We start from the raw sequence: 65,048 nt of genomic DNA, 5'->3' as shown, positions 1-65,048 counted from the left end.
CCCAAAGCATTCTGCAAAAAGGCAAGATGGGTGGATGCTCCCTAATCTGTCCACTTTTCTGGGCCATTCTTGTCATGCCATTTTTCTTAAGACTTATTTATAGGAATTTACCCCGGTGAGGGTGGAAGATTCAGAAGATGTGTGCCATATTCTTAGGCCCCTTCTGCCCTGCACTTTTTCCTTGATCTCCCTCCATTTTTAAACCTTGTGAAATAAACTCTGTATAGTGCAAGGAAAGGGGATTAGTTAGATTATACAACCTAATTATTGAAGGTACTGTATCTGTTACATTTTATTTGTTTATTAGGTCGATTGCCTAAGCCACTGACTGCTGAGAAGTCTCAGCTGGTTACAGTAGCTCAGGGAGTTCCTGAAAGTGAATCACATACATGTGGTCAATGTGTATTTCAAATATTAGTTACGAACCAGAGGTTTTGTAAATAGATAGCAGGGAAATGTTGTGGTTGTGAACTAAGAAAAAAAAATCAGCTCTGAGTATTGCTGGAATCCAATATGACGATGACTTTGATGCTGCCTGAGGATTACAGAAGTTAAGGACCAAAACATCTGGAGCACATAGTGGAGAAGGCCATCTAGAAAATAGGATGAGATGGATATCAACATGCGGTAAGAGATATTTGGATAGAATTATAAATGGGCACGCATTACAGATAAGTGACTGAAATATGACAAAGTGCCACGTAGATAGTTATAGTAAGAGAGGAAAAAGTGCAGTCTACATGCAGATCTTACCAGTGTGATCTTCCCCAAACTGAAACCTTCCAGATATGCTGTACTGCAGCTTCTGTCATCTACACCCATCAACATGATCATTGATTTGCAGATTATATCACCTGTACTTAGGGTTACCAGATAGCTGCACAGGCAAAGGAGGACACGGACAATTGAAAAGGAGGACAAATGGGGAAAAAAGAAGGACATGCTATTTCATTTTCTTGGCATCACGACAAAAATTACAGTGAAAAACGGGGGGCGGGGGGGGGGGCGGAATAGGACTTATATGTAATTACTTTTTCCAGCATCATAAAGAATGGTTTATCAATCACAGGAATGTCCTAGAGCCAGTTAGGAGGCAAAAGCCTTCAGTGTATAACTGATTGATTAATTGGTTGGTTGATTGATTGATTATATGCCATCAAGTTGATTTTGACTCCTAGTGACGACATAGATAGATTTCTCTGTGTCATCCCAAACCTTTCAAGTCTCCCAATGGATTAACTGATTAAGTAACTGATTAAGGTCTTGTCAATTTCAGGCAGCAGTCCAGGGTGGGAGGGTCCAAATCAACTAATTAAAGTCACAGAGCAGAGCTTGTTTACCTAGTTTGCACTTATTGGGGAAGCCCTGCGCAGTGGAGAAAAGCTGGAAGAGATAGCTTGTAGGTACTCAAAAAGCTGGACAATACTTGATTTTATGCAGGGACTTGTCGACCCACCCCTTTTAATCTCTTTTTGTACTTGCATAAGCTTGTCTGGAAAATGAACTTCTTGTACCAAAGGGGGGGAAAAAAATCATCCTAGGCCTGCAAGCCTGCCCTCAGCCTTGTCTTGCACAGCCTCTGCAGTTGCTACAAGAATTCAGCCTGGGTGCTTATTTCAAAAAGACAGGGAAGAGGATCGGGGAGGCTATAAAACTTGCAGATGCTAATATATGTAGATAGATGCTGATCTAAACATCTCTGCTATATTATAAAAGAGAAATACATCTCAACATAGAAAGAGAGGGATCAGTAACGGGGCGGGGGGGACTTTTCAGTTTTCTGTCGACTACTGATGGCCATTTTCAAGGGCTCCAGTTTAAACTTGACTTGAACTGGTCTGGCTGCCTTCAAGGTAAAGAATGTATCAGGCAACCCTTCATATTTAAAACTGGTCTGGACCCATGACCATCTGACATGAAACAAAAAAGAAAAATGCAGTTTGAACTTATTTGAGCTGAGTATGATGCCCACACATCCTACGTGCACATGATATTAAAAATATGGACCTCCTATAGTCCTGGATGTACAGAAGGGTGGGCAACTCTTGGCCAATGGCTGCTTGCTAGTATGGACTCCAGACATGCAGCCTTTAGTACTGTGTAGCCAAAATTCAGTGACAATCATCAAACATCAGTTATGGCATTTTCTGCCATTTCCTGGGGGAAGTGTGTTTAATCTTAAGTGCTAAACCCCAAAACAAACACCCCCATTACTTTGGGAATGTCACAGCCTCATTATCTCATCTTCTATGACCTTGTGCCACCAAAAATAAGCCGGGGGGGGGGGGACTCAGTGCAATTCCTGGTGGAAAAGTAGTTTCCTGTCCAGAATTGGAATCTGAATATTCACTGAAAGGACACGGATAGAATCATTTCTCTGTTTTCACACCATCTGTGCCCTCTTAAATCTGATGTAGAATGCATATTGATGCATTCTATATAAATACATCCATATTCAAAACAGAGGTGTTGCCTATTGAGAAAACGAAACTTCCCATGCTTTCAAGGCAAAGGCATAGCATTCTTCAAATAGGAGAAATGCATCCCTATAAGCATTCCATCATGGCTACTTTCCTTATTTACTATGCATCTGCATTTAGAGTTACGCCTTCCCTCCAGGTAGAAGATTGCTGTGTTCTGAATTAATTATGTTTGAGAAAGTAATTATTATATTGGGAAAGAGTCTGAGGACATCTAATAATATTTATCTTCCCACCCCCGTTGCTCTTCTCTTGTACTTCTCTGGAGTTGTTGGTTTCTACAACAACTTCCCTTTGCTTCTTCTCACAAATGTGTAACAAATGAATCACACGTCTTATTTTTCATTCCTTCAATAGCCAGGGCATTATTATTAAAGACTAGGTCACTTTCTTTTTTTTTAGTGGCTGAAGTTAATGGAAGTTGTAGCCATGTAGGGCAGTATTTAGAGCTCTCATGCATTACAACTGAAACACATATTTCTATATAAACTATTTGCCATCTCAGCTGCAGAGCTTCTACACACAAATAAGATATGAATAAGGTTTATGATTGTGCCTCAGGAATTGTACATCTTTGTTGTTGCTACAGAACAATAAAGAAGCATCTCTTTCTCATGCCTTAAAATCATCTGGCTTCATCTGTCCTCAGGATAGGACACTAAGGAAAGAGGCTGGAGATTTATGCTTCCATGGATCAAAGCTAAATACTCAACCACTCCTTGACGGACTATAAATTTGGATTGTGAGGTAACAGATCTCTCAGGATGCACAAGTGGGAAGGTATTGTTGCCAGAATATGGGAAATAGTCTGTGGGCAGTACTTAACAAGGTGCTTGTACAGTTGGGAACCGAAAAGCTATTGGCCCTCAAAACACTTCTGATTGGCTCAGCTACATCAGAGGTGGCAGTCTCCCTTCCCACCTGGAAAGGTGGAAGTACAGTACAATACAATTGCCTCCTGCCACTTTTGCATCACCACCACTTCCTTATTCCTTCAAAAGCAGCTTGGACAGCCTGTGATCATCTTCAAGGTTCTTGACCTTGAAATGCTGAGAACACGGAACAAAAATCACTACCTTCCCCCATGTTGCCATAGATCTTGTAGTAATAAAAATTCCCTCCCTTCCTCCCAAGTGTGTGCAAAAGAGAAATAAAATAAATCATCTGCAACCTCCTATCCCGCTCCAAGCCCTACTTTATGATTTGTTTGTTTGTTTTCATTTCTCTAATCATATGTGAAAACGAGAGAGATAGAAAGAGAGAGAGCTGAAAAGGCATAATCAAACCACCTTTCTTCTTGAAAGACCTGGAGCTCAGAGCTGAGAGGTCTGGGGAGGCAAGATTCCTGCAAATGGGGAAATGGCCCCCCTCAAGCTCCACAGTGCCATGATCTCTAACAGAAACGGCAGCAACAACTACTATAGTTTTATTGCAGCTTCAAAGAAACAGCTGCTGACATTATGGAATCACAAAGGTTTGGAGCTCCTTCTGAATTAGTGGCAAACTCTCTGTAGAAATGCCCTCCACTTCTTGTGTTGTTGCTGTGATTGTGTTTAGGGAACTGCTCTGTGGTGTTTCCATGTGGGTTCTGTTTGTGAGTCCCCTCCCTTTTGCTTTTGACACAGCTTGAGGCAGTCGGAGAACTAGAAATACACAAGCTGAGTATGGCCATTTGCCACCATCCCTCTGCTGGGGTTTGAATTCACATCTCCTGCTACCCACCTCCTGGCATTATGCAGAGCAGGGTTTTTTGTTTAACTTTTTTCAGGCTGCAGAACCTGCCAGCTATAGAGATAGAAAATTGGCTGCATTGGGGTGAACTTGTTTTTTACATTAATGTCTCATTAACGCAATGAGAATTATATTATTCTGTAAAATCTTATGGAACCCTAGGATTCTGCAGAATCCAGCTTGAAAATCCCTGGAGTAGAGGACCGCCAGAAATATCTGCTCTCTGGATTTGGTTCTGGCTTCTTCCTAAACATGTTTTGGCCCTCTCTATCCCTTTTAGCGAAATAATAATTTTATTTTACCCTCAGTGGCCACCAAATTGTCAGGCTGAGTAGGAAAGAGAGACCTGCAGGCAGATCTTCTGACAGGATGCAACATGGTTCTCCAGTTGGAAAACACTGAGAATTAATTGTCTGGGCTTATATACTGCACACAGCAATATGTAATATAAATTGCTTGCTGTAGCTTCACTGGTTATGTGAATGCGGTCATTGTGGCAAAGCAAGGTTACAAATGTAGGATCCATTGTGTCTGGTAACCCATCTTTTATGACATAGCATTGTGAGTGTACATAAAAAGATATTCGTTGCTGCTTATTCAGAAAACAGTTAACAGAAATCATGGATTAGTGCAACGTGTGAACCAGAGGTATCTGCAGGATACAGTAAAAAAAAGTCAAGCCTCAATACTGTGATCAAACCTCCACCTGTTTTTTGTGTGCAAAAACATAAAAATGCACATGTAACATGCATAAAAATAGGTAACATACCAAAAAATAGGCAGAGCTTTGCACCTTTGCAGTGGCCATCTTGACTTTTTTGACATATTCTTCAGACACCACTGTTGTGAACCCAGACAAGTGTTTGGATTTAAATGAGAAAGGAGGGAGAAGAGGGAGGAAGGAAGAATGGAAGGATAAATATACAGTATTTGGAAATGAATCCATTTGTATATTTTCTCTTATCCTAAACATTCTCAGATTTTTTTTGTATTATTTTGGCACATGGGGTGGGGGGAAGTGGTTACTGTTAAGCTTGGGTGAGCAAACAGACTAACTTCTTGGCCTTTTGGCTTAGATCAAGTGTAGTATCTGTTCTTATCAGTTTAATATCTGATATTTCCAGAGAGCCAGTTTAGCGTAGTGGTTAAGGCATCAGAAACTGGGAGACGGTGAGTTCTAGTCTTGCCTTAGGCACAAAGCCAGCTGGGTGACCTTGGGCCAGTCACTCTCTCTCAGCCCTAGGAAGGAGGCAATGGCAAACCACTTCTGAAAAAATACCTTGTCAAGAAAACTGCATAGACTAGTCCAGGCAATCACCAGGAGTTAAAAACTGACTTGAAGGCATTTAAAACAAAAAACAAAAACAGGATATAGAGCAGTGTTTTTCAAACTTGGCAACTTTAAGATATGTGGAATTATCTCCCAGAATTCCTCATTCTGGGAGTTGAAGGCCACACATCTTAAAGTTGCTAAGTTTGAAAAACACTGATATAGAGGAATGAGTTGTGATCAAACTGGGGTGGGGGAGGACATTAACCTAAAAACATTGATCATTGGTTTTTACCTGTACTGCAGGTAGATTCTTTGCCTTTGTGTCCTTATGGTGAAGCTGTTTCATCTCCTTTCATGTGGAAAAATCATACAACACACCCTATTACTAGTGAGTAGTGCAGATTCCAAGATCAGCTAGTGCAAGCTTCCTGCTTCATTAAACAGTGCTTGTCCTTTAGCTTTGCACATGGGGGTGGTGGTTGGCCAGGGTCCACCCTCGCCCTCCTACATTCTCTTTTTTCTCCATTCTCTTTTCACTTGCTTCCTCCTTCTGCTGCCTCTCTGCCTCTTCATAAGCTCAATCAGGCAACACAAATTTTCCCCCAAATGGGCTTGAGTGACCTCAAGCTTTGTTCCTGCAGCTGCTGATTTGTTTACAGCTGTTTTATGAGAATGCCCTAAACATAACTGGGAACCAAAGGAGCACTCAGAGATTTGCAGGATCTGACCAACATGGGATGAGAAAGAATGAGAATATGGGGTCTGCAAGCTTTGGCATGCGGTGCAATGAAAAGAAGGCATATACCTGAATAGAAGACCAGCATCTGATTTGTGCAAGGGAGACAAATATACACTATGCTGTTTTGGACCCTGGTACCAATGCAAATTAAAGATACTGGGGGTGAGTTAGTGTACTAGGGTGCAATAAAAATGTATTTTTATGTCCAGGCAGAAAAGTACTCCCAGTCCTAAGTAATGCAGGTAGCTCAGGAACACTAATAAAATTTACATGCATGGAAGGAAGGTAGAGCATGAAGGATTTATTCTTCCTTTTCCAGAAAACCATCTCTGACTTATATACCACTGACTGCTGTCTAATGGGTTTTCTTATCTACTTTTCCCAGTTTGGGGGAAGATACATGTACAGTATGTCTTAGACCAGCTTTCCCCAACCTGCTGTCTGAGAATTGTGGCAGTGGTAACCCAACACATTCAGATGAACTGTGTTTTCTATTTTACTTGTTGGGTAATATCCACAGTTCAGCTGGAAATTGGTGTGTGTGTGGTAGTCGGGGGGTCCAAAGGGCCACCCAAAGAATGGAAGATGATGGAGCAGTAGCTGATGGTCCCAGCATTGGCATATGGACTGACGTGGGCTTTCTGCACCATAGTGATGCAGATCATAGCAAATAGTTTTCTATACTGTATCTCTTTGCTGCCATCTAGTTATCATCCATATTTTTGTTCAGTTATGATAACCCTAATGAAATAGATCTCAATGTTTTAACATTGTTTTTACTGCATGGAATGAAAAAAATCTGATCATTCCAGATACTCAATAATACTTTGGATAGGGCTTTCATCTGTAGAGCTGGTCAACCGCCCGCTCCACTCTCTTTAAAAAAGATCCTGGTTGCTCCTACAACTCTCAGAATTCCAGAACAAAATGGTCATTAGGAATGTTGTGAGTGTTTATTTATTTTTTATTTTTATTCTTAATTTTTCAAGATATAATTAAGACACATCATGCAGAAAAAAAAGGAATGTTGGGAGTTATAGGCCTATACACTGGGAGGCCACCAGGGAATTAGGGAAGGTTTATCTTAACCCTCATGTCTGTTGCTTGAAGCATCATGATTACACTGATCACACATACGCCCCCCCCCAAAATAAACTAGGCCATGGATTTGCATATAACATACAAATTCTAAGCAGATTCAGATTTAGAAATAAGTAAGATAAATGCCGTACATCATCACAGTGGATAAGCTGCAAGCAGGTGACCTATGTATTCGCTGTTCAGGTATGCTTGCTATCCCTTTTGAAGTTATTTATCTTTAAATTGAACTTGGTTGAGGATACCTTTCCTATCTTTTGTCTTGCGGGCAATGCATCTCTATTAGGCAAAGATATTTAGCATCCAGATATCTACAATGGACTTTGAAGACATTGCATTAGTATTCTCTCTACCCTGAGCAATCAAAGTCTGACTGGTTCTTTTACTAGGAATTCTGGGAGTTGAAATTCCAGGATAGCAGAGGCACCATGGATAGAAGGCTGATTTACAAGGAATTGCTTTAAAACAACCATAGACTTAACAGAATATAGTTTGTTCTGGTAACATCTGAATGGAGCTATTTTAGAATCCAAAAGCCTATTATAAAATATATTTTAAAAATTAAAAATCCAGAAACAAACAAATCTGATGGGGATGCAGGTAGAATATCTGCATGCATAGAAATTCTACAGGGTTCAATACTTCTTTCTGTATTGGCCTCATCAAATAGGAATGCGCAGATAAGCACAATGGCATAGGAGACCATGTGCACTTGTTTGATTGTCACCCACCCCACAGGTTTAATTTTGCTCTTTTTCATCTCCTGATTTTCAGTTTGTTTTGACCTAGGTCTCTTTAAGTTTGTCAATTAATTTTAAAAGATGTATACATTTTTGTATTTCTCCTAATATATGCATGGTTATATGCAATTTGGGGCATATTGATTGAGTTAAAAATGCATTGCAAATTTCAGAAATGCAAACAATTCAGTCTGGAAGAGAACCCTAGTTTGTGTATAGGACTGAGAAGTACAACTTGGGGAAGTTTGTGAACTAAATTCATCTTCTGATAAGTACCTGCTGACAGTCACAGATACTAACATACTCATGCTGTGTCTTGTACACTATTATTATCTGTATTATATTACAGTAGTTAAATCCGATATGCTAGACCAATGTTTCTCAACCTTGGCAACCGTAAGATGTGTGGACTTCAACTTCCAGAATTCCCCAGCCAGCCATTCCTTCCCCTGTCTGGCTGGGGAATTCTGGGAGTTGAAGTCCACACATCTTACGGTTGCCAAGGTTGAGAAACACTGTGCTAGACCAAATGAAGTTTCCTTTGATGAATAGTTTGAAACTTGACTTCTCCAATCTATAAGAAGCATCTCTGAAGAATTCTATAAGACTCAAATGCTTGCTTTGATTACTATTATTATTATGAAAGACAGGTACATATTCTGGATAACTTACTCGGAACCTTGTTTTGTGATTTCATAACATCATCCATCATAAAGATGAATCATACCACAGATTCCATTAATTATAAGAAAACAAATAAGGCTTTTTTTTTTTGCCAATAGGCATTTGATTTATCATCTTAGGTCTGCTGGTCTGTAGCCTATCACATTCCAATATGATGTTTTTACAGCATTTTATCCACAAATAGAGGAACTGTTGTGGAAACAAAACCTTGTTTCTGATGGAAAGGAAAAAAGTAAGCAAAGGTTCCTGATGGCACCATGCCGCCATCTTCTGCTTAAATGAGTTCATTACATTTTCACTACTATGTTCAGACAGAGATGGAACAGAAATTATGTCTCCATCAACAATTCCAGGTTACATTAAAAATACTCTAACCAAGAAAATGGCCTAGGTCTATCTAGCTCAGGCAAGACTTTAGCTGTTGTAGAGAGCTCTAGGGGATTCCACAGAGTACAGGTCTCTGAGCAGATCTCTTATCCACCCCCAATTGGAACCAATCTCTTAGGAAAGAGGAGCACCTCTGAATAACTGTGCTCCCTCTCCACTCCAATCCCACAGAGCTGGCCCGGAAGGATTCCATGATCAATAGTATCAAAAGCACTAGAGGTCAACAGGATTAGGAAGATTGCACTCCCCTGATCTCCAAAGGTCAACTACAAGCATTACCCGTGCAGTTTGCATGCTGAACCTGCATCTGAAACCTGATTGCCATAGGTCCGGATAATCCACTTTTTCTTCTAGGGTCCTCTGAAGTTGTAGCACCACCACTTTGTCAATCATCTTCCACCCAAAAGGGAGGTTAGAAACTGGTCCAAAGTTGTCCAAAATAATCAGATCAAGCAAAGGCTTTCTGACCATGGGTTGCACCACAGCTTCTTTCAGAGGTGATGGAAACCCCAGCTCAGCCAAAGAAGCATTAATTACTGCTTGGATCTACTCTCCTGTTACCTTATAGAATGCCTTAACTAGTCATGAGGAACAGGAATCCAGCTGAGAAGTAATGGAACTGACAAAACAGCAGCCACAAGTCCCATACCACAGGTCCTCCCCTGCTAATTGCCTTCCATTGGGAAGGTCATCCACTGGCACGGAGTTAGATATCATCAGCGTGTTGATGACACCACCCCACAATACATCTTGACAATAGGTTGAACAAGAGATGTGGCTGAGTTTCTGTCTTGGTGTCTGGAGGCTGTTAGGGTCTATATGGGGAGGAACAGGCTCAATCCCAACAAGACAGAGTGGATTTGGGTGCAAAGGCCCTCTAATTTCACACATATTCCATCCTTGACTCTATATGGCTTCATGTTTCCCTATGCAGAATTAGTGGGTAATTTGGGGGTCCTCCTGGGCTCACAGCTTCAGCTCATAAAGTACATCTTGTGGGCCAGTTATGGTCTTCTCAGGATCAAGAAACCTTGCTCATGGTCACCCATGCTTTGGTCACCTCTTATTTGGCTTACTGAAATATGCTTTACATAGGCCCACCCTTGAAGAGCACTCAGAAGTTTCATCTGATGCAGAATGCAGTGGCTCAAGCAGTTATAGATATCCGTCGATTTGCCCATGCAGCACCTCTGCTCCAAGGGTTGTACTGATTATCAGTGTATTTCCAGGTGAAACTCAAGTGAATGTCACCTTTAAAGCCTTCATGGTTCAAAACCTGGGTTTCTATGGGATCACCAACTCCTAGTGGGTTCTGCCCATCTATTAAGATGTGGAAGAGATCATTCTTTCCAGATTCAATTCCTCTGGAAGTGTACTCTGCAGGGAGTCAGGCCATCTCTGTTGCTGCCCCCTTCTCTAGAACAGCTTTCCCCTGACATCAGACAGGCGTTGACACTCCTGGCCTTCTGTAAAGCTGTTAAGACCTGACTTTCAAGTCAAGTCAAGTCAAGATGGTGGCTGCAACACAGGTAGAAAGGGCTTTGATTGCATACCATCTTGATTTGGGGTGGGGGGGAACCCTCCTGTGGACACCTGTAGTCTGAGGCATGGTACTTGTCTTGTCCCCCACTCACCACTGTGTATGTCCATATGTACTAGTTAGTCTTTGGTATGGGAGTTTTGTTACTGTTGTTATGAAGACTCTTGTTTCAGTTTTACAATTAGTTATAGGTCTATACAACATAGTAAGACAATTATAATTGGAACAGCACATAAGCCGGGTGAATAAGTAAGCAAGCAAGCAGTCAATTGACCTGGAAAACTGAAGGCCTAAGTAATGCATGCTGCATTTTTGTTGTTGAAAAAAATGGATGTTGCTCAGTCATGGCAGCTTCTTTATCCTTCCTTTTCTGTTGCTGGTCTATTACACAAGAAATTCACACGAAGGGAGCAGCTCACTGATTCCAGCTGAGCAGATCAACTACATGTCTCAAACAAGGAGCAATCATTTATGAGTCTTTGAGTGTTTCTCAACCTTGGCAACTTTAAGATGCGTGGACTTCAACTCCCAGAATTCCCCAGCCAGAACCCTTGGTCTACAAGGACTCACAAATGATTGATCTCAGAATCTGTTTGCTCCTTGCTACACGGTTTGAGACGTGTAGCTGAACTGTTGCTGTTTAGTAATAATCTGCTCAGCTGGAATTGATGAGCAATTCACCGGGACTTTCAAGCACTTTCATCAAGACAAACAAGCTTTCAGTAAGTTCTAAAATGTAAGTTCTTCTAAACGTTAATTAAAAATCTAAGCAGACATGACAAAGGATACTTATTATTAGGACCTTTGCAGAGTTTACTAAAAGGTTAAGACTGCAGAATTATATTTGTTCAGAGAAAACAACCTCAATAAAAAGGATGGAAAAGTTTCAGAATGATTGTTAATATAAATTATCGTTTCAGTTAAGATTTCAGTTAAATATACAGTACAGGGCAAAAGCACAAACATGTATAGTTCATGTTCTTAAGGGTGCCACAGACTGTACAAAAACTTTATCATAAGTTTGGGAAGAACCACCCTAAACAAGGTTTTCTTTTTGAAATACCAAGATGGTTTTCTGTTTGAAAATAATAATAAAAATGTGATTATTTGCTGTACAGGGCAGATAACCCAGTGTTTGAAGGAGCTGCATCTGCAGTATGGAGTTGGGTATCAAAAATTCAAGACAGAGGCTGAAATTACATGATCGCAGCCCCACCCTTTTTAATGTGTGTTAGGTACACAACGCCCATAAAAAGGGGGTAGGGCTTTGATTGTGCAGTTGCAGCTGCCCATTTTTTTTTAATTTTGATTTTTTTGATCCCCCCACTTGGATGTCCCTGATTTCAAGGCCAACCTGAAAAATGATTTTTAAAAAGTAGTACTCTACAGTTGGGGCTTCATTCATACATTGTTTAGCTATCTGCTGCATAAGGGGAAGAATCGTATCTTTTCTCTGCCAATTCAATTCCCAGTATAACTCTGCATTTATTGTGCATAGGAACAAAATAACAATTAACTTATATTAATTGGTTTTATTTTAGTCTCATGCTAATGCTGCTAATCTCAGCGTCCTGATTAGAAGGATTCTCAGCCCCTGTTCTTGACTTGAGGAAAGGTTAATTAACTCATCAGGGTGGGAATCCTCAAGAGGCTTTTGAGCTCTTGCAGCATAGCTTCCATATGAATGATCTGCTATGGGTTATTGACTGAATCAGCTGGATGGTGTACATGTAAGGGAATGTTTCAGATATAAAAATGGCAACTGTTATTTCCCCTATGCTCAGATTTCATATACAGGGAGTCCTCGCTTAACGACCACAATTGGGACTGGAATTTTGGTTTCTAAGCAAAGTGGTCATTAAGTGAATCCAACCTGATTTTACCACCTTTTTTGCAGCAGTCGTCAAGTGAATCACCACAGGCATTAAGCAAACCATGTGGTCATTAAGCAAATCATGTGGTTTCCCATTGATTTTGCTTATCAGAAGCTGGCCAGGAAGGTTGAAAATGGCAATAATGTGACCATGGGACACTGTGATGGTCATAAATGTGAACTGGTTGCCAAGCGCCCAAATCATGATCATGTGACTGCAGGGATGCTACGATGGTCTTAAGTGTGAGGATCGGTCACAAGTCATTTTTTTCAGCACTGTTGTAAATCCGAACTGTCACTAAATGAATGGTTGTTAAGTGAGGAGTACCTATAGTCTCTCTTACACACAGAAGTTTTCCCAGTATCTGTTGCTTGGGTTTTCAATTCATTCAGTTACTATCGAGCAATAAAATATTAAGAAAACTTCTGTAGCAGCCCTGTTTACACAGAGGGTGGCTTCAAACACTATACAACCTCCCATCTGTGATACTTAAATACTGTGGCCAACTGCATTAATTTCCAAGATGTCACAATGGGTACAAAGAACAGCAGCACAAATATCCTTCTTTTGTTATTGCTACTTTCAAGTCATGGGAAGTATCAAGTGCTCCAGAACTGGGTTACAGTGGTTCCCCAACCTGGCAACCTGAAGTATATTAGGATTGTAACTCAACATATCTTGAGTAGGCCAGGTAGAGAAAGACCAAAGGATAATATTTCAGTTAAAAAATAAGATATATTTTGCAGGTTTCTTGAGGCAACAGTTCCACACAGCACATTGTAGTTCATGAATGATAAACCATGGGTTGGTTTAATCATAGTTTATGACATAAATAATAATCATAAAGCAAGTTTTATAGTTCAGAATGGCTGAATTCACATAAGCCAAATCCAAGCGAACCATATTACAGTATAGAATAATGCGTGATTTCAGCAATTGTGATTTGGGAACCTTGGTTTAACACTTAAATTTCTTGTAATTTGCAAATCATGGTTAAAATAAAATGTAACTAATCATCATCCCAACTAGCTCTGATCTAACTAACAGCTCTTCCCAAACTCTTCCTGAAGTCCCAAAGAAAGGCAGGCATTACCCAGAATCTCTTTGCCAATGTTTAAAAATGGCTGCGCTGCCCAAATCCTATGATACAATAGAGGAGGGATAGGTAAATCCGTAGGGGCATCTGTGGGGGTCTGAGGGTCAAAAAAGTGATCAAAGCCCTCCCCATTTTTACATAATGATTGTGGCTACCATTTTGACTTTTTTGCCCTATCTTGGATGCCTCTGCTAATCTGATGATAATTCCTGGTGCTTGTTGGATTTTTAAAAAAACCGCCATGGGAATAGGTAGTGGTCATCCAGTTTTCTGCACCCCAGAACTGGTAGCCTTGGTTTACCAGTTCTCAAAAGCTTAATATAATCCAAATTACAGAAAGAGTATTTAAACAGTATTTAGACAGTCAGACAGAAAGTCAATATTACATGCAGCCACAATACTGTAATATCCTTAAATTAGTATATAAAAGCAGTATCCAACATTTTGGGTCAATGGATATACAGGTAGTCCTCGTTTAGTGACCACAATTGGGACTGGCAACTTGGTCATTCAGCAAAGCAGTTACTAAGTGAAACCAAGATTGTGCTTATGATCTTACTTCAGCTTTCCTTTGCTTTACAGACCTGTAAAGGTCATAAATGCGAGGATTGGTGGCAAAGTTACTTTTTCATCACCACTGTAAGTGCAGTCACTAAATGAGGCAGTCGCTAAATGAGGACTACCTGTAGTTGGAATTTTGAGTGCACATTGTACGGCTTGCCCACTCACACCCTGATGAGCATGGCCAGTCACCAATTCTCACCTCCCTGAAAACAAGCTGGAGATCCTGCTCTAGCCATCACTCCCACACTGCCAAGATGCTCTTGGCCACCTTGACTTACCTTTACCTTTATTCCCAGGCACCTGGGAACAGTTTCAAAGAAAACACCTATCTTTTCTTTTTTCATTAAGAACATATATGGGCACTAGGTTGGACCCAGGCCTATCATTATAAATAAAGATGATGCCTGAGGCTAATGGTTTACATTGCACCAGGCCAGCTTCCCATGTACTTTTTTATACTAAAAAATCATTTTAAAAAGTTAGGTGATGGCAGGGAGCCTGGGAGATTCCAGATCCCAGACATATAAATTAGACCCCATCCTTCTGATGCCCATCAAATGTGCCAGAATTTAATTCTCATAATTTAAGCCAAAGTAGATGGCCTTAATTCTATTATCGCATTTCCCCACCTGGTATCTGTAAAATGTGGGTGTGCCAAAACATGCTGATTCATCCAAAATGTCCCTTCTGGATTTATGTCCAGAAACCACCCTTGGAACGGCAAGGGCTACATGGAGGTTTGGCATAATCCAGAGGGGAATGGAACATTTTGCTCTTAGGACTTTTGCACATCCCTGCCTCCAAATATTTTAAGTTACTTTATCCTACGGCTGTCATTAGCCCTAATCTTTCACCATACCGATTGGGATGTCCTCCAAAATACTGTATTTGAATGACACCAAGTCTGGCAAAGCTTTCCCTCCTGCTTATGAGGCTGGCTTGAGGAAGACAACATTTCTTCTTTGGCATACATTGGTTAATCATTAAATGCAGAAAACAGCAGAGAGGAAAGGGCATATGAACTTTGTGATCTTTGTTCTTCAATCCCCCCCCCCCCGTTTTTCTAGCGCTAGGAAAAGAACAGGCGATCGGCAATAGAGGAAGGACAGGCAGGAGGAACTTCTGGTGGGGTGGGGAGAGGACCTTGAGGACCCCGTACCGCCTCGCAGGACCTGGATTTGCAATCATTTGCACTCTGCGCACAAAGGTGATAGGGTGGACTTCATGGCCCTTGCACTCCTGTGCATCCAAATAAGATTTCCATGAATGCAGCAGAGGCAGGAGGGACAGGAGCACCAGTATAACTGAATTCGTTAAGGAAACTGATTGATTTATAAGCAATGTATTGCCGCTTTCATCTTTATATTTGATATTACAAAAATGAAATAGAAATATTAACATCACATTGATAGGAAGATCTTCTTTCCTGGACTCTGGAAATACTGCTGACAGCACCCAGTGAAATTGAAGGCAAAAGGAAGTCTGGAGGGCAGATGTCTTCCAAGGTTTAGCAACATACATCTGATTTCATCCATTTTAATCCCACTCCTTTTGTCCAAGAATCCTTTCCCCAATTCATAGGGCAGTGTTTTTCAACCTTGGCCACTTTAAGATGTGTGGACTTCAACTCCCAGAATTTCCCAGCCAGCATGGGAGCTGAAGTCCACACATCTTAAAGTGGCCAAGGTTGAGAAACACTGCTCTAAACAAATTGACTGCAATGGTCTTTTAGTGAGTTGCCTTTCTCTTCTCCTCTTTTCTGTTTTTGTTTTTAACCCTCTGTGTTTCTCTCCTCCACACCACCCACCATGAATCCTATTACTTTACTCAAGATCAGAACTTCTCAGTTGAGCGTGTGATGAAAAGAAATCTCCCCTCCACCATGCAACTGTCACAAAAATTGGATTGCTCCTGCATTTATAACTAAGCCCACCAGATGGCCCTAGGAAGAGTCTGAAGTTCTGTCGAATTCTATTTAGTTTAATTCCCAGATGGAGGTGAGAAGGGGAATAGTAAACTGTATGGCTGCAAACTGGGGGGACAATAGAATCTTTGATCTCAAAGGACAAATTAATTAGGAAATAGAAACTACTGAAGTTCTAGCCCCGCCTTAGGCAAGAAAGCCGGCTGGGTGACCTTGGGCCAGTCCCTCTCTCTCAGCCCAACCCACCTCACAGGGTTGTTGTTGTGGGGAAAATAGGAGGAGGAAGGAGTATTAGGTATGTTCGCTGCCTTGAGTCATTTATAAAAATAATGAAGGCGGGATAGAAAATAAATAAATAAATCTTCAAACACAAAGACATACAATGACTACAAGCAAAGTCAATGGGGAAGCTGGCAGGGAAGGTCGCAAGTGGCTTCTGCTGCTTCTTTTCCTGAAGAGCCCCACTATGGAGTACGAGATCTCAGGGATCTCGTACTCCATAGCACCCCCGCCTGCCTGCATTCCATAGCATGCACCCGCCCACAGCACCCCCTCCACCTGCAGCCCCCTCCACGCTCATAGTGCCTACCTGCAGCCCCCAGCCCAGCCCCCCATGACTCTTGCACAAGCACAAATGTCACCCTATCCAGTCAGTGCTCCGAGGACCGGTGTCACGCAGCTGCTTTTCCCCTGGGTCTTTGTTCAACACACTGCAGTTACTGTACTTATGGCCCTCGCTTGGAGGGAGCAGCACCCTTTTGCCTCCTCTGTTCCAGCTCTGGCGGCACTACATTTCAGAGTGATGAGTATCGTTGTTGTGAGCCAGCCAGTCACAACTGCATGTTCTCCATAGCCATCTACTGGCTACTTCTGGGAACTGACAGCCAAGAGGACAGAACTTGCTGACAGCACTGGAGAACATCTTGGATTAAGCTCTTCTCCTGGTACCGTACAGATGTCAGCACTGAGATCACACTCCTTTGAGTCGGGGCTCCATATAGCAACTGCTCATTGCTCCAGGGGTGTCTGCGGGAGGATCAAAAAAGTCAAGATGGCAACTGTGACCACATGACCGAAGTCGTCCTTTTTTATGTGCCTTATACACAAGATTGATTCTGTGCCATCAAGTCATTTTCAGCTCCTAGCGACCACATAGATAGATTTTCTCCTTGAAGATCTATCCCTGACCTTCTCTTTCAGGTCTCCCAATGGTGCACTCATTGCCACTGTGACTGAGTCCATCCACCTTGCTGCTGGTCATCCTCTTCTTCTTTTTCCTTCCACCTTCCCCAGCATTAAAGCATGACACATGTAAAAGAGGCGGGGCTTTAATAACATAGTCATAGCTGCCATCTTGACTTTTTGGACCTCCATGCTGGTGCCCCTACATTAGTCTTCTACTGCCAGACCACTGTGGGTTGGAGTAGATCAAATGGGATAGCTGAGTGTCAACATCATTGCCTCTATTTTCATAAGCAGTCAAACTGGATTACACGTACATTCTGGAATACCTGCATTATTTCAGTTTAGGAGCACTGACTGGCAGCAGGGGAGGCAGTTTTTGACATTCTGTCCTTTGGCTTTCCTGTTTACTTTCATCATTACTTATAAGAAAGCTTAGAACTAAAGTTCAGGCTGGAGCTATAAATCTCTGTTTTAATATTGCAAATGGTAAACCAAAGCAATTGTAATACGGACTGAGGAAATTGGCCCCACTTGGATAGACTGGCTCTCACTTTTTAAATTTCCTTCCTAATTACCCTTACAGTATTGCTAATGACACTCCTGTTAGCTCAAAAAAAAAAAAAAAGGGAAGGATTGTCAAGGAATGGAATTAAAGCCCATCTCCGTGTCTGATGGTAATGAGCAAACAGCACCAGTCACTAAAGTTTCAGGCAGAAGCATCATAAAGTCTCTTTGTGGTGTGCAGTGGGGGGGAGGTCTCAATCTTTTTTTTTTGCTCAAGGCCCCCTTCTGAACCTCATTTACCTCTATGACCCCCATCACATAGAGCAGTGTTTCTCAACCTTGGCTGCTTTAAGCTGTGTGGGCTTCAACTCCCAGAATTCCCTGGCCACTTTGAAGTCCACACATCTTAAAGTTCCCAAGGTTGAGAAACACCAACATAGAGGAAACAAGGTACTTTACTACCTACACTGTTTATTAATCTAAACCAGGGTTTCTCAACCACGGTTCTGTGGATCCCTAGCGTGCCTCAAGAGGTCACTAGGGGTTCCCTGAGAGATCTCAATTTATTTAAAAAATTATTTCAAATTTGGGCAACTTAACATTAAAGAAGTAAGTTTCATTCTTTATTTTTAGTTTGAGAACACTGTTAATGCATATATACAGGCCTACACATGAAACAAATATAATAATTCTGTAACTTCTGGCCTTTATTTGAGCCTGAATGTGCAGGGGTTCCCTGAGACCTGAGAAATATTTCAGGAGTTCCTCCAGGGTCAAAAAATTGAAAGGCTGATCTAAACTGTCTTTGTATTCTAAAGATGAAGTATTTGCAGTAGCTAACAAAAACACACAATTACACAATTCTACACAGTCATAATTGTGTTAATAGCAGACAAAACTCTTAAAAGCCATAAAATGTCCAGCAGCAGCATAAGGCCCTCTAGAAATACATATCCCATGTTGAGAAGCACTGGTCTACAGTAGCAAGGAAGCAGCAAGCACCCCCCCCCCCCAATCTTCTTTCATTATTTATTTATTAACCATGTCCCATACCTTTCTATTTCTTGAAGCACTAGGGCATGGGGACACTTGCATACCACCTTTTGGCAACTTCTTAAACCAAGTTTTTTTTTCTTCCTGTGATTGTGCTGCATTCGCAGAAGGGCCCTGTACCAACCCAGGAGAAGATGAAGCCACTTTAAGAAGTTGCTGACAGACACTCTGTGGGTGCCCTTGCGTGCTCTGAATTACCTTTTCCCCTTCACATCCATAGTGCTGCTTACGTCTAATAAGCACTCAAGGCAACTTAAAACAAAATGCAAAATAAATACAGAAACGCATAATGAAACATAACAGCAAAATCAACCCAATCAAAACCTAATTTAAATGAATACAATTAAAATAAATTAAGAATTAAATACTTGGTGAAAATAATGACTTTTGGATTTTAACATCCTAGAGGAATTTGCCACTTATGCTCTCTCCTACACACCTGTTTATATGGCATATGTTTGATTATAAATCAGAGAAAAACAGTATGAAAATTTAAGTAATTTAGGAAGGTAAATGTTTCCTGTTAGATTTGTCCATTAAGGAGGTGCTTAAAAAAAAGAGAGGTAATCTTGCATCTACTTTGTTTTTAGGAAATAAAAAAGGAAATATTAAAATTGCAATTCTATTTGTCAATCTCTACAGCTATAATCCATTAGGCTTCCCTGAGAATAAATCCTATTGAAATCAGTGGCATTTATTTCACAGCAGAAAAGTATAGGGCTGCACTATGCATTATTTTACACTTCTTTTAATGTCTCAAAAAAGCAGTGATATTAACATCAACCAATTCTAAATTAATGAAACAGAAGGAGCAAGAAACAGCAAAGTGATTGCAGCTGGATTATGCATGACCCCAAAAAGCAAATGATCAATAAATTGGACAAGAAGAAACACAAATTAGCACAATATTTGTGTGAGTTTCTCTCCTTCTTTCTAAGGGGAATATTATTATACATGGGCTGTGAACCTGCTCAGTCTGCTCCTGAAGAGCTAGAAGTTAATAGAGAATATCAAGAGAGTTAGTGTGTTAGAGTAGTTAAGGTGCTGGACTGGAACTAGGGAGACCTGGGTTCAAATCCCCTCTCAGTCACAGAAATTCCCAGTGGGACTTTGGTTCAGTCACTCTCTCTTAGTGTAACCCAGTGTTTTTCAACCTCAGCAACTAGCTGGGAACTCTGGGAGTTGAAGTCCACACATCTTAAAGGTTGCTCAGGTTGAGAAACACCAGTCTAGCTTACTTCACAGGCTTGTTGTCATGTGGAAAAAAAAACCAGTCTTGCACAATGCTGGCATATAAGTGCGTACTATTTTTTTTAAAATGTTCTTCTTTCTAATGATTGTCTTTAAAATCAACTTGAACTAATGAGTCCTTCCAACAGTGAAATAATGCACAACCCCTAGTGCTGATTGTACCTGAAACCCCTAACAGCAAATGTTGCTGCAAATTTGTACTGCTTCATGTGATAGAAGGGGGAAATTAAATATAGGAGGAATAATCACATCAACTGTATTTAATTAATTTACTTACATTTATTTCTGTCACCTGCTATCCATATTCTAGTGGATCCTGCAGTGAGTAGGGGGTTGGACTAGGTGACCTCTAAGCTCCCTTAAAACTGTGAGTCTATGATTTCTTGTTGTGGCTCTAGTTTTTAGACTATGGTTCCCAACATGTTATTTAAAGGCCAAGGGGGGTGGTCACTGGCCAAAACAGGTTATTTCTCAAAGATGCCTTTAAATAAAGGACTTTGTCAAATAGGAGAGAAGACAATCCTAGATTACCATGATGTTACTTAGACATTACTACATTTCCTGGGTTCCAAGTCACAGTGGAGGACAAACAGCTGCCTGTAACCTCCCAAAGTATAATTAGTGTACGGACTCAACCTTGTACCTTGCTGCAATATTTGCAGTCCTGAGCAACTCTCTTGCTCCCTCGCCTAGTGCCCTCTCTTATAGCCTGTCCAGTCACAGCTTTTCAGCTTACCTTGGCCCAGGTACTGTTGAAGAGATCAGCTATTCTGCCCTCAACAATTCCTGTTTGCTCACCTTTTACAGTCAGCCTTTAAATGTTTCTCATAACATTCATATGCCAAAAAGTGTGTGCGTGCGCACGAGTTGGATGCATGCATAAATGTATCCTATTTTTATGCATGGCTGGGTCAGTCAGTCAAAATGAAAGGCAGTCTAGAGATGTAAGAAGCCAGACAATTAGGTATGTGAAATATGCTTCAGAGCTCAGGTTAAAACCAACTTGGCTCAGCCTAGCAGGTGAAACTAGCTAGCAGACGTGTCCAGCAGAATGGCATCATACACATCATGACAACATTGCACACGTAATGTTTATTAGGCAAGTTGCATCACTGCATAATCCACATCATTTGCGGAATTACATCATGAACAAGTGAATGGCCCTCATTCCCCCCTGCCAAACCATACTGTGGATGCCCAGGCCAGCCAGGGTGTCAATGCTGCATTGAGAGGGTGATTCAAGCAGCATAAAAACCTAATCCTATTTCCAATTAGGAATAAACCGACCATCTGGATGACCATGTGAGAAAGATGCCCAGTGAAACCAGTTGCAGAAATGTTGGCTAGAAAGGGAAGATGAAGAAGAGTCAGGTGTGAACATTATTTAAGATGGATGGATGATTTCTGAATGTCAAGGAATATGGTGGAACTAATATGCAGTCTTAATCCAAATCTTCCCACATCATTTTGTTCCTAGGAAAACAATCATCTTGTCTCCTAGTCATACCATCTTGGGGCCAACTTTAAACTTCCCTGTCCTGTGCCATTACTGACTAGCTAGTGCTCTCTGCTCTCAAGTAGTTTGCTGCTTCTTAACTATTGCATTTTGATTATACAAATAATTCCGCTTTTCAGCTTTTGATTCTGGACGTGCACTTTCTTCATTTCCATGCTTTTATCTTATTTTCCTTTGGCTTGCCTACCTTTGGCTGTCTCCTACGATTCACTTTTTCTATTCTTGTTTCCAGGCTTTGGAGCAACAATTATTCTGTATAGTCTAATGGGAGTTAAATAATACTATGACAAACAAGGATATTGCACAATGCTGTAATAGTATAATTGTAATGCAGCTTTAGGAAGTGACAAAGCAAGAGCTATTTCAGGAATGTCCAGAGAGTACAAATTTGTGGTCCTACCAGACTACTCAAGGACAAGATGGCAAGCAATTTCATCTGGCCCATTATAAGCTTATAATTTAATTAAGTATGAAACTGGGATATTAGCAGCTAGTTACTGAAACAAATGTTCTTGTTTCATGATAACACTTAAATGGAAACTTACTTGCTCTTGTTTAACCTGAGGACATGCATCCTTTACCATTTCCAACTACTTATTTCTGAGTGGCAAATGCATTTCTAGAATCTAGGACTCTTGCTACATCTGTGTTCTTCTCCCTTTTCAAAAAGACTTGAAAAATAGAACAAAACAAACCTTAAATTCTTTTTCATGAGGTTTATCAAATACCTTTTAACCTGGTCATACTTTATTTATTAAAAACAATTATGGATTGTTTCCCAGGAAACATTTTAAAATTGTTAACAGTCTCATTTAAAAACAGGAAAACAACATTAAAACACTTAACATAAAACATCCATTAAAACAGGTGGGAAAGGAAAAACAACTCTGTTCTCTGATTTCACACAGGAAAAGCCTTGTGATTTTGGGTTCCCATTAGCTTGATTTTATACCTTCATTCATAAATGAAGACCAGGAAGCACCTTTTGATATCTTTAAGACAACCTTTCTCAACCTTTTTACCCTGGAAGAACTCTTGAAATAATGTTCAGGTCTTAGGGAAACCCTGCATAAAAATGGCAGAAAATAGGTAAACTTCACAATACAATTCATCTTTAACCTACACAATTCACGTTTTACAACATTTACAAAAACAGCAATGCAGCATATGAGCAGTTGAACTGCAGCACATAGAAGTTCATACCACTGTGAGTGTAACTTTGCACAGCACACAAAGTTAAAAAAAGGTTGTTTTCCTTCAATCACGATCTCTCATGAGCCCCTAGTAACCTCTAACAGAACCTGAGTTGAGAAAGGCTACTCTAAGAACTTAAGTTGTTACCGCAGTTCCTCTATCAGGAGTTAACTACAGTACTGCATTGTTGCAAATGGGACATCCGACAGTATCACATACTGTAATGAAATGGTTATAACTTTGCAGAAACTGAAACTCTTCAAAACATTCAAGATGATTCATAATCATACTAGCACATCCCACAACTCGGATGGGACAAAGCCACTTCAGAGCTGCCCCATATTACACTGCAGATGGGACCTCACCTCATAGGTAAAGGTAAAGGTTTCCCTTGACGTAAAGTCCAGTCGAATCCGACTCTAGGGGGCGGTGCTCATCTCCGTTTCTAAGCCTTGGAGCCGGCGTTGTCATAGACACTTCCGGGTCATGTGGCCAGCATGACTCGGAACGCCGTTACCTTCCCACCGAAGCGGTACCTATTGATCTACTCACATTTGCATGTTTTCGAACTGCTAGGTGAGCAGGAGCTGGGACTAGCAACGGGAGCTCACCCCGCTGCGCGGTTTCGAACCGCTGACCTTCCGATCGACAGCTCAGCGGTTTAACCCGCAGCGCCACCGCATCCCTCTCCTCATAGTATACTGTTTTATATAACAAGTGCTTTCTGTGTAGAAAAACAGCATATCAATGTTTTAAAAGTTCTTGTGTAGCCTTCTTCAGGACAGAGACTCCTATTAAGATTGCTATGGTATTTACTCTATAGGAAAAGAGAGGTCTGTGGCAGGATGGACTGTACTAAAATTGTAAGCACCCTTTAAGTGTTTTCCTTCCCCTTTAAGCCTAACACACCTTGGCGTAAGGAGGGCTGGGAGATGGTTAAAAGCCCTGGGTTTAGAACAGTTGGGTGTGGGGTGTTTAGGAGAAGCAGAAGACAGAGAGGGTGAGAGCAGTCAAGACTTGTAGCAAAGATAGAGAAGAAGCAAGTGAAACTGTCCACTTAAAGGAGAACTGGGTTCTAAAGGTAGTAGAATTGTTAGTAGTGTTACTAATACAAATAGTATAGTGATAGACGCATAGGTTAGTTGGAAAGAATTGTATTAGTTGGCCACCTACTGTAGGTAAGAAAAAAGGCACTTTTATACTGTAACTAGTGGTTTTATAAGTAAAGGAACCACCCAACATAAAAGGGGTGAAAAGGTCTGTGTGCAGTGTCTCATTTGGGAATGTCTTGGTGAGTCTGAGTAAACAACCCTTGGGTATCAAACCTGTGACAAGGTCCCTGCTCCAATAACTTAATTACAAGTAAATGGGAACAGGTCATCTTAGATGTGCTGATAAAATAGAAGCTATTAAAAACAAAGCAAATGAGCCAAGGGTGCAAATGGCTGCAGAAATCCTTTCTGAAAACATGAGGACCTGTAAAGATGAATATTCCTTAGGAGGGTTTATTACATGTAGCTGCCATTGCTCATGTTCATACACAGCTGTTACAAGTGAAACACCTACCCTCCTCCTGTTTCCTGCACTGACTAATTTTAGATTGCAAGCTCTTTAGCAAGTATCTCTTTTCTTTATATAAGTACAAGCAAAAAAAATGTATAAATAACATATTATAACAAGCAATATAAGCTTGACAAACTAAACAACCAAAGCATTTAACAGTTGGCTACAGTTACGAAGACGACATACAGAAAAGAGAAAAAAAATGCAAAGTAATTGTTCTCATTGACTGCAGTCAACAAAGGTGGGCATGTTGTATTTTAAACACTTTAGCAAAAGAGAGGTTTCACCAGTTTTCAGAAGTGTTGGACTGCAACTCTCAAACTTTCCAACCATCAGTTCTAAATATTGCATTCTCAGCTCCTCTAGGTATGAAACAGCATACACCAATTATATATTGATGTAGCCACCCCAACTCAAAACCAACCTGCATCCTTACACTCATTTCCAGTATTTTTCTGGATACATTTTTGAAGTGCTAGCGATGACATTTGAAGCCTGGAAAAGTTACATACCATACATTACAATCAAAGCATGCATTCCGTTAGGCCCATGGTGGACTTTTAATTCAGAGTAAACCAAGGTTACTATCTAACTACACCCCTGACTGGCTTGCCCACCTACCATCTACAGAAGCTCTCTGGTTTGTCCCAACAATAGTTGGGATTAAAGAAAACAGCTTTTTTTTTCATAGCTGCAATTAGGCTGTGAAAACCTTCCAAAGGAATTCTATTTCACTTTAAGAATTAGCTCATTTTTTTCTGGAAAATATTTAGTTGATCACTTAATTAGTTTTTTTTTAATTTGCCTTTTTTAATATTGTAAAATCGGTATTGATGTTGCATTCTTAATTTTCTACTGCTGTTCTATTAGCAATTCTCTATTAGTAATTATGATTTTTGTGTTAATAATTATGTAGAATACATGCCTAGACAATATATTACAATGCTTTGTATAAAAATTATTAGATTTATATAAAGTGATTAAATATTTTATATAACATGTTTTCTTAAATATATTTAATTGAAATGTATTCAGTTCCACATACTGCTTTCATAAAGAGTATCCAACCCAATTACAATTTAATAAAATAGAACACAAAATAAAAACAATTAGAATAATTAATGTCAATTAAATTATTGAAACAAATATTTTAGTTCCTTTAGTATTAGAATATAGTGTTCTATTCCATGGAATACATTTCCCCTAGAGATAAAGCATTAGTCAACTTTATTACAATTTAGGAATATTTTCACTTATCTGGCACCTGATACCTCAGGAGAGTACTGTTCTGCTACTCATAGCCATTCATTACAATTTTACCAATTATATTATCTTTTACTGTTTTGCACATTTAAAATATACTTTGTGTGTGAAAGGTCCCCTGTGCAACCACTGAGTCATGTCTGACCCTTTGGGGGGATGCTGCTTTCGCGACATTTTCTTGGCAGACTATAGAGCGGGGCGGTTTGCCATTGCCTGCCCCAGTCGTCACCTTCCCCAGCAAGCTGGGTACTCATTTTACTGACCTCGGAAGGATGGAAGGCTGAGTTGACCTGAGCCGGCTACCTGAGAATCCAGCTTCCGCTGGGATCAAACTCGGGTCGTGGGGAGTTTTGGTTGCAATACTGCCACCTACCACTCTGTGCCACACGATGCTCTAAAATATACTTTAGTGTGGTATAATTCCTGGAGATGCTTCACATGTTAAATTCAAAAATATGTATTTTTTAAAATCTCCAAATAGGTCAACATTAAGTACTGAATAAACTATAGTGCTATGAACACCTGTTTTGGAGTAAGGGCTTTTGAGCTTTCGATGGGTCTCACTTCTGAACAGACATGCAAAGCATAGACAAAAATTATTAGGCACTGAATTGTATTTGTTAATCGTGTTTCATTTATTGTAGTATGTTTCTCTTGATCTGCTGCTATTGTAGTGGTTTTATGTTTCATTTTTTTGTAAGCCACCATGAGTTGATTTAAGATTTGAAAGCATATACATTTGAAAAATGAATTAGTTAAATAAACAAAAGCTAAAGCCAATGATTAAAAATCCCAGATCAATGGTTTTCAAGTGGTCATACTCATAGTACAGATAGGATTCAGAAATAATCTAGTTGCAGCCTAGGATAAATCCTGAAATTTTAATTTTTTAAAACTCACCAAAGTAATGAATTATCTATCTGTCTGCTCCCTGTCCATCCTTTTCAGAAAAAGTGTTATTTTTAGTTCTATCAGATGGGATCCATGTTCTTTGATAGTATTGATGGTTGAGAACCTATATTATGTTTTAAGAACACCTTGAAACAGCTGTAGTTACCTGAGAACAGAGAGGGCCATAATTATCTGGACTAGCAAAGTGTTCCAAAATCTTTATCCCACTGCAAATAAGCCACTTCTATTTATCTTCTTTCTCATGTTCATCTCTGTAACCTCATAATTGGACCTAACAAAAACAGGGCCTCTGCAACTAAACATAATCACCAGGACGGTTCATAGAAGAACAGGCCATTTTTTTAGGCAATCTGATCCTAAATCCTTTACGGCCTTAAATCTGAACCCAACAGGATTTATTCCCATGAAGGGTGTAGCTATGCAGCCTATTTAAACTTGGAAAAAAGGCAATCAGTAGAATATAGCGCAGAGCCAGTACTTTGTGCTCAGAGCATCTGGAAATGGGTAATAACCTTTATGCTTAGTTCCTTGGTATTTTATTCTACCAAAACTAGACTCATTTTCTGCAAAGCATCACCTCTTTTGGACCAACAGCCCCTCCCCCTATTATTTTTGGAGTGGCAGGATATACGTTTGGCTAACTACACAAATTAAAAACCAGCATATTATCACATCTGTGCCCATTTGTAAAAACATGGAATTTTAGGACACAGACTTCATTATTCAACCCTAACTTTTGTTATTTTCTATCCATACTGTCTTGAATGACACTGTGATTGTTCATGATGAAGCTCAGATTACTGGATAAACACCAGGGTGAACCAAATAGAAAGTTGCACCTTTCAATAAATCAAGAACTTCAGTCTCACTTGTATCACGATGGTTCATTAGGAGCTTATATAAATAAGCAAATTCAGACATAAACAGTGCAACTTCTTGATTTATTTATTTAAATCAGTGTTTTTCAACCTTGGCAACTTTAAGATGTGTGGACTTCAACACCCAGAATTCCCCAGCCAGCCTGTCGTTGGGGGTATTTCAATTCTGGAGTCGCACTTTTGCGAGTTGGGCTGCTCTACCAGTCCTTTCTCAACTTCCAAGATGTGTGGACTTCAACTCCCAGAATTCTCCAGCCAGCATGAGAGTTGAAGTCTACACATCTTGAAGTTGCCAAGTTTGAAAAACAATGCATTAAATTATTGCATACTAAGAAGATAATTACATAAGTTAAAAAAAATCAACAACCCGACTCAACCACAACGAAACCCACCCACGTATACTTTCATTTATATTCCTCCAACTGAAGACACTCCGAAAGCTTTAGCCGACTAAGGGGGTAAATGTGTTTCCCGCGTCTTGTCCAATCAGGCTCTTCCCAAGTTTTGTTGTTTATTCGTTTAGTCGCTTCTGACTCTTCGTGACTTCACGGACCAGCCCACGCCAGAGCTTCCTGTCGGTCATCAACACCCCCAGCTCCCCAGGGATCTTCCCAAGTAGGGAGGACTAAAAAGCCCATAACTCCTACTCCGCTCCCGAGGCAACACGTAGTGCAACATGCCGGAGGTCTTCATTTCCCGCCCGCTGAAGAAGCGCGGCGGTCCCGGACCGGAGGGGAGCGGAGAGAGACGGAGCTCTCCGGACTCCCGCGCGCGCCCCTTTCTCCCCGCCGCTCCCGCGCCCGCCTGAGGTAACGGCGAGGCGCCGCCATTGGCTCAGCGCGGGCGCAGCCGGGTAAGGCGTTGGCGGGAGTGGCCTTGCCTCGCGCTCGGCTCGGGGCGGCGCGTGGGGAGGGGAGGGGTGGCGAGGGGTGGCCCGGCGCGTGCGCGGGGCGGCGAAGGTGGGGCTGCCGACGGACTGACGGACCGGCCGACAGACAGGAAGACGGACAGGAAGGCGCGTGGGCTCCTCCATCCTTTCGGGCGGGCGGCGGCGGCGGCGGCGGCGGGAGCGGCGGCCGCTGCTGCTGGGCTGCGCGGAGCCTCCCCTCGCCGTCGACTGACGCCTCGCCGGCGAGAGAAGCCGCAGCCCGGGTAAGCGAGGCGGGAGAAGACGGGGGGTGGGGGCCGTTGCCGCCCCGCCGGGCCCGCGGGCTCCTCGGCGGCGAGGCCGACCGCCTGCTTAGCGCGGGGGGCAGCGCCCTCCCGACCGACCGGCCAGCCGGAGTCCTTTTCCCCAGGGCGGTGGGGAGGAGGCCCCGCGTTCCTCCGGAGTCGAGTAGGGCGTTTCGGGGTGACGGCCGGACACATTGTTGCGCGGACCCGGAGGGGCAACGGCTTGACACGGCATTTGCTTCTCTTCTCCGCGGTCCCGGGAAAGGTGGGTGGGCGCTCAGCTGGGACGGGGCTGCCCTTTCTAAAATCGCTTCTTGAAGTGAGTCTTATCCACGATTAGGGAAACGACGTTTCTTTGTATTTACCCTCCTCCTCTGTTTTTGTTTAAAAACTACTTACCGGGCTTCCTGGGAGAAGTTAACTAAGGATATGCAGTGGTTTTACTGGGAATACCTGTTTACCTTGGATAGGTGAGGCTGGTGGAGATGTTCCTCTGAGGTCAGCCTCTTGAGTCCTGTCTATGTCCAAAAAGAGGTTTTTGTCTGATGTGTTGCACAAAGTCAACATTTGACCTCTGTTTTTGTTTTCCCCTTCCACTTCGGGTTCTTCGTTTGAATACTGTATGCACAGCATGAACCATACTTTACCCATTAACTTTTTCTTGTCTGCAACATTCTGGTCCTACTACCTATTGTAGTTTCATTCCTTTCCTTACAGTCACATGATGGGACTGAGCCTGATGCTGTCATCATAGCAAGCAGCTTGAAGTCCATCTGGAATGATTATATTTTTGCCTTGGGTACAGGGAGGGTTAAATATAATGATGTATCATAAAGTTCAAATTAAGTCAAATAATAATTTGTGTTCAGCTTCCTTTGTACAAGGCAGTTTGTGTCAGAGCAGAGATAGGAGACCTTGTTACCATTTGTTTCTCAGTCACTTGCACTGTCTGTTTTCAAATGTAAATATTTCCTCCTAAGAAACAACTCTTGCACAAAGGATGTAATATGTTTGACAGTTGAATCTAGCATTACTTCTTTCTGGACTTTGTTTGGCGTATACCACTTTGAAGACTTGCTCAGCTTGTAGTTTTGTCCTCTTTGGAAAACTGTGTTGCTGTTGATTTGATGATGTTAAGGGAGTCAAATAATGTGTTGCCCCCAGAGTTATTTCAGACTATAATTTGTAATATAAGAACTTGAATATGGCCTAAGAAAGTATTTAATATTGTAGTCTGCTTTTACAAATGAAAAGTTGACTGTTTCAGGACTAGATGTCATATATTGTGAATTTGCTTGAAAACCAGGAATAGTTTGGTAGCATATGCTAGTTCTGTGCAGTTTCAGGAGAACTGTATCCGGTGTCACAAATGTAAAATTATTTTGGGACTTAAAAAATTCTTCTAGTTGGAAGTCTCATGGACAGACTATACATTTGTTATTAGAAATAGCCTACTGAACCTACTTTTAAAAATTCTCAGCAGTTCCAAACAAGTTATCCATAAGTTTAGGGCAGTGGCATGAGTTTTGGAAAGAAGAATATTGCATCATAATAGGAGCCAGTGTGTAATTTATTTATTTGTTTATTTATCAAATTTGTCACCGCCCATCTCCTCCGACCGGAGGGACTCTGGGCAGTTTACAATATAGAATAAATATACAATAAAAATTCGAATAAATATACGAATAATGCTGATTGAATTCCAGTTGATTGACCTAGTGTAATAATTATTATATACATAATAACCCTCCTTAATCAGAAGAGTTTATTTTTCTTGGATGAAGTAAGAAACCCTACGAAAAGATATATTTTGATACTGTTATTGAAAATAACACCAAAAGTCCTAGATTTGGGTAGGAAAAATCAAAGTCATTGGTATAGGATGGAGAAGGGAAGCATAAATACATCTACATATCTGGATGTCCCTGGTTCACAAGCTGAGCATGAGCAAACTGTGTTGCAACTGCAAAAAAAGCAAATGCAGTCTTGGGCTGTATTGACACAAATATAATGTAAAGATCAAAAGAAGACATTGTTCCTCTCTAATCTTTGTTGGTCAGATCATATCTAGATTATTGTATCCAGCTTGGAGCACTGCATTTTAGGAAGAATATTACTGTCCTCTGAAGATGCTTCAGTTTGTCAGTCAAAGTGATAAGGGCCATGAAGGAGAAACATGAGGTTGATGATGTTGGGTATGTTTAGCCCAAAAAGGAGAAGACTGCGTGGAGGCATGCTAGCTATCTTTAAGTATCTGAAAGGCTGTCATATAGAAGACAGGGCAGAATTGCTCAGAGTTGTTCCAGAAGACAAGATAGGAAATATCTACAGGAAGTAGATTTTGATTCCACACCAGGAAAAAAATTCTGACAGTAGGAGTTGCAGCAATGGTACACACTGCCTTGGAAGGTAGTGGACTTTCTTTTCTTGGAAATGTTTTTTGTAGAGGATGGCTATCTGTTGGGATGCTGTACTGGTAGATACCTGCACTGGGTAGAGGGTTTCCAAGGTCTTGTCCAACACATTCCATGGCCTGTAAATGAAAATACAATAGTTTGTGTATATTAAAATATTGGAATATTGTAAATGTATAAGGAATGACATTATATAGAGCTTCCTGAAATTGAAAACTGTGATGTTTAGCGCAACATTAAACTTCTATGGTATAGATCTACTCTGCATATGGCTGTGATGGCCCCTCAATTTTCCCTCAATATTTTGAGAATAGGTGATCTTCAGCTTTTTAACTGTCAGTAATTCATACTTATATGTAGCAAATATAACCCACATGCCTGTCACTCTCTTTTTGTTTTGAATTAATTTGCTGATGTGTAGATGAGAAAAGGGGGCATTTATGAAAAATTAGAGGGGATGATAAAGTATATATGGGAAACATAGATCTTCCAAATTTCCCCTTTCAGGGAAATCAGAGAGATTCAGCCACCCTGTAGAATTACTATTTTTGTGTCCTGTTATCAAACAAAGAAAAGCTAATATTTACTGAGGACAGCTAAGCTGGGATACGTAATGGTAAAATTTACACCTCTAGTGTTTAGTTTCTCTAAGAAAATGGTTGAATTTTAGGTCTTCAATTTATTATTGATTACTGGGCTCAGTTGAAATTACTGCTTGTTATAACATAAAGCTGCAATGTATAATCAAATCAGTTATAAAACTTTTCATCTCTTTTTTTTTTAAAAGTCGATTAACTGGGTAACGGATCTTTTCCAAGCATTTTTAATACTAGCACTTTTGAAAACTAGAAAAGCACCATTATAAGTTTCTCCATCCCTTCCCCATGCATTTATTTTCTAATCTGATAAAGTTTGCACCTGTTAAAAACTCTTTGACCATATTGCAGCTGTAGTAAGTATTCAAGTAAACTTCAGAGTGAATATTACAATAGATACGTTTTAAATATTAAGCTGAATAAAACAGATTTTCATTCTTTTTATGGAATTGATTTTTATCTCTGGAAGATGGACAGGATTTGGCTGTCTTCAGTCTCTTTTTTATCTTTTCCAGTAAAATGGTCCCTATTGCATTTTTCTTTTCAGAGTAAATTGACATATTGTGATGATACACAGTTGGAAAATGGTTCAAGAAGCAACTAAAGCAAACCAGAATAATTATTTTCTGCCTAGTTCACACATTGAATAATGTGGTGCAAACAAAGGCAGTATGTTGAAAAGAAAATTACTTGAACATTTTTGTTGGCACACTTGGTGGTTTATGCAGATCTTATCCAAGTGTGAAGCCAACAGAGTGACCTCAAGCCAATCATGTTAACTTAGATTTTATGTTATGTTTTGCTGCTTGGAGAATAAGAAGAAATATTGCTGTATATATTGTCCTGAGCTCTTAAAAGTTGGGGCAGGATCCAGATGTGAATTTCACTTGAGACTTTTTTTTTTGGTATGACAGTTATGTTGCTTTCAACTTTGCCTTTCTGAAAGCAGTTTAACTGGATACAAGCAATGGCAACTTTAAATTGTAAATAAGAAGCAAGAATGTACTATATATTGTTTGCTATAGTTATAACTGTATAGATGCAAGGGACAGTAAAAATATTAACAGATTTGTTTAATTCTGTTTATATAAATTCTGTTAATAAAGGCAGTAAGTATTGAAAAAAAATGGTAAAAAATTTCAATTCAGACATTCCATGAAATGTCCAAGTATGTATGGATTGGTAGCCTTAGTGACAAACGTGTTTCCTATCCATACTTGTAGTATTTGTGTAGATAAGTAGGGTAATCTTTGCAAGGGAGAATTGAAGAAACTGTTTAATTCTTTTGCTGATGACTTTTTTTAATCTGCAGTTACTTCCTGACTGCTTTTAACCCATTGTTTCAGCAGTTGTAATCCTGTATTCTGGTAGTGAAATCTACTATACAGGATTGGTGGGCAGGAGAGTCTCTCCTGTAGAGATCTGGATTTGGACTTTATTGCTGAATATGTACATGAAAATGTGCATTGTTTGGATAGTAGCTTCATTCTTTGCAAGTTTAATTTTCTTTAAGGTCAGTTGTCCATAACTATACAAAATCAAGAGTATGTCCATACCTGGTAAAATGGTGTTTCTACTAAAATGAAAGACCAAGCTGATTTGATTTATATTTAATAAATATTTATTATTTGTTTCTTGAACATGGGGAATTTTTTGTATAGATTCATTAAAATGGCAGTACTAGAGAAAACAACTTTCCTTAACTAGGTTGGATTACAATACCCAGTATTCACAAGCAGCAAGGCAAAGGGCTGAAGAATTATAGAATATTTATCTGTTTAAACCAAATATAGCATATTGTGGGGACCTTTATAATAATCACTTAAATCACGATATTTTAGTTGTACTGGATGTACTTGAATGGAAAACCTGTTACTTATCTGTGCCTGTGAAAGATTGGTAGCATTCCATTCACATTGCTGCATGCATAATCTTAGGGTGGAACAAAATATATTAGGAAACATTGGTTTGCCACGAAACTTGATGGAATGATAAAAGGTAAAGGTTTCCCTTGACGTAAAGTCCAGTCGTGTCCGACTCTAGGGGGCGGTGCTCATCTCCGTTTCTAAGCCGTTAGAGCCGGCGTTGTCCGTAGACCCGTCCGTGGTCATGTGGCCGGCATGACGACACGGAATGCCGTTACCTTCCCGCCGAAGCGATACCTATTGATCTACTCACATTTGCATGTTTTCGAACTGCTAGGTTGGCAGGAGCTGGGACTAGCAACGGGAGCTCACCCCATCACACGGATTCAAACCGTCGACCTTCCGATCGGCAAGCTCAGCAGCGCAGCGGTTTAACCTGCAGCGCCACCGCGTCCCCAGTGATGGAATGATAGGAGCAGGGAAATATACAATAATAATGACATTGGAATATAAGGCAGACGTATAGTAGAAAGACAGAATATTTGTTGTGAGAATACCAATTTCAGCAGGAGCCATATCTTATTTAATTCAGTTAAATTTATAAATTTATATCCCACCCATTACAATACCTCTGTTTGGCTTACAAATATATATATGTATAATATACAGAATTCTGAAACCATTCTGAAATAATATTAAAACTAAATGCTTAGACCGTAGAAAGGTAGGTTTTAAGTCCAAAATTGAAATAAGAGGAGGCCGGCTTCAACAGCAAGAGTAATATATTCTAGTATATGGGCTCCACCAGAGTAGAAGTAGAATTTGCTGTGTGTTTTATGTATCTGTGGCAGGGCCTACAAACCATGCTCCACTGAAGACTAAGTTTGCCAAGGAGACTTGTATAGGAGGAGCAGTCCTGCAGTTAAGCTTTTTAAGGCTTCATATACCAAAGCAAACACCTTGAATTTGGCTTGGAAAGCCATTGGCAACCAGTGTAAATGTTTCCACACAGGGTGTTCTAGTGGTGCCACTCCCACTCATACAGCTTCATTCTGGAACAGCTGCAGTTCTGGAAGAGCTTCAAGGGAAGCTGCACAACACAAACATGTTGCAATAATCCACACTTGGAGTTATTGGCGCATGTATCACTGAAACCAAGTCTCTCTTTAAGTAGGGACACAACCATCTTATCAGCCAAAGCTCATTAAAAAAAAAACCCTCACTTGCCACTGGTGAAATGTGGTTATTCAGTATTTTATAAGTTTATATAATTTCGAGTATCAGTGGAGGATCAAGGAGGACTCCCAGACTCTGAACTTGCTCCCCATTCAAAATAGACAGTATCACCTGAACGTTTATAAACTAATAGCTTTATGCTCAGTTTGCTTCAATCTTTATCTGAAGTATTTAAATGAACTGCCTTCTGCAGCTGACAAGGATCCTGGGAAAAGACATGTTTGGCTTCAGATGTTCCTGACAGCTGCTACTATACATGTGTGCTCTTGTTACTATGAATCACATATTGCCCTTTGAATCGGGATCATTGCAAAACCCTACTTCATATTTTAGCTTCTGAAGCAATAATGCTAAGCATGTATCAGGCAACAAGTTCCTTTAATTTAGGAATTATACATGAATAATCAGTTATAATTTCTGAACTTTTAGATATGGCTCGTGGACAGCAGAAAATCCAGTCACAGCAGAAAAATGCCAAAAAGCAAGCTGGACAGAAAAAGAAACAAGGCCATGATCAGAAGGCTGCAGCTAAAGCTGCTTTAATATATACGTGCACCGTCTGTAGGGTAAGAGGCTCTGAAAGCAAATATTGTGGCAGTCTTTCCTAGATTTTAAATCAGGAGCAATATGAGGTATAGTAATGGCAACACCCGTCTGTGTGAAAGTTTGTATTGTATTGAGGAAATTCTGCCTCAGAGAGCTGTTTTCCCTTAAGAGTAATGTATTGAGGAGACTTGCTCCAGAAGGTGTGATAGTTAAGAGTTCTATTCCAAATAAGAGCTATATTTTATTTAATCAATGTATATGATTAAGCCCTCTGGTGTGGGCTGGTCCATGAAGCCACGAAGAGTCGGAAGCGACTGAACGAATAAACAACAAATACGATTAAAATGATTAAATAAAATATATTAGTATGAGACTTCCAAAATTGTGTGCAATGAATATGAAATACAAGAAGCATGTTAAGTAAAATATGTAATCACATTCTATCAGGCATAACTGTTATAAGTAGTCAGGATGAAGTAATGTGAGCATTCACAGAGAGTTATGCTGCTACTTCTAAATATACAGATGAATTATGCAGGACTTGCAAAGCAGATGTATTAATAAAATTTGGGGGTGAGGGGAACCTATCAATTACTTGGGGAGTTCCCTGGTTCTAAACAAGGGCTGGATAATCTGCTCTCCAGATGTTTTAATCTAGAAATCCCACATATTCCAGACAGCATGGGTGATAGTTAGTCATTATAGAAATTGTTATCTTCTAATTTGAAGGTTATTGATTTGTCTGTTTCTGTGGACATATTTCCTGCTGTCTTTTTTTTTTTTTATTAACATGTATATGACAATAAAGAGGAGGGGTGCTGATGGAAACTTCAGTCTGTCAAAGCTGAGTTATTGACTCCTAATTAATCATTATTTTTGTGGTCAGAAGATAGTGGTGAAATGTCTTCCTTGAATGTTATATTGGGGTTTCAAGAAAATTAAGCAATTCTAAATAATTTATTTGTGTATTGGGAAAATTGTATATCTGTTTTATTAAATAAATTTTATAATAGTTTTCTGATCCCCAACAATAAAAAAATATGCGAAGTTGAACTGTTGGATTTTACAAAGGAATGTCAGCTAAATATAAATAAATGGAAGGTTGGGTGTGGAGGCACAGTTATATGGGCAAATTTGTAAGAGGATTAAAGTTGAACATGGGTGAATATATTAAAGTAGGAAAATTAAGTGATGGAAGAGACAAGTAATGTTCCAACCATCTTACTATGGATTGAGTGAAAAAAGCTAAAGGTAGCTTGGCAAATATTAAGGATACAGGAAGAAGAAACTATCCTTGATTCTGTATGAATGTTTGTGTTGCATAAAGCTCTGTTCTCTCCTTAATCAGACACAGATGCCAGATCCCAAGACCTTCAAGCAGCACTTTGAGAGCAAACATCCCAAAACCCCCCTTCCTCCAGAATTAGCTGATGTTCAGGCATAAAATTCACCGGTAATTTTGTACCATTTAAATTTTGAACTAATTGATTAAAAATCCTAAGTAATTTTGCCTCATTTATATTTCTTATATTTCTGAAGAGTATGAAAATGGAGAGTTAATATAAAGTCAACTGCTGCTTGAGTTTTTTGCGGGGGGAGCAGTTGTATTTACAACTTTAACTTGTATAGTCAGGCTATTGTTATCACCATGCCTGTTTGCAAAATCTGCAATAAATGGGTGAAAGGATATGTTTATAATGTTCTAATTTTGATTTAGCCAGTTCTGTTACAGCAGTTTGGGGTGATTACTTTTAAAATTGGATGACATTAAATCAGTGTTTTTAAAATTTGGCAACTTTAAGATATGTATTCTTCAACTCCCAGCATGCTGGCTGGGGAATTCTGGAAGTTGAAGTCTACACATCTTAAAGTTGCCAAGTTTGAAAAACACTGCATTAAATTATTGCATACTGTTAATAAGATACTTACATAACAGTTCAATTAATAAAGTTACTCTTGTGTTGCAGGTGAATTCATGGAATCTATTGACTCTTCTACTGTCAGACATTACATAACAAATCTACAGCTGCTTTTCTAACGAACTGTTGATCAGCAAAAAATGAAGGGGCTATAGAAACATTCATATTTTTATGCTGTTCCTCTTGGGCTTCATGTAAAGACAACTCTGTGTAATTGTAAAGTTGTGCCCTGCTTGGAAATCTGGAAATTGGTTCATTCTAAAATTTTTTACAGTTGTAATTATATTGATGTTCATATTGTGTAAAATAATTCATTTAATAAAATAGTACTTTGATTTTACAATATCACAGGTCAAATGCTTGCAGAAATTCTATTTCCATGTTTTATTTGCCTTATAAAATTTCAACAAGTGAACTTCTCACCCTGCCAAAAATTAAGTAGTTTAGTTAGGGTAGATTCATTGCTGTTAATGAAGTCCATTAGAAAAAAGGAAATAATTTCTCCATTCAGTATGCTACTTGCTTGAGCTGATCATTTTCTTAAAAAACACTGCTTTGACTGAAGAAGTGTGTACTTTCAACTGTTCAGTTTGGAGTGCCTATTCTGGTGTGGCCATTGTGTAATTTCGCTCTTCATACATAAAGGCACTTGCATCTTGGATTTATGCACTGGAGTCACCTGCAGTAGCAGTGAATCATCATACTAAATGGTGGGATAGCAGAAGTATACTTGAACTGAACATTGTTTTTTACATGCTCTGAATGGTTCAGACTATAGCAACATGAAATAACTGGTTTCTGTTGTGAAGACCCACCATGTAACTTCTGAATTGAACCCGTAAGAAGTGGGCCACCTGGCAACCTTTCATATGCAAAAATGACTACTGTAAATGTTTCCCTGTTTGAAAACAAATATTGAAAAAGCTTATTTGAAGGAATAGGATGGCATATGCAATAGAAATAAAGGCTAATGAAGCTTTGATTAGTTGGAACTGATTACATATAGTAGGGTTGATGTTAAAATTTTAATACCTGGAAGTGTTGCTTTATGTTACAGATTTCCCAAATATGTTTGAGCAGGATTCTGATTTCAGGTGCAGAGTCCATAAGTTCTGCCCCAGGTGCTTTTCACTCTAACTGATAATTTGTGACAGGTTACTTAGAAGTTATGTTTATGTTACTGGTTTGACACTGACAGAAATATTGACCAAAGTTTGCTTTGTGCCTAGAACAGTCATTTTTGAAATAATTCTTTGAAGTAATTCTGTTAAGATAGCACGCATAAGTCTCACATTTGATACATAAAAGAATAACATGATCTATTTGTTTACCAATCTGATAGGGTCAGTTCAGTTAAGCTGATGTTATTTTCATTACCCTGGGGTAAACCATACCAGTTACATAGCTTTCTTGCACTTGTATACCTGACATTAGAATAAAGCTCTTGTTTCATTTTCTTTTCTTACCTAATAAAATATCCTCATTGTGAAATGACAACCAGGTCCCATAGGAGAAATCTGCCTTTCAAACTGATAAGGGGTACTGAAAAGTTGAAATGGAATGCCTTTTAAAAAAAATCAAAATGTTATGTGTTCACTAATTTTATTTTAGTTTGTTTTGGTGGAATTCCAGAAAGCTGCTTTCAGATAAGTTCATTCCTCAAGCTGATACATATAATATTTTCTTTCAGACTAGTTAGCAACAAATGGGTGGGTGGCTTGCTTATAATTATATGGGAACAAAAAATAAGTTTCTACTAGATTAGTGCAACTGACCCACTTATGTGGCATACTGCATTTTTCTGAATTGCTATTATAAGTAGCTTGTGTCTATGCACTGGGCAAGCTAAATCTTGGTTTTATATATTAGTTAAAACTGCTAAAGATAATTTGTTTCTAACCAGTTAAAGGGCACAAGAAATTCCTGACGTTCAGCATATGGGAACGAATTGGGTGGGTTGGAACCATCAGTAGTAGGAATCTTTAACTCTCTGTATTGATTAAAGGAGTGAGTGTAAGGAATAAGTGTGAAATCTTTCCAAACCTTGTGGATGGAACCTTGTTAATTCTGGATAAAAAGACACAATTGTGCATTGTAATGTGTCTGATTAAAAATCTTTTAAAAAGCAAAAGTCTAAAATGTATTTCCTGCCTATTTAATGCAAGTGTCATTTTTTTAACCTTGATGCTAACTGGGCAGTTTTAGTTCTTTGTTTAGCACAAGGAATGGAAATAATGGCAAAGGTTTCATTTGATACGCTTAAGCATGAGTGATCTGTGTTTGGAAATACCAAGACAAGGTTAGAGAAAACATGCACAAGAGTTTTGCTGTGATGAATACTGTGTGCTTATTGGTAGTTAGCAAGCCAGCATGCTTTTGTGTAGTTTGTTTAAACCATCATTTGTCATACTTGAAATGCACAAGATATAATGTGCCCAAATGCACAATACAGTAGTGCATTTCCTTCCAACGATATTGGTCACAGTCCTATTTCAAAGGCTAATTGAATGTGGATATTCCAAAACAACAGTCTTGTGAAATATTGGAGATATCTCACCTCTTGGAATGCTGCCTGACCTTGTGGGTTTGCATGTTAGCAAAGAACCTTAGAAAAATATTCGGTTTAAACACTGTAATGTTAAATACAAAATCTGTCTAATACTTCAGACTTGGTTGTTGCTGTTCTTGGAAAAATGTGTCAGGTGTACTTGAATTTCAAAACTGGGTTATATCAAGTGAGGAAATTTTTCTGCAGTCTGGCTATGTGTTATATTGGGGCTTGTTGCTGCTGTTTTACTAATATGATGGTACAACTCTAGCACTAAGAGGCACTGCAGAATTCTTGAAGTGGGTGTTTGTGCAACATTTTTAAAAAGTATGCATTTAATACAGTCATATATTGACTGGTTGAGTTTAAACTTTGGTCTTGTCTGAGTATGAACCAGAGTAAGGCTCTAATGAAAATAATGGTGGGGGGACCCTATACATATCCATGGGGATTTACATTAAATTATTTCATACAATTCTTCAGGTTTGCACGTGCTTCTGTTTTGAAAGATAGATTTGATTCCAGATTTAATTTGTACTTTAAGTAAACTATAAAATCAAGGGAACATTCATGATTAACAACATTGATTGTTACCTCTTCAATCTTGATATATTCCTTCTCCCCACTTGCTGAATTCATATAATCCAGTACCTTGAATTTATATTGACGTGCCAGCCAGCTTGCTTTCATGAAGTGTAAATGCATGAGAAGGCAGCTATTCCTTCTCTGTCCCTCTGCCAGCATCCCCTAAGAAGAGGAAATAGACTTTGAAAATTTAGTTTACTGGCTGTTCTTAATATTATAGATAGATGTAAGAAACTAGTTTTCATGTATTTCATAGGGCCTGTGCTAGCGCTTGCAGCATGTTTATGAAAGTCATCATGACACTTAGTAAAGTCTCATAGTAAAAAATGGTGCTTAGTTTAGCATTCTTTGAGACTAAAAAGTGTTTTCAGTAATGCATCCTACAAATAAATATTTGCAACCAGTTGCTCTTTTAAATGTTTAATTTGTGAGTACTTTATTCAAAATAATATGTTTATGGTAGTTCATTGATATATAGCAGACTGTGGAGTCCTTGGTGCTCTCTGAGCCTTGTTGTTTTCTTGCAGACTAGGCAACATCTTCAGTGCGAAGAGGGAGTGGGCCTTGCTCTCAGTTTATATACCGTGGCTTGCCCTGCTTGTGTTGGTAGGTGTGGTGTTCTCTCCTTGGGAGTTCTTTGATTGGGCTGTTGTTTGCTGACTCTCATTACCTTCCTTTCTATAAGGCTGTGCTGATCTTCAAAAATGGTAATTGTTCTTTTCTTTCTTTCTTTCTTTTTTTCTTTCTTTCTTTCTTTCTTTCTTTCTTTCTTTCTTTCTTTCTTTCTTTCTTTCTCAATCGATCAATCAATCAATCCAATTCGTCCCCATCGTCCTCGCTTATCTCCTCCCATTGGGGGCTCTGGGTGGTTATCGATGCTAACTATGTTGTTTATTCGTTTAGTCGCTTCTGACTCTTCGTGACTTCATGGACCAGCCCATGCCAGAGCTTCCTGTCGGTCGTCAACACCCGCAGCTCCCCCAGGGACGAGTCCGTCACCTCTAGAATATCATCCATCCACCTTGCCCTTGGTCAGCCCCTCTTCCTTTTGCCCTCCACTCTCCCTAGCATCGGCATCTTCTCCAGGGTGTCCTGGTTTCTCATTATGTGGCCAAAGTATTTCAGTTTTGCCTTTAATATCATCCCCTCAAGTGAGCAGTCTGGCTTTATTTCCTGGAGGATGGACTGGTTTGATCTTCTTGCAGTCCAAGGCACTCTCAGAATTTTCCTCCAACACCACAGTTCCAAAGGATCTATCTTCCTTCTCTCAGCCTTCCTTATGGTCCAGCTCTCGCAGCCATATGTTACTACGAGGAACACCATTGCTTTAACTATGCAGACCTTTGTTGTCAGTGTGATGTCTCTGCTCTTAACTATTTTATCAAGATTTGTCATTGCTCTTCTCCCAAGGATTAAGTGTCTTCTGATTTCCTGACTGCAGTCAGCATCTGCAGTAATCTTTGCACCTAGAAATACAAAGTCTTTCACTGCTTCTACATTTTCTCCCTCTATTTGCCAGTTATCAATCAAGCTGGTTGCCATAATCTTGGTTTTTTTGAGGTTTAGCTGCAAGCCAGCTTTTGCACTTTTTTCTTTCACCTTCATCATAAGGCTCCTCAGTTCCTCTTCGCTTTCAGCCATCAAAGTGGTATCATTTCCTCCAGCGATTTTAACTCCAGCCTTGGATTCCTCAAGCCCAGCGTGTCATATGATGTGTTCTGCATACAAGTTGAATAGGTAGGGTGAGAGTATACAGCCCTGCCGTACTCCTTTCCCAATCTTAAGCCAGTCCGTTGTTCCGTGGTCTGTTCTTACTGTTGCTACTTGGTCGTTATACAGATTCTTCAGGAGGCGTACAAGATGACTTGGTATCCCCATACCACTAAGAACTTGCCACAATTTGTTATGGTCCACACAGTCAAAGGCTTTAGGATAGTCAGTAAAACAGACATAGATGTTTTTCTGAAACTCCTGGCTTTTTCCATTATCCAGCGGATATTGGCAATTTGGTCCCTAGTTCCAGCTTGTACCCAGCTTGTACCTCTGGCAATTCTCGCTCCATGAATTGCTGAAGTCTACCTTGCAGGATCTTGAGCATTACCTTACTGGCATGTGAAATGAGTGCCACTGTTCAATAGTTTGAACATTCTTTAGTGTTTCCCTTTTTTGGTATGGGGAGATAAGTTGATTTTTTCCAATCTGATGGCCATTCTTGTGTTTTCCAAATTTGCTGGCATATAGCATGCATTACCTCGACAGCATCATCTTGCAAGATTTTGAACAGTTCAGCTGGGATGCCGTTGTCTCCTGCTGCCTTGTTATTAGCAATGCTTCTTAAGGCCCATTCAACCTCACTCTTCAGGATGTCTGGCTCTAGCTCACTGACCACACCGTCAAAGCTATCCCTGATATTGTTATCCTTCCTCTACAGGTCTTCTGTATATTCTTGCCACCTTTTCTTGATCTCTTCTTCTGTTAGGTCCTTGCCATCTTTGTTTTTGATCATGTCCATTTTTGCCTGGAATTTACCTCCAATGTTTCTAATTTTCTGGAAGAGGTCTCTTGTCCTTCCTATTCTATTGTCTTCTTCCACTTCTGTGCATTGCTTGTTTAAAAATAATTCCTTATCTCTTCTGGCTAACCTCTGGAATTTTGCATTTAATTGGGCATATCTCCCCCTATCACTGTTGCCTTTTGCTTTCCTTCTTTCTTGGGCTACTTGGTTTTCTCTTTCTTTGGGATGTATTTTGTTGCCGCCTCCTGGAGAAGGTTGCGAACTTCTGTCTAGAGTTCTTCCGGGACCCTATCTACTAAGTCCAGTCCCTTAAATCTATTCTTCACCTCCACTGCATATTCCTTAGGAATATTAGTGAGCTCATATCTAGCTGATCTGTGGGTCTTCCCTAATCTCTTTAGTCTGATCCTAAATTGTGCAATAAGTTTGTGATCTGAACTACAGTCAGCTCCAGGTCTTGTTTTTACTGACTGTATAGATGTCCGCCACCTTCGGCTGCAAAGGATGTAGTCAATCTGATTTCGGTGTTGTCCATCTGATGAAGTCCACGTATAAAGCCGTCTCTTAGGTTGTTGGAAGAGAGTGTTTGTTATGCAGAGTGAGTTGTCTTGGCAAAATTCTATCAGCCTATGTCCTGCTTCATTTTGTTCTCCCAGGCCATGCTTACCTGTAATTCCAGGTGTCATTTGACTGCCTACCTTAGCATTCCAGTCTCTTGTGATGAAAATAACATCTCTTTTAGGCGTGTTGTCCAGTAGGTGCTGCAGATCCTCATAGAACTGCTCTACTTCAGCTTCTTCAGCATCTGTGGTTGGGGCGTATATTTGGATCACTGAGATGTTAGATGGCTTGCCCTGAATTCGAATTGAGATCATTCTGTCGTTTTTTGGATTGTATCCAAGCACTGCTTTAGCCACTTTACTATTAATTATGAAGGCTACTCCATTTCTTCTGTGGTCCTCTTGTCCACAGTAGTAGATCTGGTGGTCATCTGATGTGAAGTGGCCCATTCCAGTCCATTTCAGTTCACTGACGCCCAAAATGTCTATCTTTAATCTTGACATCTCACCAATAACCACATCCAATTTGCCCTGGCTCATAGATCTTACATTCCAGGTTCCAATGGTGTGTTGATCCTTAGAACATCGGATTCGCTGTTCACCACCAGCACCGTTGGCTGCTAGCCATCCTTTCGGCTTTGAGCTGGCTGCGTCATCACGTCTGGGGCTAGTTGAACTCATCCTCTGTTCCTCCCCAGTAGCATTTTGACCATCTTCCGGCCTGGGGGTCTCATCTTCTGATGGTATACCGACATATCTCTGGTTGTACTGATCCATTTAGTTTTCATGGCAAGAATACTGGGGTGGGTTGCCATTACCTTCCCCAGGGATCGCATTTAGTCTGACCTCTCTGTCATGACCTTCCCGTCTTGGGTGGCCCTTCACGGTTTAGCTCATGGCATCATTGAGGTGCTCAAGCTCCAGCACCACGACAAGGTAATGATCCTTTGCTGAAGGATGCTAAATATAATTAGTTGTTATCCTGAGGTCAGGTAATATAACGTGTGTACTGTACTGGAAAATTGTATATGAAAAGCATTAAAAGCAATACAGGTACTTCTAGCTCAGTTAATAGCACTGTATCAGCTTAAATCTGTGTTTTCCAGTTGTGTTGACAAAAAGTATGTGTCCTGGGTATTCTTGGGGATGTAGCTCCCAAGACCCTTATTTACTGGATCTTGATTTAGTAGACTTAAGATTTACCAGACAAGAACTGCTCCATCCAGGTTTGACCTGAATTTCAAGGAAGATCAGGCTGCCTGAACAAAGTGGCTAGGGATAATGCTGTTATCCAGCTCAACTGCGAGATAGTAGCCCAGACAAGAGTACCATTCCCCTGCCAGGGTAGGCGCTATGTGGCTACTATTGCTTAGCAAAGCAGTTCCAATCCCTAACAGCACCATTTGTGCAGTGGACATTTTTTCTGCCTCCCTCTGATTACTGCTATTATAGCAACAAGCCCAAGTGTTGGGGGGGCTCAAAGAATCCCTTTTGACACTTAATCCCCTTTGGACTTAAATGGACATCCCTTTCCTCATTTGTTAAATCTAGGGTTTCCTGTCACTATAGGGCACCAGGTTGGAAGAATCTGCAATACTGTAAGAAATCTCATTGGATAAATCCAACTGTAATTTGTAGAAGCAGTCTGCAAACAACCATGCAATCTTACTCAAATGCCATTTTCCTCTGATGTATATGTGGACATATCCAGTATGACTTACTTTCTCAGAATAGCCCTTCTGAATTACTTGTTATCCAGTGGGTGGTCATAAACAGAGGCCCCTGATGGGTAGAACAAATGCCTTAGGTCAGTTGCAACAGAGTTCATGCATACTGAACTGGTCTTATGTTCAGTTTTGAGAATCACAATAATCACAGCAAGGAAATTAGATCCTGGAGTCTGCAACCTGAAGGCACTACACTACATAAATTCCAGGAATGTAAGAACTTGCTAACTAAGGAAGAGTTTTGTACCCTTCATGGTAGGAAGAGAGCTGCATTAGCCTATGGTGACAAATCAGGAAGAGTCTGGTAGCACCTTTTTTGACTAGCAATTTTAATTAAAAGAATTTTTTGTGAGCTGCAAAAAACATGTTGGAAAAGGTGCTATCAGACTCCTGGGGTTTTTGTACCTTTTATGGGAAATTCTGTGAACCGCTGATGGTGTGTAGGATAACTAGATGATGGGTGGTTCTCTGGTTTGTTAGGTTCTACTCCAATTACTTGCTGCAGCTTATGGAAGAAGGTTTGTGATACAGGAACTAGAACTTGCCAGTACAACTGGACTTTTTCTGGCCACTCAAGGAGTCTTTGAGAATCGAGTGAGGTGGCATCTCAACACTGACTCCACTTGGAGTAGCTACCACCCCTCTCATGAGCTGTATGTGCATCTTGTGACCTTTGGATATTTGTATGGGATATGATCAAATCTCAGCTGGTGCCATGCATTCTACTGGGTAGCTATGATTATTGCTACCCATCTCACAATCTCAACTACTGTATGGTTTTCCTTTAGATTTATTTGTTTGTTTGTTTTCTATCCTGCCTTTATTATTTGTAATAACTCAAGGTGGTGAACATACCAAATAATCCTTCCTCCTCCTATTTTCCCCACAACAGCAACCCTGTGAGGTGAGTTGGACTGAGAGAGAGTGACTGGCCCAAGGTCACCCAGCCGGCTTTCATGCCTAAGGTGGGACTAGAACTCACGGTCTCCTGGTTTCTAGCCCAGCACCTTAACCACTAGACCAAACTGGCTTTTATGGTTACATCTCTATATGCTGTGAAAGAAGATCCTAATGTAATTGTTTCATATCACTGAAGCAAATAAAAAATGTAATCCATATCCAACCCTATTTGAATATTAGGCCAAAAGCTGGTCTCAAGTCTCTCTATTTCAAGTCAAGCTTAACTCGTGGTGACTTTATAGCCACATCACTATAGCTTTCTTAACAATACGAAAATGATTTGCTGCTGCCTTCTCCTAGCATGTGTTTTTAATTTCCCAGTCTAGTATAGAGTTATCTCCCATCCAAATACTAATCATATCTATTCCTGCTTAACTTTTTGAGATGAGCCAAAGTTGGTTAGTTGCTGCCATCTAGCTGAACATTAAATCCATACATGTTCAGGAAAAAAAAAGCAATAAAAGGGAAGAGGGGTTATACAAGCTGCTCAGTTGTCCAGAGTTGTCTGGTCAGGCAGCACCTAAATTGAATAAATTAATTTTTTCAAGGTTACAGCCATCTCTGCAAAACCCTGTTTTCTTTAAGAATATTTAAGTTAGGACATGAAACAAATCAGGATGGGACAAGAAAGAGACATACCTTCAGCGAAGGCTTTTTGGGACAGGTGCATAAATTAATCATTCCTGTGCTGTATGATAAACTCATATGTCAAATTCATGCCATTTTTCAGAATTTCAAAGAAACTTGCAGTGCAATGCATAAATCCAATCTCATCAATTGCCGAGAACCTTGGAAAATTTGGGAAAGAAAGGGGGAAGGAAGATGAGAGCATTTAATTACTTAACTGAGCAAGCTAATCCAATTTATATTCCAAGCTGACTAATTACAATCTTCTTGGCATGTTGGCCTATTTTTTTTAATTCACCCAAGAATCAGAGTGAACTGTAAGTGATTAAGACATATTAAACCGAACACATAAATATTGTAGGAAAAAATATAAACATAAAAAATAGAAGAATCTCTACCCCAGTACAATACGAACACTTAAATTCCAACCAACTATAAATGTGGAATCTCTTTAGTTGTTTCAGTATTGTATTAGAATTTGATATTTCCTTTGTTTCCACAAGATCATTTAAAAGGTAAAGTATCCTACAAGTCCATGTAGCTTTCCTGATAATACAGAAGTGGTTTGCTATTGACTTCTTCCAGGATGGTTTTTCCTTTTTTTTTTTTATTACAGCCCTGGTATTTCTTGGTAGTCTTACATCTAGATACTAACCAGGTCCAACCCAGTTATCTTTCTTAGATCAACCAAGGTCATCTTGTCTGAAAAATAACTCCTCACTGCTCCCAGGAAAAGCTTAGATTTTTCCCACCTAGTCTAGATGGTATTGACAAATGTAGATATGGAGGAAAGATTACAGAAAAAGATAGTTATTGTAACTGAAAAAAAAACTTACCTTTTTTGGTAAAAAGAGAAAACCCTGAAAAAGAAAAAAGGGTTGATTATATCTGTTATATCTTATATTCAGAGATAAAAGATTATATCTGTGAATAAGCTAGTGCAACCCGTCTCTTCCTGTTTCTTCCTATCTAGCCTACAACCCAATGAGTTCCTTGAAAACGATTTCTGGTATTTGGTGGGCAACAAAAATCACTTGAAATTAGGAAGCTTGCCTCAACAGCATACAATTTTTCTACCCAGTGTTAGCAATTTTGCCTCCTACGTTTCTTTGGAAATGGCATCACATATTTGCATTAAGGAAAATGTTAACTATCAGTCATGCCTTTCTATTTACAATAGGATGAACTAAAGACCTTGTAGCATGTACAAAACCTAAGTTTAATGATGCAAAATTAAGGCATTAAAATCTGTTTGATCCATATTTCAAAGAGGAAATCTGGATTCTATACAGCAGCTCTTTTCAACAATTTCCCACTTTCTAATAGGAGAAGGGATAATAAATCTAATGCTAAATCCTCATATGGAGGGAAGAATTAATCATGGGGTAGGGGGAGAGAGTCTTTTAGTTCTCAAAGAAAATTTCCTATGTGATCTAAGTATTCTGTTAACCTTTGAAAAAACATGTACTTAATATTGCTGAGCTGAATATTCTAGACCTGTAGCATAGAGACCTAGAATGAATGGTGTACCTGTTACTAAAGGAATCGAAGCTCTATTTTTTAAATTTAAGCTAAAACTTTCCTGAGGCTGGGATTTCTCATTTATGCTTTGCAAGGAAGGTATAACAACCATCTAACATTTTTAGAAGGGTAGGTACTATCCTGCCTTACAAGCTATGTCTTCCTATGGAAGTGATGCAGTAGATTCTGTGAATATGTAACTAGCTTGGAATCCTTCTGACCTCTCAACTTTGCACTACCTTCACCAAATATGTAGGCTCCATCATCTTCTCACCAGCAGGGACAGAATAAGTCCCAGACTCAGATAAATAACCATAAATTGACATTAAGAATTACTCCGTTCAGTTGCATTCTGTTTTCCTAGAGCTGCCAATCAAATGCTTCTGAGAGGTCACAAGCAAGTAATAGAAGAAACCAGTTTTTTCTGTTAGTTCTTCCCAGGATCAGGTTATTAGAGGTCCACGATCACTACTGCTTGCTCTGGGTTTTTTTAAGCCCTCTGAATTGGAGCTCATCACTATCCTATTGTATGTGAATGTATGAAAGAACTTATTAAAAAAAGCAAAACTAACTACATATAGTTAACCTGCATTCGATACTAAGGGATGCAAGATTTTCAAAGATATCTGTCACAGCTTTGATTAGGATAGTGACAGGCCAGGTCAGTCCTCTTAGAATTAGATTCCCCTTTACATTTCTTCTTATTGAAAATAAGTATTGTACGAAATCTTTCTTATGACCAGTGTTAATCATACACTTTATCTTATAGTTTCAATTTTCTTAATTTCTATTTTATAACTCTGTTACCTTATGTTCTATGCTAGTTCTCCCTTTGCTACTATTCCTTATGTTACTTTATTTCATGCTTGCCCTCCCTGCTCAGGATTGGCCTGATCACTGGCATATCCAGTTGAGTTGCCGTTTTTAGGTGTTGGCCTTGATTAGTGATCAGCTGCCATACTGGATATTCCTGCAGTCCTCTTCGCTTAGCTTACCTACCAATCAGATTCCTCACAGAATGTTCCAAAAGGTGTGGTCACTGTTACTGATTCCATTATGTTGGGAGTAAAATATGAGTAAGGAAAAACTTGTCTGCAGAATATGGCCTTCTTCCGCTAATGCTCAATTTTAATTTTATATTCACAAAGTTGATAATATGGTGTTGCAAAGATACGTTTAAAATGTTAATGTGCTTTTGAATGATATACTAAAAATTTGGAATGTATCACTGTGGATTATGGATTTATCATAGAAGGGGATAGCATAGAAAATAATTTCTAGTATTAGAAAGATGGAGTCCAGATTTGCAATGTGCCCTCTTTCTAACTGGCACTCTCTTGATGCATGAAAAGACTAATTAAAAGCTTGACCATGCAAATAATACTTATTTGTTTAACAATTTGGGTGGATTCTATTTTTATATGTAATGTAGTGTGTTTGTGTCTTTTTTTCTCTCTCTCCCTTTTTGCCATACAACAAAAACGTTGTTTAAAAAGAATATTTTCCCCAAGGTGTACCATAGATTTAAGGAAGCAGGTAAGATTAACAAACTTTTTCATGTAATAATTATTGCCAAGGATTATTTTCTAAGTGTTTGACAAAAAAAATCAAAATATAAAGTGCATCCTTACAATAACACATACTAAGTAAAGAAGTCTTATTATTCCATATTAAGTCTACATACTAAGAGTAAACATTCTCCAGGTCTGTATTCTTAAAACATCCATGCACAAAAGGAAGTATTTTGTTGGTTTGGAGTACAGCAAAGTTTGCAGAAGGCCAAAATCTCTTGAAAGAGAAAGGATTCTAAAGGTGTGGGGAAGAAAGAGAGGTAACCTCCTTCCCTCAAAAAACCCCCACAAGGGTGATGGAGCATACTTTCAGAATGCTAACTAGCTGAGATGAAATATTAGGCAAAGAATGGAATAAGGAAGGGGTGGAATGCCAAATGAATTATTCCATTCCATGATGTAAATTATTTTCCACTAGTCAGAAAACTGATTCAACACTTGGAAAAGCCACCCCCCTACAATTTTTAATGGCCCAAACAACCAAATTAGAAGAAGTGTGTCGATGCAGACACACAAACACACACACATTAATTCTATTGAAAAATCTCACATACTGCTTTTACTGCGCACAATTGCCACATGCTATGGTTAATTTTAAAAAATCCCCTGTAATATCCAGAGCATCCACCAAGAGAAAAGGGTGGGGCTTTGACTGCACAGTTGTGACCACCATTTTGACTTTTTTGACTCCTGCCCCAGTGGGTGCCCTTGGAACCACTACTGTATAATCCTTCTCCAGACTGAAGCATCCACTGATTATATAAAGGGCAGCCATTTATGCATCCCCCAAACCCAGGAATTTATTAACCTGCTCTCAAAGAGGGCAAACCCCCCCCCACATTTGACTAAATTTAGAGTAGTAAAAAAAGCTGGCATAATGAAATGGCATAATGAAATGGAAATACGATAGAGTAACCATTGATCCATGTCCCTGCATAATATGTTGTGCCCTATTAACTCTGGACAGGCCACTGCAAGAACCACTCTGCCCTTGGCTGTGTGGCATTATAGAAGTGATTCTATATTCACGTGCATAAAAGTGGCCTAGGAACAAAATCCCAAACTCTCCACTGAGGCAGGAGTTTCTGGGCCTCAGGAATTGGTTTGAGAGCAGAATTTATTTATTTATTTATCAAATTTCTTTGCTGCCCAACTCGTACACGACTCTTACTATTTTCAAGTAACCTGATAACAGAGAATGAATGGAAGGTTTAGCAAGAAAATGAGCATTCTGCTCAATAAAATCTCTCTTTCTCTCCCTTCTTTTTAAAACTCACCCCCTCCACCTTTAGAAACCTGCCTGGGCTAATAAAGTAATTGCAACAAAATGATTCATGCTGAACAATTACAACTCCCTCCCAAATGCATCATTAAGCCACACCCACTCTGGACATTGCAATATTTGCCTGGTAGATTTTACCTTCCTGCACATTTGATGGTGTGCAGTGTACATTTTTTGGGGGAAAAAGTCTATATTGGCATTATACACTGGGAATATACATACATATACCAAGATGCTGAAAGCACTGGCAGCTTCCTGTGTCTGATGACAGACACACACTCACATGTACTGCCATAACAACACTGCATCGCACGCCTGTGAAACCGCAGCTCATTTGATTGTTTAATTAAAGCTTCAGAAAAGAAGCTGCACAAAATAGTGGTTTGGCATTATAATAATTCTTTATCTCTGAGGATATAAAATTAATGGCCTTGCTTTTTCTGTAACACTGCTGGGAATCTAAAGAAGTGTAAGGTCAAAGCTTGATTCTAATCTTTGTAATGCAAACATTGCAATAAACAAAACAGATTTGGACACATCTGGTCATTGCAATGACGATGATGATGAACTAAAAGATTTTGTATAAAGGTTCCACACATACATTAACATGCCTGTCTGTCTAGTTGTCAAAGACAATTACAGTAGACTTTCTACTGAAGGAGAATAGCTACACATCTATGGCTACAATGCTAAACATACTTATTGGGAAGTAAGCCACTGAATACAATGGTACTTATTTTGAGTAAGCGTAGCTAGATCTATCTATGATATAAGTCTCTATCTACCCAACAATATATCCATTACAAAAATCACTCGTTTATGTCAACATAAATATGAATGCTGAACAAATAATTTGAGAAGCAGGAATGTACGAAGAAGAACGGGGTATCAGAATTGGTAGAAGACTCGTCAACAACCTGCAATATGCAGATGATACAGCTTTGCTTGCTGAAAGGGAAGAAGACGTGAAGTACTTGCTGATGAAGATCAAAGACTGTAGTCAGCGATACGGACTACACCTGAATGTGAAGAAGACACACAAATGGACCAATAAACAATGTCACAATAAATGGAGAAGAAATTGAAGTCGTCAACAATTTCAGTCTACTTGGATCAACAATCAATGCCAAGGGAAGTACTAATCAAGAAATCAAAAGACGTATTGTGCTGGGAAAATCTGCCATCAAAGACCTATCTAAAGTTTTCAGAAGTAAAGATGTCAGTTTAAAAACAAAAGTGCATCTGGCTCACACCATGGTCTTCTCAATCGCCACATATACCTGTGAAAGTTGGACATTAAAAAGGGAAGATAGAAGAATTGGTGCATTCAAAATGTGTTGGTGAAGATTATTGAAAATACCATGGACTGCCAGAAGAACAAGCAAATCAGTTTTAGAAGAAATAGAACCAGAATGTTCCCTAGAGGTGAAGGTAACTAGGCTTAGACGCTCATACTTTGGGCACATTGTCAGGAAAGACCAATCGCTTGAAAAGGACATCATGTTTGGTAGAGTCGAGGGCCAGCAGAAAAGAGGAAGACCTCCAATGTGATGGATTACCATCACATTACCGCAACAATGGATGCAAACATTGGAACAGACAGGCATATGGCGCAAGACGGAACAGCATTTTGTTCTGTTATACTTAGGGTCGCCATGAGTCATAAACGACTCGACGGCAACTAACAACAACAACATGTCCACAAACTGAATGTTGTATGTTACATATAAAGCCATGATAATAATCCCATATTCATTAAAAAAATTTAGTACCTTTGCTCATGGGATAGATGCAGCATTTCTTTTAGTAACAGATACCTAAGATATGTCTAGTCTCCTTCAAGTCAAGTTGGAATCTTGGTTGACTCTAGACTTTTCAATGTAGTCATGAGCTCTGCTATCCCTGGTGCCTATTTAGCTGTTTATGGTCATTCGGTTGACCTAGCTCGGCAATAATAGTTAGAAGCAGTTGACTCTGGCTGATCTCTGAAGCTAAAGAGAGTCAGCCCTGCCTGAGAATTTCAGGTCTCTTACAGACTTGAAAGTTGATAAAGTGTCCTGGAAGAAGATCATGGCAAACTACTTCTGTGACACTACCAAGAAGACTACATGGATGTAATCCACCAAGAATCAAGCTCTATTAAAAAAGCCTAACAACAGGAACAAACAAGAATAAAATTAAGCTACCAAGAGTACCAAGATTGTATCAACTGATAGCCCTATCATGTGATTTTAAAACCTAATCCCAGGAATATGCATGGACGTTTTCTATCAGAATGCCCACTGACTGGGCTTCAGAACCATCAGAGATGGAATGGTTTATTGTGTCACATCTGCAGGCTTTTAATAGTTTTACAAAAGGATCTTTGGGATCATTCAGGAGAAGAAAAGAGACAAAGGGATTTATGGTATACTTTGGAAATGGTACTCAAGATAAGAAAACTGTTAAAAGACATGGAAATTATGAAGGTTGAAGTCATAATATACTGTATCTGGAGGGCATCTAGTGAAGGTTAGTTCCTGACTCTCAGAGCCTGGATTCACATAAGTAGCTAACCTGGGCGCCGAATGTACCTATTTTCTTATTGACAAAAATAAACTGAATTATAAACTAATCAAGCAGGCTGGACCCACACATTAAGCCAGGAAAAAACCTACCTAAGGTTAAATATCACAAAGCTTGTGTGATACAAGCATGTCTTTAATCTAGAATCTTTCTAGGTAATCTCAGGGGAAGGATGATGATTGGTAGCTTCCTAATTTTTACTCTTTGCACTAAATACAGCCAGTTTGGTCTAGTGGTTAAGGTGCTGGGCTAGAAACCAGGAGACTAAGAGTTCTAGTCCCGCCTTAGGCATGAAAGCTGGCTGGGTGACCTTGGGCCAGTCACACTCTCTCAGCCCAACCCACCTCACAGGGTTGTTGTTGTGGGGAAAATAGGAGGAGGAAGGAGTAACAGGTATGTTCGCTGCCTTGAGTTATTTATAAAAATAATAAAGGTGGGATAGAAAAATAAATAAATAAATCAACTGAAAGTAAAATCAATTATCCAGGAGACTTGAGTTATCTCCGTGCTATTGTGGATGAAGTCACTAGATAATCAGGAAAGTTTAGTAGGAACTCACTGTTTTGCTCATAGCTTAAGACAACATTTCAGGTGTCGTACACCTATTAATACTGCATTCACCTTGATTATACATATTAATGAATATATGTGAAGACTCCTACAAGATTAAGGCTATAGGATCTGGGCAGCTAAAATGAAAAAGACTACTAGATGGCAGCAAAGTGTTATGAGGGTATTATTATTATTATTATTTATTATATACACAGCAATGTGAAATCACAGCTGCCAGTTCTTTAGCTGCTGTTGGCCTTCATTTGCATTGATTTCTTCCCAAGAACCTAGGATGTTGCAATGTATCAGCATAGCATATCTGCTGATCCAAGCAGTAATTGACAGATGGAAATTTTGTCAATGTGCAGATTTTCAAACTGCTGCTGTTGTTTTTATTGTTGTTATTTGCTAAACTCTAATCCAGGTTGTCTGGATTTTTGCAACCCAATTCTATTATCCCTATGTAAGCTCTAATCAAAGAGCAAACTAACGGAGGATCCTATTTTCACTGTGACTTATTTATTTATTTATTATTCAAATTTTGTTACCGCCCATCTCCCCCAAAAGAGGGACTCTGGGCAGTTTACAATAAAATTAATACTATAATAATAAACAATTAAAATCCTATAAAATAAAAACAAATTACAGATATAAAATACAATATAAATATAAAATCCAAGAGGTTATAACAATTCCAATCCAGTGGGAGGGGCTCTAAGGCGTGAGCCAAGCGAGACGGCAGAACCAAGTCTTCAGGGCCTTCCGGAAGGTCAGGAGTGAAGGGGTCTGCCTCACCATTGGGGGCAAGGTGTTCCAAAGGGCGGGGGCCACTGCAGAGAAGGCCCACTTCCTGGACCCCGCCAGGTGAAATTATCTTATAAACCAAATGATTTTGGAAAGATAGTCACAGCATGAAGAAGTTCACTTGCTTGTATTTTCCTGCTAGGATTCTGTCTCTGAGCAAGATGCAGGAAAGGCTAACTCAGTATCTCCCAAGGGTTAGTAATCTTTACGGATGAAGACAGTCCTTTTTTAAAAAAAAAAACATATTTTTTCCAACAGCAAGAGGCCACAAAGGAAAAGGCAGGGAGGAAGTGACATCTATGGAGTGGTGTGGATGGAATTATTTATAATCTTGTGTGCCCATGTTCAGCAATTTTAATATAAAAGAGGTTTGTTCAACCTAACCAAGTCTTAACAGATCAATTTTGCTTGTTCTTTAGAGAAAAAGAAAAAAGGCAGAAAAGCATGCTCCATTACTCAATAGCTTTATACCCAAAATGTATTTCACCGGGTCAATAAGGGAGTTAATATGTTGTGGGAACAGCAAAAAGAGGTCAGTTAACCCAGTCAATTCATTCCCAGGCGTAAATTTAACCCCAGCTTGTTCAGTCATGCATAGGGTCACATGAACTCCAGCCAACCAGACTTGTCCTGGGGCACCTGAACCCAAGCAAACTACCCCTTTCACATAGTCCTTTAAAAAGAGCAGCTGAAGAAACAAGTCTCTGTTTCAGAACTCACTAGTGAGGCCTGGCAGCAGACAACATATCTGCAAACATTAATTGTCCCCAGCAGCTCAACTACATTTACTGTTGCTCATCTGCTTATTAAGAAAAAGGCCATGCCTTGTGGTCAGCATCTCCGAGCATCCAGAGATCAATACTGAGGTATTAATCAGGTTTCATCCTGCATCTCTGCCAGGCTTCCTTGATGCAATGAAACGGGAGTCAAACATCTACGATAAACCTGATTAATACTTCTGTACTGATCTTCTAAAGCCCAGAGAACCTGCTCACAAGGTATGTGCAGTGAACCTGGGCTACCTCTAATCCAAGAAATTCAAAGGAAAGAGGCCAATGACATAATGGATTTTTCTGGTGATTGAGTTCTTCAGATTTTATATACTTTCTAGAGAAAATAGGCACTCTAGGTTCCCAAAATAGTGAGTTTTGACATAGTTAGGATGGTTGTGTCCGGACAGAACTACTGGATGAAGCATGTTGTGGGAACAGGGCTACAGATGGCATGAGCTTGGGGGTCCTGGGGGCTGATGACAATTACGGTAAAAAAAAAAATGCAGTCCTGAGTCTGCATGTGGCATGCAGGCTGCAAGTTGACCATCTCTTGTATAGAATCTACTTTGGGGGTATATGAATTCAATTTTGGGAGTGTTTTTTTCCCCTTTTATTTTCTATCCTTGTTTTGGGTCATGAAAAAGGGAAAGCATATTTTTCCATGAGAAATAGAAAGAAGCAGTAAAATCAAATATACTGCCGAGGCATGTTAGGGCACATAGCACCCATGTGAAGTGCCACTGGCACACCCACCATTAACTGATCCCCAGCAAAAGTTTTGGGCATGAATTCCAGAGCAGAGCTTTCCTTTGAAGCTTCTTTTCTTTGCTCTGAAGTCTGCAAGAAAAAAGGTTTTGACTCATAACTCCCACATGAGCTATCATGCTTGCCAAAGCTTGCATGGCTTATATGTTATTGGAGGAGGAGGAGGAGGAGGGATGCAGCGCCCACTGAGCTGGTTGCCTTTCAGCTTATCAGAACTACCAAGGCAATTAGATTCAAAAGCAGCACGTTTAATGTTAGCCTCATAAATCCATCTGATGGCACTGAAATCAAAGGAGCCCAGATCCCTGAGAAGCAAAGCAGTGGGAAAGCCCAGCTGAATCGTTAATTGCCAAATGTTCTCACCATCCCCAAATCCTAAGCTGCTTGTATCTATGTTACAACATGATTAGGGCTTAGGCTCTGCCAAATTCTAGCATTTTGGTCCTGAGATAAAATAAAAGAATGAAAAGAGATACCTAAAGTAGATATTTAAAGGCCTTCACCTGCTCAGTCTGGATGTCATCCAAATATGAAGGAGGTTAGTATGCTGCATAGTCAATGCAACCACCGTAGTTTTGTGATTTACTAGTAAATCGAAGCCAAACAGACCATGGTTTAATGTCTGTTTGGCCTCTTTCAGTGCACTATACTTAGTATGATTTTATTTGCTGTTATCTTCATGATACGCATAGCAACTTGTCTGCCACAAGCTGGGAAGAATTTGTGTGTCTTTACTGACCTGATGCCTTTCAGGTGTGTTAAGACTACAACTCCCAAGCTAGCCATGGATGATGAAAGTTGAGATTCAACCCATTTGGAGAACCCTGGAGTGGCTAAGAATCCCAAGAGGTTTAGAACAGAACAGCAAGTGTGTGGATCAAAGGTGATACAGTGTTTTGAGCTCAAAAATCACTCCTAAGAGGAGAATATCTCATGACTATGACTTATCCAAATTTAATCAAGACATTCCAGAGATGAAAAGACAGTTAGCAGCAATTGTCTGAGAGCTTCTGACTCAACTACAAAGAAGAAAACCTTGTTTCTTGACTGTCTTTCCAACACAGGCTGTGTCATGTTGTCGCCTTGGATTACTTCCTGCTCTGTGACTGTACAGGACCAGTTAGTTTGGAAGAAAAATGCAACTTTCCTCCCACAATCACTTCTGATAAATGATTCCCAATACACCAGATTCCTTAAAAACCAGGTATTTTATAGACTTCGTGTAGGCCACCTTTTCTAATTTTTGATATCATGAAATTTCATAATGTAAGTTCTCAAAAAAAATTATAAGGCCAATATTGCAGATTGTTGGGGAGAGAGGAGAGGAGAAAATGGGAGGCTCATTTGTCTCATATTAATAAGAAAAGAAAAAAATATCAAAGACTTTGCATCCTGCATAGTACACTGGGCTAAAAGGTGACTGGTTTGATTCTATTTAGAAAAGGTGAGACTAATTTGTGGTTATTGGATCCTGCAATAAGGGGCTTAATTACATAATGCCCATTTCCCAACCTGGCACCATCCAAATGTATTTGACTGCAGCTCCTAGCAGAAACTGCAATCCCAATTTTAGGTGGTCTAGGTTATGGAAAGCTGCCATAAACCATGGATCAATTAACTATGGGTAAGAATGCTATGTGAACACTAATGCAAACTATCAGTACATGAAAATGGTCAGGTGGACATTCCACTATTTGAAGGCCTGTTCACTGACAACTTTTTATTTTTATTTTTGCTGCCTTTGAGTCAGACTCCTAGAGACTGCCTAGACAAGTCCCTGAGGTTTCCTTAGCAAGATTTTAGAAGTGGTTCGCCATTGCCTCCTTCCTAGGGCTGAGATGGAGTGATTGGCCCAAGGTCACCCAGTTGGCTTTGTGCCTAAGGTGGGATTAGCACTGATGGTCTCCTGGTTTCTAGCCTTTGCCTTAACCACAACACCAAACTAGCTCTCTTATTAACAACTAGCTTAAAAATAAAGGTGGAAGATACTTGTCAACAACAAGTGGGCAGTAAACTGAGTGGGCACATAGATCACCATAGCTTTCTGTATAAGGGTCAGTAATGCTATATTTCTGTTTAATCCAATCATTCTGAATGCATATTTATATATGAAAATCAGCTACAAACCTGGGCAAACTTCATAGGCTTACTGAATCTTGTTTGTTTCTTTTTTTCTAGATTTGCAAGGTCTCCCAACAGAGCGAGGAGCAAAAAACATAATTTAAAGAAGGGAGTGCTCCTGAGCACAATCTGACACTATGATTTTCTTCTCAGTGCCAGAACAAAAGTGAGACATAAAGGTAGTCCTTGTTTAGTGATTGCCTCATTTACCAACCATTCACAGTTATGACAGTGATGAAAAGTAACTTTGCAACCACTCCTCACACTTACAACCTTCACAGGTCTGTAAAGCAAAGGAAAGCTGAAGTAAGCTCGTAAGTGCAGTCATGGTTTCACTTAGCGACCACTTTGCTTAGTGATCAAGTTGCTGGTACCAATTGTGGTTGCTAAACAAGGACTAGGTAAAGGTAAAGGTTTCCCTTGACGTAAAGTCCAGTCGTGTCTGACTCTAGGGGGCGGTGCTCATCTCCGTTTCAAAGCCTTGGAGCCGGCGTTGTCCATAGGACACTTCCGGGTCATGTGGCCAGCATGACTCACGGAACGCCGTTACCTTCCCGCCGAAGCGGTACCAATTAATCTACTCACATTTGCATGTTTTCGAACTGCTTGGTGTGCAGAAGCTGGGACGAGCAACGGGAGCTCACCCCGCCGCGCGGTTTCGAACCGCCGACCTTCCGATCGACAGCTCAGCGGTTTAACCCGCAGCGCCACCGCGTCCCTTAAAGGACTACCTATATATAAAAAGTCCATTCCTGGCTACAAGCTTTCTTAACTTTCAAAAGCCTAAGTAGGGTTGCCAGATGTTCTACTTCACAGGAGATAGTCCTTAGTTCGAGGACTACCATAGTGTGGAAGGAGAGAAAGGTTCTTTCCTTTTCCATTCTCTTCTGGTTCAGAAAAGGCTCTAATTTGCAGTAATAAGTACTCCTCCAACTGCTGGGGTTAGGCACATGTATGGGGGATGACCTCTGGAGGATTATGATGGGAGAGGAGATCTAAAAGAACATGAGAAAAGCTCTGATGGGTCAGACCAAGGGCCCATTTAGTGCAGCATTCTGTGTTGTACATTAACAACCTGATTCACAAACATCGGCAGGACATTAATAAGCTCTTTGTTGCTCCTTAGAAGGTGGTACTTTTTCTGGAAAAGTTGTTCTAGTCCACTAATCACTTTGGTTATGCTTTCTGCAATTCCGTGAATGGTGGGGCCCCAATGAAAACCAACCCCCTTCCCCCAGATGGTCTTCATTTAAAGAGAGAGGGAGATGCATGAAGAAGAGAAGTTGTCACAAGTTCCTGGCAGGCTGAAAAACTTGACTGGTTGGTTGTGCTCGCCTTTTGGCTCATCAGCTGTACAGTCTTATTCTAAATAAATCAGCTGCTTGCAGCCTGAAAATATCATTCTGATCAAGAAGCATGTTAAACGATCACATTCGTATTTTCTTAGCAAGTATGCAAAATGGTGGTACAAGAACACCAGTGCAGCGTTGGGGGTGGGGGTGTTGCACCTTCAAACCTCTCTCTTCCCACGGGGCTGAAACTGAGTTCTTTATTTCCTGCTTCTTTTACACTGCCCTGGAATAACCTCCTTCACTGAATAAATGCCAGGATCCACCTTAATTTTGAGCTATTAAAAACTGTTAGAAATCCCACCTTTTCTCTGAAACATTACACCACCCAGCACAGTGGCTATTCACTCATATGACGTGACATGCCATGACCTAGATTTCCAGGTTTAATCTCTCTTTAATAGACTAATTGTTCTGCTCCTGATTTTCTCCTCTCTTTTGCCCCATTACCAGGTCCACTGACATACTTCTTTCCTTCTGACATTTTACCTGGTTCAGCTCTTCATTTCATGCAGATGATTATTCTCTATGGGACTGTCAGAATATACAGGACAGATCAGAAAAACTCCTCTCTACAACAAACCATCAATTTATGGCAGGGTTGTTTCACTTTCATCAGCTCAAAGGTGGCACCTGATTTTTGTGCAGAACATCAAGGACCACACTCCATAAAGAGGCAGGGCAGGGCCTGGAGTGGGCTTGATTTGGTGGGCTTGGAGGTTTTTAAGGGCTGGAACAGTGCCTTAATACTTTGCAAAGTTCAAGTAATCTATTTTGCCTCTTAAAAGTAGTTTTCCATCACCTGATTCCAAGGGCGGAGAGAAAGTGACTGGCCCAGGGTCACCTGGCTGGCTTTGTGCCTAAGGCAGGACTAGAACTCACAGTCTCCCAGTTTCTAGCCTGGTGCCTTAACCACTACACCAAACTGGCTCTTACTGCTTTTTTAGGGATCTGCTAATAGATTCAGGGTTGGCTACTGGTTTGTACTGTACCCTGAAACTTTGATTCTGTCCCTTTTCTATCTTAAAATTTTGCACTGTTATACAGATTTCCATGTAAGAACTTTTGTCTTACTCCTAAATTATTAACACAATCAACCATCAAAGATCTTATGGACTTGATAAACATGTAGCCTACATTTGGCTCCTGTCCTAACAGTCAGGAATCACGCTGAGACGAGGAGTAGGTCTCTGGTGTTTATTGCTGCTACATAAGACAGAATCCTAACAAACTGAGGAAGCGTGGGAAAACCCAGACAGATAAACCCCAAAAGTTAAGGCGGGTCTGATCTGTGTCTCTTAGAATGGCTGCTTAATTCCTCAGTACTACGCATGCGTTTTCCCCCCTGGATAGAGGCTCCCTCCTGCTCGCCATCAGTACTCATGACAGCTCCCAATGATCTGCCGAAGTTAGGGCCACCATTGATCCTGCAATCTCCTCACTGATGCCATGCTGGGTTCCTGAGGGAAGCAGAGTTCTCTACTCAGAGGAATTACATGACAGCGTGACATTATGCGGCACATTTCTGAGAACTGGTACTGGTCCCTCCTCCTTTAATTTTTTTCTGATTGAGTGATTTGAGCAATGCTGTGCAACTAGGGCATACTTATGGCCTCATTCTAAATGTTCTCTGTGTGTCCTTCCATGAACCTAACTGGGAAAAAGATGAGTAGCAGCTGTAGCTCAACCTTAATGCTTATACTGTATATGCCAAAGGTCCCAGATTCAATCCCAATTTTATATCTCCAATAATCATATTTGTGTAATACAAAGGACTATTTATTTCTGATGGCACTAAAAGACTCAACAGCAGAGGCAGTAGCCTGGTGGTTTCCTCCTGTGGCCACTGTTCCCTGAAATATCATATGATTTGATAAATGAGGAAAGAATTCCTCCACCATTTCCATGTGGGATCTTTTTTCCATTCAAAGAGAACAACACCAAAATAAAGTGTTAACGTTCTCATTTACATCCTCAGCCTTTTCATCCTTTTGTTCTGAATCAAAATTGCTAGGGAATAAATGAAGGCAAGTTTGTCATATTCTTATTTCAGACCCAGGGAAGGAAAACCCATAACAGTGAACACAGTTCCATCATCCAACAAGGAACCATTGTAGTCCAGCTTCTGTCACTCAGGAGGCCACAGCAAGGCAACACTCATGAAAAGATCTGACATGGATGGTCCCTGTGTGGGATTTGTACTCAGCTGTGCTGCACACTAAGCAAGGTTTTGTTGCCATAGCAACAAGAAAACCACACGACATCCACACTGCACAGCCAGAGATGCTGGAAGGCTTAAAGGGCCCATGCAGCAGCCAGAGCTGGGTGTCAAATGGTCTCCTGTTCTACCATGCCCAGTTTGTGGTACAGCTGAGCAATGGATTTCTCAGTGTAAGATGCATGTAGAGGTTTATACTCATGTGGATAGACTGCTTCCAGTGCTACAGGTGTGTGTCTGGAATTCATGAACTGATGTCCAAAATTGTGAAACAGCCCTAAAAGCAATGGATTCTAAACAGTCCATCACATACTGAAGTCTAATTGACATTCATCTGAGGTGTCAGGGAAAATAAACTCTATTTTATGCTTTCAATTTGCATCTGGCTCTCATATTAGTATTAAGTTACAGATTTAAATAACCTCTTCCTTGTGGTCCTTGAGAGAGACAGACAATCGTACAAAGAAGCCTTTACTAAAGTGACCACATTTTTAGTGTTAGCTTGGCTCTCACATTACCTTTAGGGTGTATCACACAAGGAGCATGTTGTTGAGGAACACTGTGAGGGTTAAGCTCCCAGGCAATGGACACTTGCAAACTGCTTAGCTTCAGAAAAAGGCTAGGTGGATTCGGGGTTCTTGTTTGTACCTGCTTCCTGGCCTTCTGTCTTCATTGCCTGAATCTTTAAAGAAGGAAGCAGTCACCATATTAGGGCAGGGATAGCCCCAAGAAATTTCTGAATACAACAACCAACATCAATCATCATTAGCAATGGTGAGGGATGCTGGAGGCATCCAATGGTATCTGGAGGACCACAGGTTGCCCACTAGTGTATTATGAAGAGTGAATGAAATGAGAAAGGTAAGAGGTTGGCCCTACCTTTCCTCTTGATTACTGCTGCTTAATTTGCTCTAAAGGGAGTTTTTTCCTCTGCATCCTCTGTCACTGCTAGCTAAAGAAACATTTAGACACACACACACAGAGATCTGGGGTCAAATGGATTGATCTAGTCAAATAGACTAGATTGCAAGATTGCAAAAGGCACACACTGAGCATCAAAGAACTCTATGCTCAGAAATTTCTTTCTAAAAAGTAGGTGCCAAGGTGGCCATTTCACTCTGCCCAAGAGAACAACCAACCTCATAGATCCAGCAGATGATGGTGCTAAGAGAGTCAGATGGAACTAGTACTTTTTTCGTTCCATGAACAAAACATCAGACCTGAGCAGCTGCAGTGTTTCAATAGATTTTTAAAAGGAGAATTGTCCCAAAGATTGTGATGTCCTCTGATTGATCCCTTGAGATTCATCGCAGTATGAATCAAAAGCACGGGCATTTTAATCTACTTTCGTAACCAGAGTCTCCTAAGATTCTGAAAGACAGCTCCACGCCGGTGTCTTCTCCTTCCCAACACAATGTATCTTAATCTTATGCTAAGGCAGGGTTCTTCAACCTTGGCAACTCTAAGCTGTGTGGACTTCAAGTCCCAGAATTCCCCAGCCAGCAAAGCTTCAAAAAAATTGGGAGTTGAAGCCCGCACAGAGTTGCCAAGGTTGAGGAACTCTGTGCTAAGGCATTTGTTATGTCCCCATAAGATACATGTGTATTTTGCTATACATATGTGTAGAGGTGATAGAACTGCTACTTGTTACGATTATGCACACGATGTATACTAAAGAATCAATTGTGTAATTTCACACTCCACCCAGAATGTGTAGGATTGCTTGGCTTAAAGCCAGAAGACTAATTCTGCATGATATTTGATTTATTTGAATTGCAAAATTCAAGGAAGGTAAACATTTTTTAACCAGCTAACTTGAAAAGAAAATGGAAGAGATGATTGAATTTTTGCTTTGAGATTTTAACAATTTGGAGATGCTGCTGTAATAATCAGACATGACTCTGATCTGAATATAGTTAACATTGTGTTATAAAACAAAACTGTATAATTATTTTTTTTAGTAGTTTTATCTATTTATTATGCACTTATAACTTATGTTCAGGGCAGATGTGGAATAAAATAACAATTGATACAATAAAGCAATCCTCACATGGGCCCCTGTGAAGTTGCTTTAAATTGAAGGAATACTTTGACTATATAGAGATTAATATCATATGTCATGAATCTCTTGGTTTTGAGGCTCCTTATTGTGTGTGTGTATAGCAGAGATAAGAAATTCAAAGGAAACATAGCTAAAATTAGTTTATGCCATCTGTGTATATTATGCTTCTCCATATCTTTCTGTCCTTGCGAGCCATATTTTCTTCCACCACATCTCTCTGCTGCTTCACGCATTACCTTTTGCTCTTTAAACATCTCACCTCTTTCTTTTTGAAGATCTCATGAATGTGACTTCCTCAGGCTTCCTCTTCCTCTCGATTCATTCTTCTTTCATATACTTGTTCTGCTATTGGATCCTCATTTATTCTCTACATGACTAATGCAGTGTTTCTCAGCCTTGGCAACTTTAAGACGTGTGGACTTCAGCTCACAGAATTCCCCAGCCAGTGCTGTCTGGGGAATTCTGGGAGTTGAAATCCACACATCTTGAAGTTGCCAAGGCTGAGAAACACTGCACTAATCCATTTCAATCTATGTTTTTCAGACTGGCCACTCACGTTTGTATTCAACCAATATTCATTCAGCATCCATCTATTTTGTACTGCATCTCTTCTTGTTTTACTATACATGCTTCTGAAGTACCACATTCCCACGTTTTTGTTTACTTTCACCTCTATAAAACAGTGGGTAGAAGCATTCTTTTATACACAGTTATTTTCATTTCTTTCAACAATCTTTCCTCACAA

General features: G+C 39.9%; 1 protein-coding gene and 1 pseudogene across 1 annotated transcript; both read left to right on the top strand.

Moving 5' to 3' along the window:
- The first annotated feature begins 5,262 nt into the window (after positions 1 to 5,262).
- Positions 5,263 to 5,477, top strand: LOC134495063 (U2 spliceosomal RNA; annotated as a pseudogene).
- Positions 5,478 to 28,438: 22,961 nt separating this feature from the next.
- ZNF706 (zinc finger protein 706) lies at positions 28,439 to 38,180 on the top strand. Its single transcript, XM_063299557.1, has 4 exons — positions 28,439 to 28,601; positions 35,163 to 35,299; positions 36,628 to 36,732; positions 37,247 to 38,180. The coding sequence occupies exons 2-3, from the start codon at positions 35,165 to 35,167 to the stop codon at positions 36,721 to 36,723; spliced, it is 231 nt and encodes a 76-aa protein (XP_063155627.1). The 5' UTR covers positions 28,439 to 28,601; positions 35,163 to 35,164; the 3' UTR covers positions 36,724 to 36,732; positions 37,247 to 38,180.
- Positions 38,181 to 65,048: the final 26,868 nt, after the last annotated feature.

Source organism: Candoia aspera, chromosome 3 (genome assembly GCF_035149785.1).
Source record: "Candoia aspera isolate rCanAsp1 chromosome 3, rCanAsp1.hap2, whole genome shotgun sequence".
Taxonomy (NCBI): domain Eukaryota; kingdom Metazoa; phylum Chordata; class Lepidosauria; order Squamata; family Boidae; genus Candoia; species Candoia aspera.
This window is presented reverse-complemented; position numbering and strand designations above follow the sequence as displayed.

What these genes read in the sequence shown, in the direction of transcription:
- ZNF706 (XM_063299557.1), top strand. Translation starts at nt 35,165, where the DNA reads ATGGCTCGTGGACAGCAGAAAATCCAGTCACAGCAGAAAAATGCCAAA. An exon ending in ATACGTGCACCGTCTGTAGG is followed by an intron (nt 35,300 to 36,627) that starts GTAAGAGGCTCT and finishes CTCCTTAATCAG; the next exon opens with ACACAGATGCCAGATCCCAA.